This window comes from Melopsittacus undulatus, chromosome 4, assembly GCF_012275295.1.
Source record: "Melopsittacus undulatus isolate bMelUnd1 chromosome 4, bMelUnd1.mat.Z, whole genome shotgun sequence".
NCBI classification, from domain to species: Eukaryota; Metazoa; Chordata; class Aves; order Psittaciformes; family Psittaculidae; genus Melopsittacus; species Melopsittacus undulatus.
Window position 1 is genome coordinate 36,746,446 of NC_047530.1, and position 69,760 is coordinate 36,816,205.

Genomic DNA, 69,760 nt, shown 5'->3' on the forward strand with positions numbered 1-69,760 from the left:
TAGAAGTTTATAGCAATTCTGACTAAGCCCATAGGAAGCAACATGTGCTAGAGGAGCTGAAGCAAAGGCATTCCTCAGGAAAGCTGCAGGGCTTGCAGAGCCCGAGTCCTCCTTCATGGCCTGCCAAACCCTTTTGGAGCCAGTCACCTCCCCCTGCAGCAGTCACTGACTCCCCGTTCAGTCCCTGCAGCCCAGTTGAGCACTGTGAAGGCAAGACAAGCTTTGCACAGGGAAGGGACAAGGAGCTGAGGTAGGCTAGGGAGCATCAACAGCTCTGGTCTTTACGACCTACTGGGCACTTCCCACCCCCTTGGGTGGGAGAGGGAGGGCAAGAGGGAAAGCTGGAGGCACAGGACTTAATCCTTTCTGCAGTGATAACTCCACAGCCTCAATGTCACCGCCTGCTCCTGCTGCCCAGAGCAACAACAGGGCCACAAAAGCAATCCTAAGGCAAAACCCACAGCTGAAACAGGAGAGATGAGCTCCTGGGGCAGGGTGAAGAGGGGCTTAGGTAAGCCAGAAACAGAAGTCAGCCCAACTGGGGACTTGAGATCACCACCAGATCAAACCCAGCAGCTCTCCACACAGAGGAGCTGCTGCAAAAGGGAACATTTTTTGCCTGCACACCCCCAGAAAAGCAGCTGAACACCACAGACAAGCACTCCTTAAACCGCCCCAGCACCAAAAGGTGAGCAGGGGAGCTTTTTCACTGCTGATAAAGGAGGTTTTACCTAACCTTGCTGCTTTTGCATTGTAACAGATAAGCAAACACTTGCAGATCACGTTCCCTCACCTAAACTGATGGTCTCGTGGCATCCAGTAGTGCAAGTTCCCCCAGCTGGAGCCAAAAATGCTCCCGCCAGCAGGAATCCAGGACACTTCAGCCCCAGCTGCAAGGGAAAGCTGCTACTTCACAGGAGCCCGAGTACCCATGTATCACAGACCAGCTGGGCTCGGTACCTCACTTACCAGCCCCAGCTGCTCGCTCAGGTCACCCCAACAGTAAAGGCTCTTACTTGAGAGGAGGAGGTGTGAGCCACCATAACCACACAACAGAAGCACTGAAGTAGCAGTCTTCAGGAGCTGTCTAAGCTAGAAATATCACCGTACCAGAAATCCCAGGGGGTTTCTGGTGGGTGAGCAGCACTGCCAGCCCAGGCAGCAGGAGAAGCCTGCTCCATCTGCCAACACCCACATCTCCACCAAGCCCAGACACGGGGGAACCCTCTCCTGGAGGGAGAAAAGCCACAAACCCTCCTTTAACCCGGGCCGAAACGCCGCAGCTCAGCCTCCTTCCGACCGTCTCTCGGGCAAGGCACGGGCAGCTCGAGGGCGAGCGGTGCCTGACAGCAGCCTCCAGACCCGTCCTCCCGGGAGGGCTCCCGCCGCTCACCCCGGGGCCGCTCACGCCTCTCCTGACCGCGGCCCCCTCCCCGGGACGGGCACAGCCCCGGGTGGGAGCACGGGCGGCCGCTCCCCTCTCCCGACAGGCAAACGGCGAACAGCCCCGGGCTGGGGGAGAGCTCTCCGGTGCCCAGGCAGCTGCTGACCAGGACCGAGGGCAGGGCGGGTCAGGGCGCCCGCCGGGGAAGGTGCCCTCCGCTGCGCGGCAGCCCACGGGGTCAGGGAGCCGCAGCCCCGACTGGCTCCGGCCCAGCCCCGCACTCACCTGGCTCCGCGGGTCGGGTCGCGCCCTGGGCCGCCCCGCACCTTTAAGGGCGGCGGCAGGAAGCGGCACGGAGCCGCCGCCGCCCCGGTGCCAGCCCCGCAGTGACCCTCGGGAGCGGACGGCCGCGTGCGGCGCCGGGCCGAGCCGGGCCGGGCCGCCCCTCCCCGCCTGCCCCCTTCCTCCCCTCCCCCGCCAGGAAGCGGGCCATCCCCGCGGCCCCGGCCCAGATGAAAGCCGAGCGGGCCGGGGGTCACTTCCAAAGCTAAAGTGATAATGGCCATTGTCCCGCCGCCGCCGCGCTTAAAGGGCCCGCCACCCTGCCCCGCTGCGCCCCGTGCTCCCCGGCATCCTGCAGCCCCACAGCATTCTCCTGCCCCATACCTGCCCGGGCCTGCAGTGACCGAGCCCACTGGGGCTGCGGGGTGGGGTCTGGGTGCCTGCTCGCGACACCTCTTGTGTCCCACGCAGGCAGGTCTCGAGTGGGTGCCACTGCAGTCCCCGGGGTTGGCACAGCCCGTGCCTGTGTCCACCCCCTTGCCTACTCGCTTCTGCCAAGGCCGTGGTCCTTCCTCCATGATGCTAGCTAGGAACTAAGTTAGCCTTTCCTCTGCCCTCTCTAACTGGTGCCCACCCTTTCCCTGGCAAGGTAAGGCTAGTGGGACTCACAAGCTTCTAGGGCTGACAAAACTCATCTGTGCTGCCCTTCAAAACCTTGTTTGTCTGTGAGAGGCACCCAAGTGAAAGCAGCTGGGCGGCCTGCTTTGACAGGCTTGAATTCGCCTGCCTATACCTAGGCCCTCTGTGGAAGAGCCTTCCACCCTGCTATCTCTGCCCCGCTGCCTTCCCAGCCTAATCTCAGGCCGAGATTCCCCGTCCTTAACTCCCGCTCATACAATGAGTTCATCCTGTCCCTCTATCATTACGTGAGGCTGTGCAACAAGCCCGCATGCCAGGCACCTCGCTCCAGCATCGCTGAACTGCCAATGCCAGCTCCACCCCACATCATCTTCACAAGTCCAGAACCCCTAGAGATTCGTCCAGGACCTGCCTCACCTCAAGCTACGTCACCCCCAAACGGGACTCTGAGAAGCCTATCTGCTCTTGGTTGTGAGAGCTGGGTGTGTTTTAATGACGGGGGCACAACTTGGTCAACAGGGAAGAGCTGGGCTCTTCACCGACTGGTCTCAGTACTTCACATTCCCTGTGTTGTGTAGCTCTGGTTGCAAACAGCATCTGGTTTCTTTTCCTCCACTTACCCTTAGGGACCAGTCTGAGACCCACCACAATCCCTCCACCCAGGGAGGGGCACAACGTAGCTCCTGATGTCAAAGATGGCAAGGGCTTCCTTCACTACATGCCACTACCTGTGGGGAACCTCAGTGTGGTACTCATTTCTGCTGCAGCATTTGGCATTGAGAGGGCAGGAGGACTCATGGAAACACCACATACAGGCTCCTTGTGCAATTCAGGGAGAAATCTTAACACGGACTTTTCACAGAGGGGAAATGCGTCCAGTTCTCTTTTCTGCTACCCTCCCTTCCATGTTAGTTTAGCAGCAAGCATCACAGCATACATCAAGGCACACTTTCCATTTTTCCTATCTCCCCCACAAGCACATACCCTGGAGCATTTTTTCCCACTTTTCTTCTTGCACATCTGAGACCAGGATCGAAGGGGGAGGCTGGGTGAGGAGGGTCTGACAGCATGATGGGCTCTCTGGAAGTTGTGGACTGGCTACTTTTGAGTCCTTCCTGCATCAGTTAGGAGACACCAGCCCAACTGACACTGAACTCCAGCCTTCGGTGCTCACAGGGGTCACTCTCACTGGACACAGAAAAGCTACAGTGCAAGGAAAAGAGACCTAAACCATCTCCCAGTGAGTTTTTTACCCCTTCAGGCAATCTTTGTATCTCCAACACCAGCTCCACTCTTGCTATCAATCTGGCCAGTCCTGGATCTTTTCCCCAGCAGGCTGGTGTACATATCCACAGCTGCTGAGCTCCCTTCTCATCCTTCATCCTTTTAACTTCTTTGGTTGCAAATGCAAAGTGGTGCTCACAGAGCAGTGAGACACTGGCAAATGCCGGAGTCAGCAGGGTCAGTGATTAACATAGGAGCTGGAAAACACACAAAGAGACAGCCTGGGTAGTTCTGTTATGCAGATGACTGCACACACCGGCTTCCAGCATATAAACAAGTAGTTAGCATTTTTATGTTCCTTGGAGGAGTTCAGTGGGGGACCAGAGTACTCCATGATTTGGTGCAGGATGCTTCAGCATGATTGTAGGCAATGGAGACCTTTGCAGTTTAGCTCTGGCTAGACTGCCTGTTGTGCTTTATCCTGCCTGCTGCAGCCCCATCCTCTCTCAGACAAGGCCCAGAGCAAAGGTACAGAGATGTGGGCTGCACATGGTCTCAGAGTACCATGTTTCCAGCCATGCTGGAAGGCAGGTTCTACTGCTCCAAGTCTGGGCACAGAGTCTTCTCCCAGATTAAGGGCAACCTGCATGCTCAGCAGATAAAACTCTCACTGGTTTGAACCTCGTGAGGAAAGGTGTCCCAAAGACAAGGTTCTGGGTTCTTGTATAAGATATGGCTTCCTCTAGCTCTGTCACTGGAATGTGACAATCCAGACAGTGCCACATGTGGAGACAACATTCAAACACTCAGTTATCCCCCCAGCAGGAAAACTCCCCAGTCCCACCTCCTTTCCCACCCAGGGGAGCTCCAGGAGTGGAAGGGATCAGAGCATCCTACTCACTGCAGCACTGTCCATGACTGGATCAGAAGAGACCATTCGGATAGGATGGAGTATGGCTGAAGTACCTGGGGCAGCCAAATACCATTCAAGACAGGTCAGGCTGTGGACTGGTCACCAAAACCACCTCTGGAAATGGAACTGATTGAGCCAAACCATTCTATGATCCATAATCATGGTCTATAATTGACATTTCATTCCTCTAAAGCCATTGCTGGTGCCCTGGCTTCTGTTTTTGCTATCTTTCTCTCTCCAGAGCACTGAGAGTCCAAATCCAGGCACTGTCACCCCTCTGGGGAATCGGGGGAGCTGGGATTGCTGAGGGGCTGACAGGACAGAGCATGGAGACTTCCAGGAAGGTTCTAAGTGCCTGCTGTCTTGGCTGGGTTTCTCCCTTGTGTCTTGCATTGCTCCACGAGGAAAGAGCAATGAGTAGAGCTTGCAGCCTGAGTTGGCAACAGAAACAGGGTTGCTGCAGCTGCAGTCTGCCCACCAATGTTTGGGAAAAGGAAGGTCAAGTTGTTCTGGTGTGACTGTGCCCAACAGGGACATGGAAAACACGGACTTTGCCTCAATTTTTGTAGTAACTTGTTCAAAATGAGTGACCTAAGTCTCGTTTTGTCTGGTACTTCTCATCCCCACCCCTGAAACCATCTCTGACCCCACTGCCTTACGCCTGTGCTGAAGCCCTGGAAGGGATGCTTAGATAGACAGACTACTGAGCTCTACCGGAAGGTCCTGTGAGGCACCCTCCTGCCTGTGCATGCCCCGGAATCATGCTGGCCACCAGCAGACAGACGATTTTGTTCAGTTCTGCTCACATCACTCTGAGAAGGAGACTGACAAACTACAGGGAGTTTTCAGCCAGGCTCAGCGGAGCTGGAGTGATTGAATTATAGGAGATGATGCAAGGAGTAAAATCTATTTAGTGGCACTGAAGTGAGAACTGGTGGGCAGGGACATCCAAGTCCATCACCCTCAGCAAGTGAGAGCAGTTGACAGAGGTGACTTCAGCTGTGTGACAGGGAGGACAGAGGAATGGCACAAAATAACTAAGAATGTGGCCTGAACTTTAGGACAGTTTGGTGGCAAGGCCCAGAGAGGAGTTTAATTTCTCAACGAAAATGGGGAGCTGGCCAGACCACTAGGTCCCATGTTGGACAAGATATCGGAGGTTCCTAAGACTCTTCCACACTGTCACCCTCTTACTCTGCAATGACTCAAAGAGGTCATTCCTTTTCCTCCAGCACCCCTTAGTGCCACCTCCTTCCCATTCTGTAAAGAACACCCAGGGCCCCCATTGCAGTTCTCTCTGTGACTTAAGATCCCTCCCGGTGGGGCCAAGGGACCTCAGTGCTGTCCCCCTGTCCCTCTCATAATGGTGGCTGCCTCCCAGTTCATCTCAGAATAGAATAGTTAGGGTTGGAAATGACCTTAAGATAATCTAGTTCCAACCTGGGTGATGATCAGGACTGACCAGTGTAACGCACAGGAGGGCCAGGTCTGCTCGTCCCCTGCCCTGGGGTAGTGGAGTGTGACAGTAGATCCCATCTCCAACTCTCCTCTGCTCGGCTCAGCGCTCTTTCCCTATTTGGCTTCTGTCCAGCTGGGTTCACTCTTCCTTCTGGCTCTGTGAGATTGGAGGGATGGTTTGAACTTGGTGTTGGCACTGTACCCTTGCTCCCCAAGGCTCCCTAATGTTCCCAGGCACACGGGTGGGAATTAAATGGGAAGCATCTGGTGCAGTACCACAGCGCCAGGCAAGGACCAGGAGTGCTGGCCACGTTCTGGGGTCCTGCCCATAGGTGGGAGAGGTGGGTGAGAGCTGGGAACTGCGGGAGATTCAAAGTCAAGATCAAAGCGTTTCCCTCTGAAGCCCTAACACTCTCCTTCCCTCCCACTTGCACATGAAAGCACTCTGCCCTCAGCAGGCTCTCTGCTGGGGACGGTGGGTGGAGGAGGGGGCTTCTTTCCCTCTCGCTTTTCCTGTGTCACTAATAACTCTTCCCAGCGGTGAAGTGGTGAAAAACCTTCCCCCCCTCCTCCCCCCCCTCCTGCTCCTTGCCCAGATCCAAAGGGCCTGGAGTCGCTTCAATGACAGTGAGTTCATGGCAGACCTGGCTTCTTTGGGGTGTCACCAGTTGATGCCAGCACCAGGGACATGCAGTGAGCAAAGCCTTTGAAGTGTACAGTAGAAAGACAGTGTGAGAAGCAAGCACGAGGAAGGAGGATTGAAAAGAAAGAGCAGTTTGGCCCACAGGAGGGGGAAAGACTAATTAAGGCCCAGAGCTTGGAAGAGGAAAAGGCAGAATCATTAAGATATCACAGCAGGAGGTGGTGGTTCGGCTCCATGGAGGTTTAAGCCACACTGAGCCTGGCCTCTGCTGTTCAATCCCTCTTGGTTCTCCATTCCCACCCTCCACTTTGGGGTGGCACAAGAGTGTTGAGGTCTCTGTCAGTCAGTTCAGATTGCTGGTCCAGCTGAAAATGAGTTGGTTTAGATCATACCCTAATACAAACAGAGCTGAAACTCAGGATGGGAGTGTCCATTACCCCTTCCTTACTGACAATCCAAGAGTGGGGTAAAGCTTGCAGGTGATCCCAAACTGAAGAAGGCGCAAGATACAATAAGGACAGGCATGTATGAGCAGTCTGGAGATTGGAAGCATGGGCAGGAAACGGCAGATTCAGTTTTGGAAAGCCCGGGAAGGTGACACTCGTCTGTAAGTGCTTCATTACACAACATCACAGAGAGCCAGCAGCATTAAGAAAGAGCCAGGATGGGAAACCCGAGGGAAAGCAAGCTGCAGAGTCAAGGCTGCAGTTCTGTGTTTCTTTCGGTGGTTACGGCAACTGCTGCTTGTTTCAGAGAGCACCCAGGGCCAGTGATCCCCACAGACATGAGATGATGGGTTTGCCAGGCTGTTGCCTACATTCCAGCTGGAGGCCAGCGGGTAAAGAGGGACCACAGGGAAATGGATGCACAGGGGGAGAGGGACCTGCGGGAGGCAGGAGCTGGGAGGATCCGGATGGGGCTTTCCCCACCGGTCCCGGACAGGGGGAAAACGCATGGGGCAGCAGGCAGGGGAGGATGTGGGATGGAGTGTTTCACACCTAGCAAGCCGTAGCAGATGGGCTGGGGTTAAGCGCCCCGAGGAATTAACTTGCACTGCCACAGAGCCGGGATTTAGCAAGCCATTCCCTGCTCTCTCCTCCCTGGATCCACTGCAGCCTGTTCCGTGATGGGTTAGCAAAGAAAAGGTGGTTTCTCTTGGGTCTGTAGCTAGTCCGGGAGCTGAGATATGGCCCTGCAGTGTAAACAGAGCCATAAACCCCTGCTCAAGCTGTGATTCCCCAGTCCTTCCCCAAGCCCTGCCCCCAGGCACACTGAAACGGCCACGGAGTTTTCAGGAGGAGAAACGTGAGAAGGAGAGCCGGAGTGCTGTAAAAGATGTAAATGCTCCTGTGCGAGAGCGGCTCCGAGTGTCTAGGGCGCAGTTTCGGCGGGGGGATGGAGAGGCACCCAAGAGGCACTTCTCTTTTGTTCTTGATCTTGGCTGCTTTAGGAGGGGTCCCAGGAATAATCCTGGAGCTGACTCACTGAAGGGAGCTCATGTGCTTTTCTCAGGTGGTGATTGTAGGGGGACAGGGACAGGACAGTGGGGAGGGAGGAGGAAGAAGGGTTTGGGAGAGACAGTTGTGGCCACCTCATCTGTGTTGTATCCCCCGGCTCCCCCGGTGCTGGAAAGCCATCTCATCAGCAGGGAAGGAAGGGGAGGAATCCTCTCACTGTAAGGTGGGTAAGGGAGCAAAGGAGTCACTTCAGTCCCGGTAACCACTGACAAGGCAACACACACACAATTGCTACAGCTGCAATATTGTACTGTGAGAGGATGTGACTGCCTAGGAGCAACCGGCACCCAGGTCTGATGCAACAGCTGAGAAAAACCCGATCTTTTAAACATAAAAATTAGTCATCGCTGAGGTCAGGTTTTCAGAGGGGTGATCTTTGCCCTTTGGAGCTTAGCCTTTAGGTATGACTGATAGCATTGTGAATTCCAGCAGTAAAATAACTGAGAAGAGGAAGATGAGAGCAAGGAGAAGGGGACACTGCTCATGGACAGGGCCATATGCTGAGGAAACAGACTGATCCGCCTTCATTCATTCCTGAGCACATATACCCTGATTTAGTGTTTTGCAGTGCCTGGACCCCTGAGCAGGTAGCAGAAGAGCAAAGGCAAGGAAGATAAGGGAAGAGAAAGAGGGCTGGGAGGCAGGGAACTGTTAGGAGAATGAAGCTACTTGTGTATGGGAAGAGGGACCCATGAGATATGTGTAGAAGCCCAAAGGCTCTGCAGAAGAAATGACATCAAGAGGATGGTAGGTGAGAGACCCATGAGGAAGGAAGGGACTCTGGCTCATAGGATCCCTCATCTCTTATCATTAGACCTGTCCAGAAATTTACCTGTGCTGAAACATTTCGTAACCCAGACTTTAGGTTACTACCCAAATGTGGAAAATAATAATAATTGGTGTCTGTATTAAATGTGGGATCACTAAGAAGGCAGGGAGGGTCAAACCACCAGCACAGCCCACCACTGCTTTCCCAACACTCCTCAGTACCCTCTGCCAAGGCTGTGCGCTGCTCCACATGTGTAGTGCAGCACAGCAGGGAGCACATGCTGCCATGCACCATCACACTGGGGATCCCTGCATTGTCCCTTGGTCCCAGATGAAGAAATCCCCCCATATGGTGGCCACCACAAGTGCTGCGTTCTGTCAAAGCCACCTCGAACTTCCCTGCCAGCCCAAAATAACCCAACACATGCAGGAATCAACCCCCATCCTTCTTTTCCGTGTCCGCTGTGACAAGAAGGCAATGCCCGCTGCCCACGGGAACCATCCCTCAGCCTCTGGGCTCCCTGAGGGAGCAGATGGCCCTTGTCCAGCTCCTTCCTCAAGGCGGAGAGGCGGCAGCGCGCTGTTGCTCCAGCCCTGTTGCCCGTGGCAGGCAGGACGCGGGTCAGCCCTGGAGCTAAGCCACGGCCTCCGGGCCCCTGCCTCGCTGGCGCTGTGGGGAACACTGCAGCTCAGCCAGCGGAGGCAGGCTGTGAGGAGGCGATGGGGGACGCGAGCAGTCCCCGCAGCCCTGGGCTACCCCCATCATGGGGGGGCCGCGGGGCTGGGAGCGGCGCCCTCCGCCCGGCGCCGCCAGAGGGCGCTGTGTCCTGAGGACAGAGCTGCGCCTTCCCAGGGGGCGCTCCCGCGCGGCGGCTTGGAGAAGAGGGGTTGGGGGCGGGCGGGCGGAGTCTCTATGGTGCCGCCCAACCCGGAAGCGCTGTGGTGCGGCGGGCGGCGCGGGGCTCATGCAGAGCGAGCAGAGGTGGTCAATATTCGTGTCGTGGCGAGCGCGGGGCGAGGAGCGGCCAGGACGGGCTCTGCTGTGCGCCGATGGGGGGAGGCAGCGGCAGGGCGCGGGGCGCCGGGGCTGCCGGCCGGTGAGGACGGGACCGGCCGGGGGTGCCTCTGCGGCAGGGTCCCGCTGGGCACCCCCGAGAGCTCACTGCTTCCTCCGTTGCAGGCCTGGCCCCCGGCTGGACGGGCTGTTCGTGCGGCGGTTCCTGCGGCTGCAAGCTGTGCTCTTCCCCGGGTGGCCCTCCCCGAGCGCCCTGATGTTCCTGACGCTGCTCTGTGTCGCCTTGCTGGGTGAGCTGCGGGGGGGTGGGCTGCATCCCACGTCTGCTGACCCTTCCAATTGTGTCCCTCTACCCCCAGTTGCATTGTCACCGCTGTCCTTAATTTCCTTCCCATGACTGCCTCTTTCCTCCAGAGCAGCTGGTTATTTACCAGGTTGGCGTCATCCCCAGCCAGTACTATGAGGTTCTAGGGAACAAAGACTTCTCCGGATTCAAAACATTGACAGCCGTTGCCCTGACTCTGATCGTAGTGAACTCCACGGTAAGACAGACCACAGGTTTCCATGTCTTGGGAGTGATAGGGAAAGCTGCTCGTGGTTCCCAGCTTGATCCTGGTGATTAAGGCTCTAGATCTGCCCTTGCCCAAATAGATGGCTGTCTGTGAGACACATCACTGGTACTGGGTTTTGTTTAATTTCAGAAAATGCTTGTTCTTCTCACTCATCTCTTCCCCTCTGTCTCCTTGCCCTCGTTCCAGCTAAAAAGCTTCGATCAGTTTATCTGCAACATGATGTATGTGAGCTGGAGGAAGTCCCTCACTGAATACCTCCACAGCTGCTACTTCCAAGGCCAGGTCTACTACAGCCTGCACATGCTGCGCGAGGACATCGATAACCCGTAGGCTGCCTGTGGCTTCTTTCAGCCTCTCACTTAGCTTCTCCTGGGCTGCTTCACAACTTTTCCTGACTTTCCTGTGTCTCTGGTAGGGGCTTGAGCCCTACAAGCTTTTGCCATATGGGCATGAGTGCTGTCCGCTGCCCTGGGTGGGAAGTGGTACCTGTTGCTGGTCACTTCCATGACTGCTGGTCATGATGGTTTTAGGGGTAGGATGTTTCTGTTGTGAGGAAAATGGAGGCCCAGCAGAACAGGGAGCTACTGCTGCTATAAAACATGTTGTCTGGAAAGTCAACCCTTGACACTCAGTGTGGCGTTGCAAAGGGCCTGGCTGGAGTTGAAGAGCACTGCCTCTCCCGGCCTTCACACAACCAGCGCATTAGGACAGCCCGTTTTTCTGTTTGAACTTCAACCACCAGAGTCTCCAGCTGAACACAGTCCTGCTTAATTGGGTTTTTAGTGGCTTTGATATAACCCGTGGGAGCCATGTCCAGGACAGGCTTTATTTCACACTGTATATGAGGGCTGCATTTCCCCTTTCCTGTTCTTAAGAAGGAAATGTCAAGGGTGACTTGAAATATGAGAGAAGGAGGAGCATTCAGTTCTTCCTTGCTTATCCCAGCCCACCCTGAGAATCCCCTTCCAGTTTGCTTTGTGCACTATTCTGCTTACTGCAGAGCTGCTGATCTGCTGGGGCTGTGCAGCAAAGGTCAATTGCCTCCCTTCCTCACGACTGCCTGCTGACCCTGGCCTTCCAGGGACAGCGTTGTGTGTGTCCTTGCATGCAGAACGCTGCAGTAGTGGTTATGCACTCTGAAGAGTTAAAGATTCTACATTAGATGATATGTGAGAAGTGCAGGCTTTTTCCCCCCCTCCAGGATTTGAGTAAGTTATTATTAAATACTTGCTGAAAAACTGAAAACCAGGAAATAACCTTTTCACAACTGTGTGGCTTTATACAGTTGTTATAAGACCCTAAGCTTTCCTCTCCTGGAGAAGACTCCTCTGGTCTAGCTGCTGCACTGATGCCTTCTCTCACATTGATGGCACCAGAGGAGACCAAGCCCAGGGTCCCTGTGAGAAATGGCTGAGCTTGCAGGGGCAGTTACTAGTAGTGGTGACCTCAAGGAATTGAAGCAGCCTCTGCTTCTGCTGCCCAGTGATAGGAGACAACCCGGGTAAGAGCAACCAGCTGTGCACAGAGGGAGCAGCAGGCAAGGAGGGGCTTGGCTTGGGTCAGACAAGCATACTGCCAGATGTGCAATCACAGCTTTATGATGCTGATGCACTTTCCAGCAGCTGTGGGGGTTACTCCCGCCCTTGTTAAAAGTTAGTTTCTGATACTGTTTTGCAGTGGTGTGGAGTTGCAAGGAGAGGTTAAAAAACCATGTCTGTTACCAAGGAATGCAGTGCTTCCCAGGCAGTATAGCACGTTGGCCGTTGGCCATGGCCTGTCATTCCTTTTGAGGGGGGCAGGAAGGGCAGGACAGAGGCCTCTCACCACATGACACTATTCTGCTCAGGTTTATTTTTAACCAGGGAATGTGCTCACATTGTGCAGTGAAACGCATGAGATAACTGGGTCAGTCTGACCCAGACCCAGCTGTCCTGATCTTAGCAGACCAAATATAAAGGACTGCTGTGGAGTATTTTTCAGTACTACCTTACTTCTGCTCAAACATCCAATTTTATTGTTTAGTTTTCTGTATCTTGCTGCAAAAATTCTCTTTATCTTGCAATTCCTTTATGGGATTGTTTTCCCTTGGCAGGGTACTTAGACAGTGAACTAGAGCAATAGTGACCTGTTATGCAGTGCAAATCAAGCTGAGTGTTAGATGCATGGTATCATCCCTGTAGAAGGATTGGAGTGTGGGTTCTAAGTGGCATACAAACACTTGTGGCTCCTAGCAGGGCACTTGAGTTGATGGTTTTGTGTTATTACGTGTTGCTTAACAGGCCATATGAAACAATATCATGCCATGAGTCCATAGCAAAACTTAAATTATAACTTTCTGGGAGCAATTACAGTCTGAGGAAAAGGAATAATAGTGACCCTAAGGTCAGTCAGCGTGAGAGCTGCCCCAAAATTAAGTCCGTTGCTGTTCCAGGACTGCAAAAGAGTTGAGAGATTAATGTCCTTGTAGTTGTGTTTGCACTGATGGCTAAGCAGGAATCCAGCCTTGCTCTTCATGCTGAACTCTAGCATTTGCAGTCATGGCCTTTCCAACAGTGCTTAGCACATGAGACTGAAGCCCTCTTCCTCATGCTCTGATCAGATGAGATGCTGAGGGAGTAAGGGCTGAAGTTATCCCAAGCACAGCTCCTGTTCAGCAGTGGGACAGATAGGACTTGAGGGTCTGTTACCTGTGTGCAGAGGCTGAGGAGGCTTGGTGTGCTGCTGTCTGCTCTTGTGGGATAGGGGTGGGTGGAAGCTTCCTTGCAACAAAGGGACCAGAGGGCACTCCATGAAGAGTAAAGGGACCAGCTACTGTGGAACATGGCTTTGGTGGAAGCGTTTGCAGATAACTAACAGCGGGTGAAGGTCTGGCCCATGCCCTAGTCAGTTCTGGTAGCTTGAGTGCCTGAGATGCAGCACCAGTCCTGCAGGACTTTTTGGTAGTACAGGAGTGGGTTCAGGAGAGGAGTAGAGGACAAGGATGCAGAGTACTTCAGCACAGAGTTGGACAATGTTGTTGAGAGTCGAACAAGGAGTTAATACAAGGAACAGGGTGAAAGTCACAACAGGAGCTGTTCTTTCTGGGTGGCAGGAAGGGCCTTGTGTGAGTCCTGATAGGCTGTGGAAATTGTCTCCTGCTGGGGAGCAGGAGACACAGCTGTAGGTCCCTCCCAGGAGGGTTGTTTACCTGCACCCTGTCCTAAGTTCAGGCGATGAAACAGCCTGGCTTGTGTCCTATTAGGGAGTTAGTACTGGGTTCTTGCTCCTGGGCTTTAACAGCATTGATGGCTCTTTGTGTTGATCAGGGACCAGCGCATCAGCCAGGATGTGGAGAGGTTCTGCAGGCAGCTCAGCTCCATGGCCAGCAAGCTCATCATCTCGCCCTTCACGCTGGCCTACTACACGTACCAGTGCTTCCACAGGTAAGGACCCATCATGCCTTGCTTTCACATCTCTTTCCTATGCTCTTTTTTGAAGCTTGACATCCATATTACAACTGCCCAGATGGATGATTATACATATGGATGAGTGGTCTCTGCATTCCAAAGGGAATTCTGCCTTGGGGGTGCAGTGCTGGCCCCCAAACCTCTGTGAAAGCCAAGAGAGCTGACATTTGAGGGCTCTGACTGCTAGAGCCTGAGGGTGCTGGGGTGTCCTTTTGCTTGGGTTATTAGCTGACCTTTTTTTCTCCTCCTCTATAGCACAGGCTGGCTAGGCCCAGTGAGCATCTTTGGATATTTCATCATTGGGACGATCATCAACAAGATACTGATGAGCCCAATTGTAGCTAAACTTGTTCAGCAGGAAAAACTGGAAGGGGATTTCAGGTGAGTCCCAGCACAGCAGCCTTTTCACTGCCTCTTGGCAGCTCCTATGAAAGCTGCATTTTTGTCCCTATTCAGTGCTGTGTAAGCAGCTACTTCTCTTGCTCATGACTTTCCACCCACTCAGAGAAACCTAACGGCACAGTGCTGCCCCAGAGTCTGTGAACTGAGGCCTCATCCACCCCTTTCACTGCCCTGTGTCATGGCAAGCAGTGCCCTGCCCAGTCTCCAGGCTGCTTGCCTGGTTATGGCTGTCGCCTCTGCTAGGGCATTAGTTGTGTTGGGGAAAAAAGTGAACATTGCGCTTTCTTGGGTGCAGATGAGCTGCATCTGCTGACACAAATCGTGTTTCTGCTTCACCACAACCTTCTTGAAGTGCCCAAAACAGCACAGTCTTCCCATATGCTGTGTAACTCATCTCCTCCCCTTCTCCTGTGGGGTTGTCTGTGTGTGTGGTAGAGGCTTTACAGCTTTCCCTGGGGCTCAGGGCATCCAGGGACAGCAGAAGCTGGTATGGCACAGGGAGTGCAGACTAGAGCAGTTGGTTGTGATGATTCTGTATAGTGGAGATGCCCAGCTAGCGAATGGGAGACCCAAGCACTGAGAAGATGTGCAAGAGAGTGGGATATCAAAGAAATGTACCAGTGAGCCGGCCCAGAATGATGTTACATTGTGTTAAATCCTCTGGTGCTTTTGAGCCTATTGAATATGTCTGTTGTGATGCCTCAGATCACTGCTGCATCACAGATGCAAGATGAGTTTCCTCTAGCAAGGATGTTGGCTACATAATTCACTGGGCATTTGTGCACAATTGTGATGATCTTTTGTTTTGGATTGTCCAGGTTCAAGCACATGCAGATTCGTGTCAATGCAGAACCAGCTGCTTTCTACAGGTCAGTAGCATTCATTTCTTTATGTCCTCATGAGGATCCTCCCAGCTTGGGACATTCTTGTGTTCATGTACCCCAGAGGAGTCAAAGCCCTGTTGCTGCAGCCTGAGCTTTCCGTTCCCTCCATCCTGCTGCAGAGTCATACAGTCTGGTGTTTTTTCGCATTCTGCTCGTCAGCTGCAAAAATACTCCAAAGCAGCTGGACACAATTATTTTTTCTCTGCCTCCCTTCTAGCATCCACAGAAGCCTGATACAGATTTGATGCTGGCTTCAAGACAGACCGTTGCTGATATTTTGTTAGGTCTTTATCTGGAAGATTGCTCAAAGTCTTATTGCTTCTTGTCAGGATGTTCCCCTGGGGGCTTGTTACAGGTTGCTTCTGGCCTCATCCTGCTGCTGCTGCTTTGTGTGTCTCTGTGGGTATGCTAGTTTTTGCCTGGCATCCTTACCTCTGCTGCTTCTCTAGGTCAGTCTGTGCCCTGACCCTCCCAGCACTGTACTGCTACTTTGAATTTGCTGAATACTGTTTACCCCAGAGCTGAGCACACAGTCAGGAGCCTGGCAGCACCTCCCCTCTTAGTGATGCCCTGGAGTCTGTTGAGCTGCTGCTTGGAGCCTTTAAGGTGTTTCACAAAAATGGCTAGAACCCAGGAAAAGGACCACAGTTTTACTGTAGCTTGTGTTGTGGTGGCTGTTTAATGGCAGGAGGTCGTTGTGCCTCTCTTGTCACATATGTGCCTTTGCCCTACACATTGCGAAATCACACTTCCAGGAATTTAAGCAAGCAGCAGCTGTCTAGTTTCTGGTCTTCCCTACTTGTGATCACTATTTGGCTCCTTCATGCTGTAATGAGTGAGCATTTTGAGTGTTGTAGTGCTGTCCCCAAAGTGGTTTGGTTCAACATCACTGATTTCATGAAGATCTGTATTGACAGGCATGAAACTGATTTAAGTAACTGAAATCAATCTTGGTTTGCATTGGCAAGTCTGAGTTATTTCTTTGTGGATTGGTTGATTCTTATTGGTTAATGTTAATTTTTTTTAATGGACCAGATACTCTCATTACATGCACTTGTTTAAGCTGCAATGCTTTTCCTCACAATTTTGAAGTTTTTTATTCCATTACAAAGTAGAAAATGGAAAGTGAATTATTACAGCAGAAATGGAGTGTCTTGCTTCAGTACAGTTCATTAGTAGAAAAGCTTCACTTGATGGGAAACTAAACTTTAATTGAATTGCTAAAAAACCCAGTCATTTTCATGGAATCTTAAAGAAAATACAGGAATTGTGTAAAAGGTTGTATTCCTAGAGTCCTGCAAGAGGAGAAGCATGCGTTGCATGACTGATTTTGATTGCTGGACTTCTTTAGCTTGTAGCAGATGTTAGATCTTGTCTTCTTGCACCTCCCTGACCATTGTTTTGGTAAAAGAAGAAACAAAACAGAGCACTGTCACTTTTTTACTTCTTTGGTTTCTAAGCCTTTGGCAAACTTGCTTTATAAGTGAACTGAATGGGAGGAAAAGCCAAAACCAGTACAGCAATCTCTCCCATCTGCAAAAGAAGTCATAGCTTGGGTCACTAGTGCCTTCCTCATCTTTAACTTGTGTCCAAGGCTTTGTCCTCTGAATACTCAGCAGCAAAGATTGCAGCTCAGTAATTACCTGTGATGGGTTACAGGGCAGTAATGCCACAGTGAATTCTAACTGGGTATATTTTGGGGAGCAAACATTTATTTTAGACATGTATTTAAGAACTGAGAATCTTTAGAACAGAGACTCCTCAAAACTCTTGATCTGTGGTTCGTTTATGCAGTTCCTGACCCTATCTTCCCAGGCTCTAGTGACTCCCCTGTTACGTGGACTGTGGTGGGGTGTGTGCTGGTCACAAGCGTGTGTTGGATGGCAGGGGCAAGAACTGCTGTGGTGGGTGGGGGTCTGGAGCGAGGCATGGAGCTCTCTCTGCTGTTTGCCACCTGAGGGCAGCCCAGCCCTTGCAAAGAAGCAGAAAACACTGCCATGCTTGCTGGAGGTGCTGTTTTAGAGCCCAGATGAGCCTCCTTGCTACTGGCTCAGCCAGGCAGTGGGAGCAGTACCAGACCCTTCCCAAGCCTCAGTCCTAAAGCCAGTGCTTTGACCTCATTGTGGTGCTCCCAGCTTGTCTGTGGCATGTTGCAATCCTATTTTACAGGGCCGGGCGAGTGGAGCATATGCGCACGGACCGGAGGCTGCAGAGCCTGCTGCAGACACAGAGGGAGCTGATAGGGAAGGAGCTCTGGCTTTACAGTGAGTGGGGAGTTTGGGGCATGTGCTAGCTCTACTGTGATAGCCCAAGGCTTGGGAGCCCTGCTGCTAGACCAACAGTGCTGGTTTTCCCTCTTCTGCCTCTTGCTGATGCACTGAAGTCCTGAGTGTGAGCAGAGGGTGCCTCCTGCAGCCCTGCATGAGAATCCTGTTGTGAAAAAGCTTTGTAGAGAGCAGAACTGCGGAGGACCTAGCTAAGTCAGAGAATGCAAGCCTCAAAAGTGGAATCTGTGCTCTTTGTGGGGCAGGTGTTCAATAGCCAAGGAAGAGAGGGAAAGGCTTGAGCCTTGGGGAAGGAGAAGACTCTGTGGTTGTGAGCTGTGGAAAATTCTTTCTTATAGAGCCTTTTGCTTGAGCACTACTGTCCCCTGAGAATCTCTCTTCTCCCATTGTCACTGGGTCCAGGTTTGGGTGTTAAATGACCATTGTAAAGATTGCTCTTCCTTGTCCCATCAGCATAGTGAGCTTCTGAGCGGTGTAAGGGAGGGAGAGCCCTGAGTACAGGTATCTCTATGGAAGCTTGGGCTCTTTAAGTTTTTCTGCCTGTCCTGTGCTCCAAGACAGACTTCATGACAAATCATTTCAAGCCATAGCTTCCTTTCTGCCCTCCCTCCTGTTTCTTGTGAGTCAGTCAGCCCCCTGAAGAGCAGAAGCAAGCAGGCAAAGTGCTTTTGCCTGGTAATTCCTGAGGTGTGAGTCTGGATGTGACATTTGTCTACTGAGGGGCCTGTCTGAAAGTGCCCTTTGTTCGGCAAATGGATTTTTGTCCTGGTGCTTGTGCTGTCCTGTGAGTTGGGTGGTTGTGCTCTGGTGCATCATGAAGGGCTGAGGCAAGATCAAGAGCCTTCCTCTGATCAGGCTCATGGGCTGCACTTGAGCCTGGCTGGGACAGAGATTTCCAACCTAACTTGCTCTTTTCTTTCAATGTGCGCTGCCCAGTTGGAATCAACACCTTTGACTACCTGGGCAGCATCCTGAGCTATGTGGCCATTGCTATTCCCATCTTTTCTGGGGTCTACGGTGACCTGAGTCCATCAGAGCTCAGTGCCCTCGTCAGCAAGGTGAGCTAAGGGTGATCTTCCAGACCTCATTGTAGAGGATGAGTGGGCACTGAAGATAGAGGTTTCATGTGGGGCTTGTGGCATTGGTGCTGGATAATCTGAAGCAGCTGACCTTCAAGTTAGACCATCCCTGCCCATGGTGGCATGGAACTGGGATCTTAGAGCCAGCTCTCAGTGTATGATTAACCTGGGAGTGAGAGTTGTCAAAGACACATCTACGTAAGTGTTTTCTAGCTGTTAGATACAGACTTCTGTGTCTAAAAAAATAAATGGAAGATCAGAAAGCCTCTGTCTTTAGTGGCGTGGGTTGGAATTGTGTCTGTGCAGTGCTGTGGGTCTGGGTCATTCCCTGGGCTGCTGCCTGCCATGAGCCTGGCCACCTGCAAGGCTGAGCTGGCTTGTGTTCACTTTCCTGACCTGACTCATTCCCAGATACTCAAAACTGGCTTGTAATAGAGAATGCAGAGCTAAAAATAGCAAAGTGGGCACAGCAGTCTGAGGTGTCCTGCTCTGAGCCGTGTATGGTGCTGGGGCAGGGCTGATGGCATGGATCTGTGTGACTTAAGGCAGGCATGATGGACCCTGGGCTGGCCAGCAGGCACTCTACAAACAGCATCCCTGGGTGGCAGAGGATGTATCCACCTGGTAAAATCTGCTGTACTAAGCAGAAAAGCCCTGCTCCATGCAAATAACTTAACTCCCACCACCCTGGGTGACTTCTCCCTTCCTCCTGCTGGGACTGCTGACATGGCCCGTTACCTGGACTCCTTGGCTGCCTCCTCGCAGCATGGGGGAGGGAGCTCAGTGCTGACCCTTGCTCTGGCATTTGATCTCTCCCTAGAATGCCTTTGTTTCCATCTACCTCATTGGCTGCTTCAGCCAGCTCATAGATCTCTCCCGTTCCGTGACCGATGTAGCTGGCTACACGCACAGGTGAGCTCTGCGGCAGGTCTCTGCAGGAAAGGGAGGTGTGGGACAAGGCTCTGCCCATGTCTGTGCTAAATAAAAAAGAAACAGTTGCCTGTGAGCAAGCACAGACAAGTCTGGGTATTGTACAGAGGCTGCTGGAGTTGTCCCTGGCATTCACACAACCTCTTGTTGGTCTAGGATTGGTGAACTGCAGGAGACCTTGCTGAGCCTTGGCAGAAAAAAAAGTGGTAACCACTTAGAAGACAAAGCCAGCTGGGATTTGGACAGGTGAGTTTTCCATCAGCAACTGGCTGGTTTGCAGCTTATGTGCCAGAATGTGTGACTGTCATGGGATGGAGGTAACGGTTGGTGTCACAGCCTGCTGCATGCACTTGGTTGGAGAAGGCAGTGCTCGCTGTGATTTATCATTCTGGAGCACATGGGACAGGGCTACTGTCACAAAGGCACAGGAGGCTTAAGGTGCCTGATCTTTGCCAGTCTCAGTATGATCACTTACCCCCAGATCTCTCCTCCTTTGTCTTGGTGGTGGCCCAGCAGCCATTCTGGGGAGGACCCACTGCCAAGGGACACAGCTTTCCTTCTGGAGCGAGTGACGCTCTCAGTGCCATCCTCTGGCAAGCTGCTCATCAAGGACTTGAGCCTCAGGATCTCACAAGGAAACAGTGTGATGATTGTGGGGAACACTGGCACAGGGAAGACATCTCTCCTGAGGGTCCTTGGGGGACTCTGGGAGAGCACGCAGGGTAAGGACTGCTGCTTGCCACAGCCTTCTCTTTCTCAACCAGGGCTGCCCTGAGTTTGGAAGGTAGCAGTGTGGGGTTGTGAGGCTAGTGCTACCTTGTGATGGTGAATGTGTGTTGGAGCCATCTATCTCTTTCACATACTTTGCTCTGGCTCTCAATTGCTTTGCCCTCTGTTGCAGATATGCCTTTTTGGGGATTTGTTTGCTACAGCAGGGGGGTGGTGGGTAGTTGGTGCCTGGCACAGGCTTGGCACGAGTGTGTCTCTGTGCAGGGAGCATCAAGATGCTGACCTGCTTTGGACCCCAGGGAGTTGTGTTCCTGCCACAGCAGCCCTTCTTCACCGATGGAAGTCTGCGTGAGCAGGTGAGCCCAGGGGCTGCCTCTACTCTCTCCTCTCTGCTCCCAGGTTGGGTCATGCTTTGTGAATCTGTGTGCTGCAGAAAGGCCTGTAAGAGGGAGGATGGCTGTAGCTGCTTCTTCCCTTGTACCAGAGTTCATGCCACTGCCACTGCATCTGTGATGGACTCCCTCTGATGTGGTTTGTTTTGCTCTGTTGAACAGGTGATCTATCCCCTGAAAGAGATCTATCCAGTTTCAGGTATGTGGAAATTCATTAGGAAATTCATGTGGAAATCCCAATTGGCCAACCCTCTGGTGTGAGGTCACTGTCCTGTGCCCAGTGCAGCTTTTCCCCTACTATGCCCCATCAGGAGTGATCATCCATTTTACTTTTGTTGTTCTCTGCTTTTCCCTGAAAGATTTACCTTAGTGTAGGTTAAGGTCAGCTCTGTGTTCCCTGCCTTCTGGTAGGGAACATACTCTCTTGATTAGAACATACTCTCTTGATGCAATAGGGACAAGCTGGCCATGCTCTGCATGTTGTGCTAGACATTTTGAGGCACCTTGCTGATGGGGTATATCTGATCTGTCTGGTACAACCTGCCTCTGACAAGCCATGTTACCTTCATCTCATTTTCCATCCAACTCCATCTTTTTCAAATGATGTCCAGGGCCTTGCATCCTGTTGAGGTCAGACCACATGGGTTCTTTCTTTCCCCTGCCCTCTTCCGAAGCCAGAGCATGTGTGGTCTGCTGCAGCTTGCAGATGTCCAGGTTTAAGTTTCTGAGTGAAGCAGTGTTATGTTATACTTTCAAACACTTAGGAGTCACAGTCTAGCAGAGGGTAACTGCAGCCATCAGCTACTGTTGTGGCTCTTCACATGGCAGATGCACAGCCCTTCTGCTCAAGCTTCCATAGCTGCTGACTGCTCCAGCTCAAGTGTATGCTCTGTTCCACAGAGGTTTTTACCACCCTGCATAGGTTCCTTTTGCTGGCTGTTACCTGACTCCCACCTGCAGTGTACAGCCATAAAAGTGCAGCTGGTGGACAGGGCCATGGCAATTGAAGCCCGGATCCTTGTGCTTTTGGTTGTGTCTATCTGTGGCCACGGACTGAGTCAAGTCCCAGGTGTATTTGTGGAGCCCAGCTACCTAATGGCATGCTGCTGAGAGACAGGGTTAACATTTTTGAGAAAGGTCAGTCTTTGGGACTGCTCAGGAGCTGGTATAATTAAATGTTTGAGTCACTTACACTGGAACTCAGGAGATCCTTCAATCCTGCTCTCCTGCCCCACTAACTCCTTCTTGCAGCTGTGATGCCAGTGCATATTGCCTCTGCTTAATACTTTTCTGCTTTCTCCCCTAGGGTCTGCAGATGATGAGAGAATTGTGCGATTCCTGGAGCTGGCTGGGCTGGTGAGTCCCCAGTGGTGCTGCTGCCTTCTTTTCTGGTACTGCCAGTGAGGGAAGAAGGGGATGAAGTTTGTGGCAGCACAGCATGACTGTGTGCTGGACAAGTGAACACATTGTCTGCAGCTGAGATGGGACTGCCCATGGGACAGGCAGAGGAGGAGGGACACAGAACAATTTCAGCTCAAACAGAAAAAGCAAGAATAGCAGGAAGGGGATGGTTATGCTCAGGGCCATGGGCTGACAGTGTTGGGGTCTGTGTTCACAAGACTGTTGTGCTCTCTGCAGACTGACTTGCTGGCGAGGGCTGGAGGACTAGATGAGCAGGTGGACTGGAACTGGTAAGGGAGTTTGCCATCCATGTGAAGTTGGGTGATCCCTCTGGGTGGGAACACTTCTAAAGAGATGCACATTGCTGCCAGACTTTGGAACATGTGCCCAGCTGTGTCGTGCGGGAGGTGGGCAGTATACAGGGGCAAAGCCTTTGTGCCCCAAGCATCAGTGCCAACAATCACAAGCCATGCTGCTCTGCAGGCAGGCAACTGTGCATAGGGGTGCAGACCCAGTCCCAGAGCGAAGGGGGCACAGGGGACAGCACAGGGACAGTTCCTCGCTGGGGTCTCAAATATCAGCAGCCATAAGCTCTTCAGTAAACAAGCTTTTTTTGTTGAGGGAGATTTTGAATCTCAATCCTGCTGCAGGTATGACATCCTTTCCCCAGGGGAGATGCAGAGGCTCTCATTTGCAAGGCTCTTCTACCTCCAGCCAAAATATGCAGGTGAGTGAGTGACTGCCAAAGAAAGGAGGTGTCTGTGTGCAAAGGCAGAGCCTTTGGTGTAAAGAGAAGCTGGTATACAGACAGCTCATTAAATACTTTCTTCGCTAGGAATATGCTTCATCTTGATCATTATTGTAGCAGCATAGCGCACAGGATTCAGGGTGAAAATGTTTGATGGTCTGTGTGGAAGGTGGAAAATCAAGAGGCTGTATATCCAACATTCTCTTAGAGAAGCAGTGATTCATGTACAGGTTTCTGTTTTCACTTCAGGTCCAATGATACCTGAAGAAGCCCCCTCTCAGCATGCTCACCAGTTGCACGTAAAGAAGCATGCATGCTAGGGAGCATGGTGTCAGCTTGTGAACCTCTTAAGGTTGTGGAAGCAATGTGGGAAATGCAGCAGTAATGCAGTCATGAGGGACAGGGTAGGTGTGGGTGAACAGAACTGGTGTCAGTAGCAAGTAAATACCTCTCCCCGTGAAGCCTGTGGTATGGCTCAATGCTGTTTGGGCAGAATGAACCTCTGGATTGCAAACTAAAAGCTGTAGAGATGATGTAAACCAAACTGAATTTATCTGTTCCAGATCTATAGTATTTATCCTTAACTGACAGGAAGGTGCCTCTGACCATCCTGGATGCTCCAGGTAGGTCTGGGCCAGAGGGGTGCACAGGCTGCTGCTCAGCCCAGCAATCTGGCACACAGCCTGCCTTGAGAAGGTTGTGCCTTGGCTTTCACAACAGTGGGGACCAGGCAGTGGTTGGTAGCTGTTGAGGGAGAGAAACAAGGTGAGCAGTGCTCTTTGGATGGATTTGAGGGCTTGTAGGGAAGGGCAGCTTTTCCAGCTGACTGATGTCAGCTGTGCCAGAGGAAAATCAGAGTCCTTAGGCTTCCCCTCAGTTGTCTTCTGCAGCTGCTCTCTGTGAACTCTGGATATAACATGTGAAGTGTTCTCAACAGTTGCTGCTCTTGCCTAGGGAGAGATGACTGGTCAGGAAAGGATTTGTGGGGTTTACAACTTTTCTCTCAGTGCTAGATGAAGCCACCAGCGCCCTGACCGAAGAGGTGGAGCATGAACTTTACCGTGTGTGCCTTCAGCTGGGCATGACACTGATCAGCGTGGGACACAGGGCCAGCCTGGAAAAGGTGAGATGCCACTCCACACCTCCCTGGGGATGGCAAGACAAGGGAGGTAGAGGGGTCCCTGGCGAGCAGAGGGGAGTGACTGAGACTGGAGAGCCTCAGTGTGGGAAGGCATGCCCTCATAGAGACATCCTTTAGTCATTGTGTTGTTGAATTGCAGTTCCACAGCTGGATTTTGAAACTTCATGGGGAGGGAAGATGGGAGCTCACTCGATGCGAGAAGATGAAGCGGCTCCCAGTTGAGGAAGGATGTTGAAAGACATGCACTTGTCTGGCCAGCTGCAGAACCTGTGCACTCATGAGAGAGCTCTGAAAGCAGATGTGAAGTTGCTGAGCCATCAGCTGTCAAAAAGGGATTCATCCAGTGCAAGACCAGGCAGGGTTCTGCCTGGAGCAGACACGCTATGCCATCCTTCTCCCTGCCCCCTCCTCTTGCCTCCCTGCCCCTCATGGGGGAAAGGGCTGAGCTGCTAAGCTGCCTAAAGAGAAGATGCTGCCTCATGGAGCTTGTATAAGTAATGGCCAGAGGAACCTCCACTTGTCAAGGATACAGTGACACAAGACTGGGATGCAGCCTCCTCTTCTGTCCTCTGTGCCTTGGTGGATCCTCTGTCTCTTTGATACACAGCATTGCAGAAGAGACATCTGTACCTGTGGCTCAGTTGAGGGTTGTGGTCCCCAGCAGAAGCCAAGGGATGCACTGTGAGGGCAGGACAATGCTGGCACAGAGAAAGGGCATGTCTCTGCTCTCCTTATGATACTGAGTTACTGGGCAAAGGAACATTTTTGTATTAAAAGCTGGGGCCTGTTTTGCAATTATTTTTATGGAAAAGTGTCACTATTTGTTAACTAGATGGCTGCATCTTTTCCTCTGGAGTTTGCTTTGGATGAGGTGCTTGCATACTGGCAGTGGACCTAGACTAGACTACTGCTGAAGAGCAGAGCAGGGGTAGGAGTAATATACTTTCCAGGGCTTGGCATCCTGCCCTGCAGCTACCTCTGCAGGTACTGTAAGACACAAGGAACTCCAAGGAGGGCTTTTGGTCCTCTGCTTTTAAGGGAATAAATGGAGCTCACCTCCTTACTATTCCGCCTGTGATGAATCATGTTCTCTCCCATAGGTGTGTGGAGGCAGAGGTTTTGAGAGTCTCTGGGTTGGTCACTCTGAGACTGCAGTGGAGGTACCATCTCTGAGCACTTGCTGCTCCCCAGTTGCTTAGTGACATTTCTGTATGTGGCCCCAGTTCTGGAGTAGAGGAGTAGGAGGTGGCTGCTGGCAGACCTCTCTGTGCTGGAGGGGTTTGAGAGCAGAAGAAATCCACTGCCCTAAAACCACATATGATCCAAGGGGTAAGGCTGGTGAGAGAGACCCATTCCCAGGGCAGTGCTGAAGGTATCTGGCAGGGGGATGTGAAGGGCCTCAACACTGTAAAAGAACAAAGACCGGTACAAGCTCTCCTGAGCTCTGCCCCCATGCAGAAAACCAGCAAGTGGACACAAACATACCCAACCAAACAGCTCTGCAGTGACCTGGCGTGCATTTTTCTTACCTGAGTCAAGTTTCCAGAAATCTCGTGGTCACTGTAAATGGTTCATGCCGTACCTGGCAGGCTTGTGATATGCAAAGGGCTCCAGAGATGTCATTTTCCAGCAGGACGTTTCCCTGTAAAATAGTTATCTTTTAGTAACTGTGACTGAGAGTACGTGGGATGTTTAGTCATTGCCTATTTAATAACCCTGTGATGGAAATGTCAGTGAGGAGAGTCCTGTGTCTCCCAGCTCCAATGGGACAGGCATCTTAGCAGATGTCTGCAAATAGCTCCATACCATGTTGGGATGTAGAGCCCTTACAGGGAGGCCGGCTGTCCCTACCCAGCTTCCTCAACTTGGAAGGACATATGCCAGAGAGCCCAAGCACAGCCCATCTTGTCAGGACAGAGCAAGCTAGGAAACAACTTCTGTACTAGCTGTAAGAGTAGCTTCACTGTTAGTACCTTTCCAATAAAGAAGGTTGCCATCTAGCAGAGGTGAGTAGGAAAGATAGGCTTACAGATCTCCACTTCTGGCATCAAGTATATGCTGCAAGTGCCTGGGGGAAAGTGAGCAGAAGGAAGGAAAGACTGTAGCTCTCTTAAGTAATCGGTAGCTGATCCAAGTATCATGTGGCATCAGGGTGAGGTTTGTCCCCCTGCACCTACATGACCCGATGGAAGGAGAAAAGCTGTAGGCAAGCACAATGTAGGCTCCTCCATGAACCACCCCTGGCTCTGGTGGACTCCAAACAATAAACACTCAGGAAAACTCTGACGTCAACAAGGAGACCATTGTAGGAGCACTGAGGCAGCATGCAAGGACTGGGAGATGCCCCAGCCCAAAGCCACCCCAGCCTGCAGGACTTGGCACCTTCCTGCCCCAGCTGGGAGGGTGGAGGCAGGCAGCAGAACAAGCTCTTCTTCCTGCTGACCCACTGTCGTGGTTTAAACCAAATCCCCCAACTCCCGGAGAGTTAGGAAGGAGAATCCAAAGAATGTAGCCCCCACGGATTGAGATAAGAACGGTTTAATTGCTAAGGCACAACACAAAACCCCTACTGCCATTTACTACTACAAATAATAATGATACAGCAAACAGCAAGTGAAAAGAATACAACACCCCACCAGCCACCGACCCATAACTCACTCCACCCTGCCCGGCCGAGCACCGCGTGCTCCCTCCTCCATTTTCTTCTCCATCTCTCCAGCCCTCTCTCTCCCAGTATGCATCCTGGGCATCACGTGCTACGGTATGGAATACCTCATTGACTAGCCTGGGTCAGGTGTCCTGTCTCTCCTTCCTCCCGGACTCCCCTCCTCCACCTGGCTGGAAAAAACCTTGAACAAAAACACCCTCAAAACATGCTCAAACCATGACACCCACATATTCCTCAGGAGACTCTTGGCTGCAAGGCTGGAGTGTGAGGGAATAATGCCTGCCCTACGCAGGCAGAACTGATTTCCATAAGGCTCGCAGTAATATGTACAGCTTTCTCAAGCAGTCTTGCTTCATTTCCTTTACTTAGAGCCAGCAAAGCTCCCCAGGGGATGGTCTCCTGCTAGCCCAACACTTCTCAGCTTCTGTTCTGGCATCTGTTGTTTTAGATCTTTCCATCTCTTCCTGCAGCTCACTACGCAGGCTGCCAGCTGTGGACTCTGGGGCCTCAACTGCTCCGGGGTGCTCATAATGAAAACTTCCTCTGCTTGCTCTGTCTCTTTTTAAATGAACAGTGAATTATGGCAGCAACTCTGTGCCCATCCAACTGAGAGATCTGGGTGCGCCAGCCCTGTGTTGCAGTTTCCACAACTCCTGAATCCTCACATGGCTACATACTGTGCACTCCTGCATTGCTGTTCTGGGGTGGCAGCCCTGGCTCTTGCAAACCAGCTCTGATGGTCTGGAGAGCTTCAGACATGCTGGACACAGCTATACAGACTGCTTAGCTCACAGCAAAACTAAAGGTTTCCACACACTCCTCGGGAGGTCTGGCCTCCAGCACCCATGGCTGGCAGAGAAGACCCCAGTTTGTTGTCTTATAGGGGGCATGGTCTGAGTTTCTACACACAGGGAGAACCAGACCCAAAGCTAAGGGACTGTTCAGAGAGGAACTTCTTCCAGAGGACTCTGTATAACAAGGGAGTGTCCCTTGCAACCCTTCTTGCAGTGAAGTCCACCTCCATGCTGTGCCCTTTCATCCAGCACTGTTAGAGTTTGCTTTGGGCATGCCAAGGGTTATTGTCTTGAGGGTACTCACCAGCTTTTACAGCTATCTTCAAGTGCACCCCTCCCAGAGCATTGTCTTCAATCTACCTGAGCTGGGGTAGTTACACTTAGAGAAAGCAAGCCAGAGGTTTTAGAAGCAATTTAGCTTCTCCCTCCTCATCCACTAATATAAAATTTCCCTTGCTAGGCTGAGCATTCCACCCAATGATTCCGTTTAGGATAGGGCAGTGAAAGAAAAAAGAAAGCCAAGAAGGTATCTCAGAGGAGCATGAGTTTGGGATGTCCTGCTCCAGAACATGTGCTGCTCTTCACTACCTGTAGGCAGATGTGCTCTACTGGGCTGATGCCCCAGCAGGGCTTTGCAGAGACTTTGCTCTGGATAGATGCAATAAGGCAGCACATCTATTCCCTGCACTGCCTATGATGTGCTGGCTCATGAGTACTCTGTGGCTGGGATCCATTACCTTGTGTGTGGGAGCAGCAAACAGCAAGTAACCAGCTGGGGAATGAACCAGACCCTTGGGTTTGTCAGTATTGCCAAAGTGTAGAGAAGGAACAACATGACCTCACTGTCCATGATAGCAGGCTCTCCATCATCTCCTGCAGAAGAGAGCACAGCAGTTCTCTCTTGGGGTCTCACAGGCTTCCCTGTGTTGTCCCTACTGCTGCTTGCACACCTCTCTCCTGGAATTCCCTTTGAGCTCTTGTGCCACCCTGCTCCCCTCATACTATCTTCCTGGCCTCTGCACCTCCACTCCCCCTGCTCACGAGTCTGAACTCTCTTCAGCCTTGCTGAGCTGGCAAACTCAGCCAGAGCAGACGTGCTGAGTAAGAAGCTGCTATTTTTACACTGCTGCTGCTCTGACCAGCACAGAAGTATTCCAGGAAACCTTTCTAGTACTAATTGGTTGCAGATGGGATGAGCAGAGGTGGGGAGACCTCTGCATCTGCAGGGAGCTAATAGAAATGCACAGCAGGGGCTCACCTCTTCATGAACAGTCTGCAATGGCAGCCTGGCCATGCTGTGTGCCGCAAATAGCGGGCACGAGAGCAACCTCACTGCCTGCTTCCTTGGACACAAGCTGTCAGCAGTGCTCACAGGGGGTGCCAGGCCTGCCAGCAGAGCAGTGTGTGACAGTGCAGGGGCAGTCCAAGGCTGGGCTCACTGTGTGTGTTATGGCTGGATAAAGGTGACAGGTTCAGGTATGTATGCAGTGAGGGGCCCGTGGCTCCAGGCTTGGGCAGATGCTGACCCAGGGGTGTATCCGGGAGCCTGACGAAGGACTTCGTGGCAGCAAGCCCTGACTAGCAGCCTGGCCATCATCGCAGGGCACCTGCCTCTCACTGAGGAGATGTTGCCTGGAGCCCTCACTCAGAACACCCCTCCAGGCAAGACAGTCCCTGTGAGAGCTGGGGCTACATTGCCCTGGGGTGACTGCACACAAAGCAGCTCTCCCACACAAGGAGCTCAGGTGCCCATTCTCCCCTGCCTTGTTCCTCACCTCCTCTTTTCCAGAGTACTACAGGGAAAAAGAAATTGAATCCCTTTCAGGGAGGGGAAAGAGGTGGGCTGTAAAAATACTTGACTGAAAATAACCTTCATGCTAATCTGAGTCCTGACAGCTGCTCCTGAATGGGAGCCAGCTTCAGCGAGTGCCTGGGCTCCCTATGGGGACAGTGCCTGGGCCAGGCTATATCAGCCTGATCCCACTCTTCTGGATCTGCACTGCATCCCCAGATGCTTCACTTCCAGTCACCTCCCCCATAATTTTATTCATCCCCATACCCTGTGCTGTGTCCAGTGAGCCAGGGAATGATTTCCTCTTGTGGCTGCCTGCTGCAGAAGGGGATATCCCATCCCATCCCTTCCCACCTCACTGCTGGGTGGCTACCAGAGCTGTCCCCTCAGCAAGCTGGGTTGGACTCTGCAGCCTCCCAGACACTTCTGACCAGCTGTACCATGGGGTGGTCTGGGAGCTCTCAGTAAGGCCATTGCAGAGCAGGTGGTGGTGGTTTTGGCATGAATCATTGCAGACCATCTCTTCATGCTGAGACCTCCCACCACCCACTGTAGCAGAGCTAAGCTGCCTCCCTGCCTCCGAACAGCTATTTTTCTGCCTTCCTTTCCTTTAGGCACTATATAGGTAGAGCTTTTTAAGACGGAGCTTGGAGGTTTTCTTACATTCACTGACCACTGTTGTATCCTCCCTTCCAAAGGGTACAACACAAGATCAAAAAAAAGGCTCTCCCTGCAAGCAGAGCTGTTCGCAGCCAGGCCCCCCAGTGGGTTCAACAGCAGGGATCTCCTCTTTGCTCTCAGCAGATCTCCTCTTTGCTGTTCATAGTGCAACACCACTCATGGTCTGCTGGCCTGATAGGTCTGGTGAACAGGATGAACACCACACAGCGCACAGGCACTCATCCCAGGCCACACACCTCGTTTTTATCAGATGCTGTGCCCGGGTGGGAGGAAGATGCAGACCTCTCTGTGGCACTTTGGAGCTCCCACTTCTCTCTGGCTATGTCCTGATTTCCAGCCATGTCTCAGCTTTGGCTGAATTCACCCTCCTTGAACACTGGTGACTGGACTCATACACAGTATTCCTGTTCAGTTTTATTCTTGTTCATATCTTTACAGAAAATGGCACATAAATCACAGATGCTGGATGACTATAAGTTGTTACAGCTCCATATCTCAAACACCTCAATACTGAATCCTTTTCTCGCTGTATATACATTATTTACACACCATGGGCTACCATCTAACACGTCAAATGACCAGGGAACAAAGACAAACAGGGTCTGGATGGAGGTGCTTAACCTTTGACAGAAGAAAAACAGTAGCTCTGGGGAAAGGGTGCTCACAGCTGAAAGCAGGACAGAAAGGGTTGCCTGGAAGTCACTGTCCTACAGCTTTTGGGGGGACAATAGTGCCTTACCGGGATGGGAAGGTGACGGTACCACAGCGCGGGTTTGGCTTTGTGGGTCTGCATGTGCTTGTCTGGGGCTGGCTGGGAGATGTATGTACACGTTACAGGGTGTATCAGGGTGGATGTGCATGGCTGTCATTCCCTTTAACACTCAGAGGGCGAGCTGGGCAAATTTAATTCAATAAATACATTGGGCAGATGTTGTTGTCTCGCCTGGAATAATGTATTCAGTAAACAAATTCACCATTCGGCCCCTCTGCAGGGGTGCAGGGCTTTGGCGTTTGGGGCAGAGTCAGACCTGGCTGTGGTGATTAGCCCTGCCAAAGCCAGAAACATGGGCTGGAGTCACCTTGAGGTGCTAGGTGGGACCAGGGTATTGTGCCCATGGGCTAAGCCTGCCTCTCCCTTCCAAATGGTGGCAAAGCTGAATCTCTCTGAAGCTACAACTGCTTCCCAGCAGACCAGGCAGGGAGAGGCAGGTGGAAGGTGCAAATCACCTTGGATGGAGAGTCGCCATTTAATGGAAATACTGCCGTGGGCTTGTCCTGTTGTGGCCTGGGCCGGAGGCAGAGGTGATGGCTGGTGGAAGGTGGCAGTCTGCCTGAGGCATGGCAGGATGGGGTGCCAGCGGAAGGGGCCCAGGCAGACTGGGGAGAGGCATGCACCAAGGAGGGGCATGGTGGCAGGGCACAGGCCCGCTCCAAGATGATAGATGGGGTCTGGGGCTGCAACAGGAAAGAGCCCCAGAGCTGGCTGTGAGGCCAGAGGGACCAGAGCCTCGGTGTCCACTTGGGTGGCGACAAAGACGGGACACTTCCCAGTGCTCCACAGCAGGGTGGGGGGGTGAGGAAGGCCCAGCGGGGCAGAGGAGCGAGGGGAGGGGGAGCAGGCAGGGGCACCCCCGCCGGGCAGCCCCAGATGCAGGGACTGGGGCCCTGCGCCCCGCAGGGGCAGCCGGGGGAGCTGTCAGTCTGAGGGGAATGCGGCCTCCTGAGGACACAGTGTCTCAGCGCTGGCTTCCACCGCCTCTTCCCTCCTCCTAGATCAGCTTCTCCTCCTTCTGCGACGAGTTCAGCTTCTCCGTCGGTCTCTCATCCTCTGCCGCGGCTGCCTCCTCCCCTGCCTCCGGCTTCCTGCCCGGGGGCGGGGTGTCCCCGGCGATGGTCCCCAGGACTTTGGTGCTGTGCTCCTGAGCTTTGGCCCTGAGGGCGGCAATGCTGTTTTCTCTCAGTTCCTCCTGGGAAATGGTGTTTTTGGGATCCGGGCCCCTCTCCTCCTTGTCACCCTTGTCAAGCTTGGGCAGGGTCTGGCGCTCCACCTCCGTCTTCCTCCCCGCCTCAGCCGCTGCCTCCAGAGACTTTTTGTGCATCCCTAAAAAGAATTGTTGGTATTCGGGTTTAGAAAAGCGCCTGGGCATGGGAAAGCCATCTTGAACTGAAAACAGCAAAGATAAAGAGAGGCCAGAATTAAGGAAAAGCAGAAACCCTTGCTTCACGCAGCAGTCACAGCGAGCCCTCGCTCTGGCCCCTGTGCGAGGGCAGCCCAGGCAAGGCAGCTGCCTGCTGGGGTTGCCAGCAACATCCATGGCCTCGGAGCTGCCCCCAAAGGTTTATAATTACTCTCCCCTTCATTTCTGCCTGTGAGCCTAAAGCTAACTTGTCCCCACATGGGAATGTGGGTCTCAGGCAGCAGCACGGTCGCCTGAGCTTCTCTGAGGCTGGGGAGGGCAATCGCCCATGGTCCTCACACAGCCCACCCCTCTGCCTCTCTCAGTTTCCCACATACAGAAGGACAAGTTAGTCTGTATTCAAGATGTCAGACACTAGTTTTGTGGCAGAACAAGCCTGAAAGGTCGGAAAGCGGCAAGCAAAGAACAAGAGGGAGGAGCTGCTACCTCCGTGTCTGCACAGAAAAACAAGTGAAACCAGGCAGAAATGCAGCTCCCCCAGGTGCGGAGAGCAGGAAGCAGCAGTGTGTTCCCCCTGGGACCTGGGTCAAGGAGAGTGTATGTGGGGGTCCTGGCACCCAACACAGCCTCATGGGGCAGGGGAAGTCAGACCAGGATGGTGAGACACCTTACTTAGGGCTGGGCACAAGGGATGCTCACACCCTGGGAGTCAAAGGTTAACACCAGCCTGAGCACGGGGGGCAAAATCCTGCAGGTCAGGATTCAAGACCAGAAGGGATGAGTGTTCAGACCCTATTGACAAGGGCAGTTGTGGGGGTGGGAGGGCAGCGGGATAGGGGGACCTCACCCCACCACCCTCCACTCATGTTTTTGACATGGCCCCAATTTCTTCATTGCACCCCCACACACACTTTGTCTGAACCCACTCACAGTCCCCCACAGAGGCGGCTGCTCTCTTACCCAGGAGCCAAGGGGCGCAGGACTCCATGATGCCATCCTTGGCAGACTTGAGGATAGACTCGGGCAGTGGGATGGAGTGACGCACCATGGCACCGTAGAGCCCATACTCAGCCATCACACTGCTCCTGCCCCAGCACTTCTCCCTCTTCCGCCATTTGGCCCGGCGGTTCTGGAACCAAACCTGAGGCAGGCAACAAGAAGGAACATAGGTTTGTGGGGGGAGAAGGAGTGTCAGTCCCCTTCCTGCATGAGAACACGTGTGCTTGTGCAGGCAGACGTGTGGATGCTCATCCCAAAAGCACTGTGACCTCTTCCCCCATGCAGCAGCCACTGGGTATCTCTCCCTCCCTCCCTTGCAGGAGTCTTGAGAGCAGACCCCATCCCTCTCTGCAGTATGTAATTTGGCATCTTCTAGCAGCTTGTGGCTCTCGTGCCTGGGATTTTCTTCCATTATTTACTGGGTGTCTGAGCAGCGGCACAGGGCTGCGGGCAGTGGTGCCTGCAGGGAGGGCTGGGATGCGGGTGAGCGCTCAGGAGAGGCGGGAGAAGGGGGAAGCTGATCTGTGTGCTTCGCCCTGAATTCCCAGTTTGAAAAGCCCCTCATCTTCTCAGAAAATTGGCAGAATAATCTCTGAGCTGTGACCTGGGGGGCAGTGAGCAGAGGCGGGCGGGGATGGCGGGGAGGAATGCTCACAGAAATCTATTAGCGCTCTCTCTCTCTGATTTCCATTCCTCTTGTCTCCCTCACCCTCCTCCTTCCCCAGTTCCCCTCCCTTCCTGCCGAGCAGAGGCATCAGCTTTAGATGAAAAATTGCTCGAGGTCTATTCAGAAGAAGGCAAAGGAAGAGTCAGCCCCAGGGGCAGCCCGGGCCTGATTGAAAAATAAGTTAATTTCAGTTTGAATCGATGGGCCTCAGGCACTGAAATATCACGGGAAATTAAAGCAGCTGGTCCCCAGGGAACCACGCCATTGACCCGCGCTAATTAATGCCACGGAGTTACCAAGCCCCTCTCAGAGCAGCAGCCCCTCCTTCCCCACGGACACCCCAAACACCTCCTCATTTAACTAATTAGACTCTCGGAAAATCGGGTGTTAATTTGTTTAGGAATCGGGGTGGGGTTTTTGCCTTTTCTATTTGTTTCCGCCCTGGCTTCCCCGGAATGCGCAGGGCAGAGCGGGAAGGGCTGGCGGGGGCTCTCTGGCAGATGGATGCTCGGGGTCACTCCGCAATCTTCTCCAACTTGATTGCTTGATTAGGTCGTTAGCACATTAAAAAAAAAAAATGGCTTGCCGTCTGGCGCTGTGCTGATGAGTGGGACGAGGCGGGAATCGCCTGGGTAATTCATCTTTTTATACTGCAAAGAACTTGATTTCAATCTGCAGATATATGGAGGTGCCTTTGACACCTGTTTAACATTACAGAGCTGACAGCTTAACCCTCTCTTGTCCCGCCGCCCATAGCCATGGGGGAGCTCGGGCTGCGGTGGGGAGCACTGCGGCAGACCCCCGGCTCTGCTGTGGGGAGCATGGGGCTGATGCGGTGGAGTGGTGTCCGGCTGGCAAGGCGAGCTCGCAGAAGGGAGCTGCCCAGAAAGGAAGCCTCATGGGACAGAGCTGCAGGGCAGGTGGCCTCGCCCCACAGGGAGCTGTGTGGGGTGGATGGGGTGATGGTCCCAGTGGCTGTGATCCCAGCTTATCGCAGCAGAAAGCACCCTGTGTGTGTCGGAGGGGATTTTACAGCCAGGCTGCTTCACCACACGTCACCTCCTCTGCATGGTAAACAGTCTGATTTACACTTTCATACTGCCGAGATGTAACCACGGATGGCTCCAATTCACAGGGGCCTGAGCAAGGACCCTCACCAGTGCAGAGCTTCCTCTCTCCGCCCGCTCCTCCATGCCCGTCTGACACATGGGTTTGCTTGGTCAGCAGTCAGCAGGATGCTGGCACTCGTCATGCTCTCATTCCAGACCATGAGCTCCTCCCACTCCCAGACTCTGGAGGGCAGAGCTGGTGGGGACTGGCTGACTTCCGACCCTTCCATACTGCAAGGGGGCAACTCAACCAACTAGGACCAGAAGAGGGATTCTGCCTGTTCTGCCCTGGAGTGCGATTAGGTCCCTCACGACAGAGCTCCTCCCTTACCTCCTTTGGTTTCAGGGAGAAATTGCTGCACAGCTCAAGAGCCAGCACCTGCAAAACTGCTTTGGTTTGGGGCTGCAGCGACACCTTTCCCTGTACCCAGAGAGGCTTGCAGGGCTCAGCTCTGCACAGCTGCTTCTGTCACCAGTTGCCACACTTGGGACCTCAGACAGTAACAGGTTCTTCCAAGTGGGCAACCTCTTAACCTCTCCTCAAACCTCCTTTACTTAGGTGCATCTTCAGTGATGCTTTAGCACCTCTCCTCTTCCCCTCCCTGCTGCCCCAAGCTTTAACCCCCCCCCACACACACTCTCCTGCCCTCCTCCCTCGGCAGGTCTCAGCCTGCCCCAGCACTGCCCACTGCTGCTAAACCTGCTGCCCTGGAGCATACCCTTTCCCTTGGCAGGGCTATGCAAATGCTGGAGCCAGCAGCAGCAGCTTTGCCAGCTGGCAGACCAGTTTTGACTAGAGCCAGTAGAAAATTCTCTATCAAAAACTGCTGATTCAATAGCACAGGATAAAACACATCTGGGCAGTGGAAGTGTAATCAAAATTATCTATGGCTTTCTTTGGAGTGCTGTATTTTAATCTTGGCTGCCTAAGACACACAAAATTTACGCTTTAAAGCCAAATAGGAAAATCAGAATTACATCAACACTTCAGTAAGGTCGTTCTGAGATTTCCTAAACCTTTTTTTTTTCCTTTTTTTGCATTCCATAGGAATTTCCTCCTGTTTTTTACAAAGGAAAATAACATTTAAAATCCCAGAACTTCTAGATAGAACAGAAACTGGGAGGACTGACCATCTTGCTTTAATACCAGGAGATGTATCGTCATCTCAGGCATAGAGTCAAGTGAAACCAGTGGCACTCAATACTGGATGTTACTGGGATCAGATTCCAGCCCAGCACCTCTGCCACAAGCCCATACTGAAGAGCATGGAGAGAAGAGCTCCGTCACAGCCCTGGTATCCCCCATGCCATTTCAGATCAGCAGAATGATTCCCTGTGGCATGTTCTCAGGATTTTGTCCTCATTCAGATGGCTCCATCAGCAGGACTTTCTTCTGGGAGAAGGTCTCCCTGCTTTGCTTTTCTTGATGTGGTAATAAAATTTTCCCATGCCTTGTTTCTGAGCTGAGTTACACAACAGTTTTAGTAATCCTGGGGTATTTTTGGCTGTGTTGGTACATCAGGCACTTTCAGATATGCAGCTATTTATTACTGGCACCTCCTGGAGAAGGTTTCACCCTTACATGTACTTGTGATTTTGGTATTTCGTATCTTCTTTGGCTGCTTGTTATCTTTGCTTGGAGATGTCTACTCTCCCGCTTCCTCCAGCTCTGTAAAATTCAGTCTGCTTCAGGCAATGTTCAGGCTTGACCACTTTTCCTCTTGCCCTTTCCCATCCCATGGATCAGGTCAGCTTTATTTTATACTTTATATTTATACTTTGTTGTTGTGGCTGTTTATGATTCACCTTCCTTCTCACTTGCTTTCATCTGGTTCTCTGTTGCACAGCCCAGGGCATGGTGAAAAGATTGTGTTTGTCCTTCCACACTTCACAAGCAGTGGTGAAAACCCCTGATTAATTTTAGACTGAAGTACTTCAGACGTCTGTGCAAACCTATCACAATCTGGTGCACAGAAGTGTCTTTTGGACCAATGTGCTACATCTTAAGGTGATTTACAGCTATTTGTTGTCACACAAGCACCCTCTGTGAAGCTTGTTCCAGGAACCTATCCTCAAAAAATGGACAACAGAGTAAAGAGGACAGGTTTGTCTTGCTATCCGCCAGACACACTAGCATCTAAGCTCAGCTCATGCATGAATGTTTGCTTTTTAGCTGCCCAAACCCCTCTCCTGGGCTGCTCCTGAGGATCCACAAGTGCCACCCTGTCATTTGGCCAGAGCTGAGCATCACACATTCTGACCCCACTGGGCACATCATACTGTCACTGTTCCCTCCAAGAGCAGCCATAGTCTATGAATCAAGATAGCAACAAATACCAGCACCTGCAGTGTCATCTCCTGGATCTTTCTTTTGAGGCCCCCTTACTAAAATCAGCAGTATTGCAAAGAGTTACAAATGGGGGTATTTTTAACCTTAATCATCATCTAATTCTCACCTTCAGTGCCCACTGCCCAAAGCAGTGAAAGCTGAGGCACTCTGTGCTTGACTGCAGGGTTGCAGCACTTCAGAGTCAAGACTGGCAAAGTTATTCCTGCCAGTTTCCTCCTCTGAATCACAAATGATAACCGATACTTCTTCAGATTATTGATGATGCAGAAGAGTGAACTGTAGTAGGAGGAAGCTCTCATTTTGCAAAGAGACATGAGACTCAGTGTATCCTTATTACCCCCATTCATCATGTTAGTTTGTTTACCTAATCAGGTCCTGAAACATTGTCTGCTAAAGAGAGAAATCTCCCTGAGGCTGGCCATGAGCCAGGAATCTAAATTAGCAAAGGGTTATTTTAAGGCATTTAGGGTGTTACTGTGTATTGTTTATGTATTGTTTCAACCTAGAATTTTCACTGTTACACTAATATTCTTGGCTGCTACTGTCCAATCCTGGGTACACAGGCAGGAGAATTGGTAGTGGCCTTTCTTGTCTTTCTAATAAAAAGGTGTTGGGGTCTTTGTTGTGTTGTTTGTTTGTTTGTTTGTTTCCACTGCCCAAGCATTCCTTACCTCCTATAAGGAAAATTCCAGGCTAGACAATGATGAATTTTTGCTTCATCAAATCTCACATGCTGCCTTTAACACAGCATTTCAGTAGAGGTATTTCAAGTGACAAGCTTTATGAAGCACAAGATGGTCCTAGCCCAGACCAGTGCATGCTGAAATGCCCGCTAGATGGCTATACACAAATACACGTCCACAAACGCACAGGCACCCAGCCGCAGACACACCAGCCCTCGCTCCACCAGCACATGCGTTTGCCAGGCTGCAGGAAGCAGCTGCACACGGCTGTTGGCAAACCAGCAACTCAGGCAAGAGGCAAAAGTCCCCCTGGCAGCAACGGTGAGACCATCCCTCCCTCCCATGGACTGACTGACTTATCTTCTGCACTCTCTCACAATTCCCTGGCACAAACCTTCAGCTTCAGAGAGCTGAACTGCTGCTCCATATGATCCCTGCAGAGAAGCCATTTCTGGTACTGAGCCCTTCAAGTGAGGACACAGCAGAGAAATCCTGTCCTGCCATTCCAGGGAGCTTTCTGGACCTCTGTGATATTGCCTTGGGTTGTAATCTGCTATCATGGTCCTACCTGATGTGACAGCGCTGATGGCTTAATGACCCAACACACTCATGTCCATCCAGCACCATGCTTTCCTTCCAGGGAACCAGCCGTCTCAGACTGAAGTGTGCAGATGCTGAATTTCTAGTGCTTATTTGTCAGATCTTTTCTTTCTGTGGCATTTACTGCCGTGGGAAATGTCCAGACATCTACACCAGCACCCTGCAATTGCTTATGTCCCTTTCCCCACCATGCTGCTCTGGACTGATCCTGTCAGTTCACAGCAGAACACTGCTCCTATAATTATGCCCAGCAGTATACCATACCTGTTGCTTCAGTCAAAGCTGAAGCCCTTTGATGTGCCCAGCTGCAGACCAGAGAACACTTCCAGCTCACTTCCACACCTGTGGCCTGGCTGCCATCTCAGCACTCAGTTCCTTCTGACAACTACACATCTCACTTTCTACCTTTTTCCTTTTCAATCCAAAACTTTACAATGAGAGACAAAATTAAAAACTCCTCTGAAAAAAAAAACAGCAATATCCACACCCTCGTATGAGACAGGGATGGTGCCCCTGGCTGGGTTCAATCTGAGCATGTGAGCACTGCAATGAACAGCCTCATATTTTCCTCAGAGCATGTTCCCTTCTGCACTCATGGGTCATAAGGCTTTGTAATGAATTGCCACAGAGTGTAAGGCCTGACCAGGTCCTGGCACTTCCCCAGATCCCTCCCCTGTAGTGCTGACACAGTCTGTCCCCAGTCTGCTGGGGAGACTGCACCACTTGTGTAAGCCTGGGAATGGTTTATGGCTGTCTTTTCAAATGTAATGTCAAAATTATTAGCAGTGTTTATGGTGACATCACTTTCTATGGCTGGTGTAAAGTGGGTATGAAGTTAAATGAGAGCAGTAAAAGTTGCACATGGGCTGCATGGCTGATCACAGGACTCATCATCCCTCCTCTTACTAAACACTGGGAAAGAGCTTTCTGAGCTCACAATAGAAAGAGCAATTCCCATACGCAGCCTAGCAAAAGCCCTTCCTGATGAGTCATGTTGGACCCATTCAGCTAACAGGTCCAACCAGACATACTGAGATGGGCTGTGAGACAGTACTCACCCTTCTCAAGCAAAGACATGATGGTTCATCCAAGCTTGGGTCTCCTCTAAGCTTAACTAGCATGGGGCATGTATTGAATATGGGCTTACTACAGCAATGAGCAAAAATGTGCATGCTATTACCATGCCACCAGCCCTGCAACAGAAAAACAAACGTGCACACAATGTGCATGGTAGGTATAGTGGTTCAGCACACACTTGATCTGTGCAGCACATCTGTGCAGCAAATTCATCCCTGAGACATTGACTTCTTCATGGCCAGACCATAGTGCCAGCTGACCACCAGCTTAGCTGAAGCTACAGCTCCATATAGGCTGCCAGATGCTGGGACATAGCAGACACACACACAAATTCCTCTTTTCTTAACACGCTGATTGAAAAACAGAAAAAACATCAGTGTTGTGGGTGCATGAGAGTCACAGGAAAGCTGGCAAAAGTGTGCCCATCATCCTAGTCCACACAAACCTAGAGAAACATTTGTCATTGTCACAAAGGGTGATACTGCACATCCATCCTTTGGGTACTCACGGTGCCTGGCTCCATTAATAAAGATGCTATCCTGACTACATAATTTCATTTTGCCTCATTTTCTCTCTCTAACATTGCTCTGCAGGCCCTCTGGCAGAGGAAACCTTAGCATAAGTCTCCATAAACATCCATATGCACTCTGTGAACATGCAAGGACACACCATATTATCACCTTTGTGTTAGAGCAAGGTGAGTCAGGACAGTCAGAGGGGAAGTGTCATATCCCCTTCACAATGCCTTTCAATGAGCACCGAAATCAGAGCTTGGGATGCCAGCCTTCCTCAGAGGATGTGGAGGGATGCCAGCTTTCCTCAGAGGACGTGGAGTGATGCCCATGCTCTGGAGCTGCTCCTCGCATGCCAGAAGCAGCTGACTGTTGTACTTTATCAGTACACACAGAGCAAAGGGCAAAGGTGTGCTCTGGCCTTCTCCAGAAAATAATGTAGGAGACAAAGGCTGTGCACCAGCAGGAGATGAAGTTTGCAGCACTACTTGGTGCCTGCCATTCCCCAAAGTAAGGCTCAAGTGCATCCCTGGGTGCATGGGGACAGCTTGCAAACTCCCCCCTGAGGGCTACAACACAGACTCACAAGTGCATGAGAGCTCTTGGCTCACTGAAGCATTAGCTGAAAGATATCTACAGAAACTTGTTACGTATTGTAAAACATTGTGACATGTTGTAATAATTGTCCATGCATCAGCCTGGAACTGAGCACCAAAAGGAGACAGTTGCACTCCCTTATGATTTTCCCTTAGGAAGAGACATGGTAATAACAGTATTTGCAATTCCTTACCTCATGCAATAAAAGATATCTAATTACCCAACCTCTTTCACCCAGTGAAGAAAAACTTGAACCTGTGTAAGGAGGACCACTAGAGCTAAAGAGCAGGCCAGAACAGCAGACTATCCCTGAGCACCACACAAAAGCTCTAGTAACTGCCAGCCAAAGTTTCAGCTCTGCCTTGGCTCAGACAGTTGGAAGCCTAACAGAAACCCACTGAAAGAAGGTAGGGAGTAAACTCTGCTTCTCACACAAGGCAGGTCCTAAACTGGACATCTCTTGCTGCTCCCAGGGCAGTGCCACTCAGAGTAGGCAGAAGAACACATAATGCTTTCTCACAGTCTCTAATGAAGTGGTCCCTGGAAGCCAACGTTGCTGTAGGATACTGAAGCAAGTTTGTTCTCTAACTCGATTCCTCTTTGCTGCTTCACACAAGGACACATCAGCCTCATGCATGCAGAGATCAGGATAATCTGTATGTCTGTTCATCTAGTTCACCATCTAGTCTGTTGAGGACTAGACTTCTCAGTGCTGCACGGACCCATGCAAAATGTGGCTAGCAGAACATCCACAAAGAAGGGCAATGAAAAGGCAGAGGAGGTTTGTACAGTCAAAGAATCAGAATAACTTGCTGAGGTCTATCAAGGTAAAAGATAAATACTATAGAGAAAAATGGATCCCTTAAGAAATAACTGGGAGAGTAAATTAACTGTGTCTCTAAAGTGTCGTGTTATTGAACTGCTAAAAAAATCTCTATTCAAAGTCAGAAAAGGAGGAAAACTTTATAATAAAGGGTCACTAAAGGAAAACCTGAGCACACAGCCATCAGCTCGTCCCTCTGCCAGGCACCCTAAGGCTGGACGGAATTAACTACTGAACCTGAGGGGCTGCCTAACTATTTCCTAAAAAATCAGATGTGAAAAACTGCAGCAGTATAGAAGAAATAAAAAGGAAGTTGAAGGAGTGAGTGCAAGTGTTCCCAACACAAGGGTTTGGGATAGCATTTCCAGAAGAGCATAAGTGATCAAGGGACCTCAGTGCCTGAGCTAACTCAGAGAAGAGTTACCCTTAACCTACTGTTGTTAGGAAAATAAGGGGATAAATGCCAGAAAAAGTTGTCAGAGCCTGTCATTAAGCCTATAGAGATGTTCCTCATTCCACGATGAGCCATGATGGGAAAAGTCTTTGCCAAGGCATTCCACAGCAGTGCACTACCTCACATTTTGTTGCCTGCCTGTCTTTCCTCTTGCAGGGAGCTTAAGAATCCCAGCACTCGAGGGTGTCTGACCCTCAGTGATGGTGACTCCAAAACCATGGAGAGAAGAAGAAAGGAGCTGTCACTGCAAAGCCCCATTTCCCTCCTGATACTGTGGAGGAGCCCATGAAAATCACACTGTCTTGTATGCTGTGACAGCCAAAACCACCTTGCTAGGAACAGAGCAGAAGGCAAGGACAGCAAGTTTGAGTTTATTTGGTTTTCTGTCCCATTTAGAAAATTAGTCAGTGGCTGAAGTAGCTCAGGGACTGAACATAGAGGAATAAAGCTGTACCTTGGCATACAAAATATTCATAACTCTGTACCTTCATCTCTGCACTGAAAACATCTTTTAATCTTTTAACCAGCTGTAGCAGGATAAGTCCCACGAGCTGAGAAAGTAACCTGAACAGTCAGCTTAGCAACAAGCAGAGGAGTCCCCACTTCACAGGAAGCTGAAGAGATGTTCCCAGCCCTCCATTTTCCTTCCTGTTTCCTGCCACCCTTTCTTCCTCTGTCCAAAGACATGGGTTGCAAGGCTGTCAGACAGTAATCCCTTTGGGAAGTCTTGCCTGGGCCCCTACTCTTGCCCATCATCCAGCCCCTCTGTTTGCAGCTCTAGTAATTAACTTGTAAATAAAGTTCTAGCACATGGACTAAAAATGGGCCATAGATAAAGGGTAATGAAAACATTCCATTAGAGAAAGGGCCAAATTAAACAACTCTTAATTGAAAAATGGAAATTAATATGAATTTAGATCAACTAAACAAGCATGTTATTGAAGAGGCAGCAAAGTGGATGAACTCCTCACATACCAATTAAAGACATGGAGGCAGAGATGCACCATACGCCATGAGAAGCACTCATAATAATATTCTCACTAAGCCAGTAAGTTTGATTAGTTTTATTACTCTCCCTTGTACACTTCCTACATTCCTAAAAGTGTAGGGGAAGTTAATGACACTTATCTGGTATCACAGCCCTGTAGCTGGCTCCAGTGCACAAGAATTACTGGCAAAGGTAGCCAGAACTAGCTGCTTGCTACTAACTACTTGCAGGGTTCTTAAAAAATGCATTAAGAAATTCAGATGCTTTGCTCACACAGCAGCAACACTTTCAGCTTTCCTGTCACCTTGGTAATCTACCTCCAACCACACTATTGACTCTGGTAATTTCCCTCAAGCTGCATGGTGTCCTTGAACAAGCTGTGCAGAGATACAGGTGGGATCCCACTGGCACTGTGCCTCATGCTGGCCTTTCTCTCTTCTAAGTCAGAGAGTCATCCAAAGTTTTAGCAAGAATAGACAGCTCCTCCCTTACTGAGAGCAGTAGCGACAAGCACAAACGTATAAAAACCAACATCACCACTACTTCCTGCAGCACTAAGAAATCCCTTGGCAGCTATTCCAGTCACAGATTCAGGAAATTCAGCAACTGCATGGAGCAATCATCCCCATTCCACACTTGCACCGTGGGACTGGGACTACAGTTCAACACTCTGCAGCAAGCAGCAAAAGCTGGTGGGTGGGGGAGAAGTCAGGGCTGCTAAAGCTGCATAAACCAAATTTTTTCCTTCACGCTTTCTATCATGTTTCTTGAGGGGACTCTATGGGTTCAATCCTGAGCCCCTCATCAGTTCGATACAGGTTCCTCAGGCCTTTCCAAGTTATGTTCACCTCTAAATACAGACTATTTTTGCAAAACTGAAGTAAAGTAAGCCTCTTGTTCTGGAAAAATACTATTGGTACAAATGCTTCTTTCCAAATGACCACCCATCCCAATTCCTCCATCCCCATTCAACTCCTAAAGGGCTACAGAGTGGTACTGAAAGCATCTAATACAATACACTTTCAGTTAGAGTTTTAATTGTCTTTGGTTTGGCTTTAGCCAAAACTGACCTCTTGGCTGCCTGACAAAGCTTGCTGGGTTCAGACAATCCCCACTCCTCATACATAGCACCAGTGTCTCCTCAGGGCTCCTTTTGCTTATGTGAGCAGTTTTATTTGTCCTAAAATTGTTCATCCACATAATTACCATACAATCATTTAATAATAAGAACGGGTGATTTTTTAGCACTTTTATTCTCTTTTTTGACTATTTCCTTTAGAAGATGACTCTAATGTCCCCACAATGGCAGTCAGGATCTTATCTTTTTGAAATACTGAACCGATTTGTTTGCTTGGTAGGAGATGTACTGCAATGATAAACATACACAGTCATTTCAATAATCCCAAATCAAACTGTTACTGAACTTTACTATTGTAGGTACTGGCATTTAAAGTTCAGAACTGTCATATACTAATAAATTCAATAGGGATAACTTACGTAAAATCTACACATTACATTTCAGAGTATTTCTTATGAGAAACACACTGATCTAAGTCAGGTGTCAGAATATTTGTCAGCTTGAGACCATTTAGAATATTTTAAGTTGTCTATTAAGGACATATTTCCCCATGGGAATCTACTTACCTCTCCTGGATTTTACAGAATGGGCTGGGTTTATTCTAATAGCAGCACTTCAACCCTTCTGAATATTCTTTCAAATACACTGATTAATGTAGTATTTTTCAAGTATCTTTCAAAACAGCCACAGTGGCATCTGGTCTGACTTACACCAAGAGTCTCACTAGGAAAACTAAATTCTTTTCCCATGTTGCCCAACAGGAGGATGCTTATGTTCCTTCCTCCTACCAATACAGGAGGAGGATGCACGTTACATGAAAGAGAACTGCCTTGAAAGAAAACCAAACATGTTCATCTTCCCTTCAAATGGAGGATTTGAATATTTTTCCCCAAATTCAATGTTCTCTCAAACCAATAACTTTCTTGGCCTCTGACAGCTATTTGTAGTGTTCTGATAAAGGTTTTACATGCAAACAGTTCCTATATATCATTCTCTCAATTGCACTCTTTGAATTTCACTTTCATATTGAATTTCATAGGTGAATTACTTTCTTTTTGACTACTACCTCCTGAGAAATAAGTCCATGAATGAAAATAATGGATAGATATCACTTTTAGATGTGGATCCGGTGGGAACCCACATGAAATGCAATGAAAGCCCACAACATGTGATGATCACAACAATCTTAGAAAACACTTTCATTAATGACCTACAAGAGGGAGAGAAGAATGTTGAAAGATGGGAGAAACTACAAGCTACAATGAAAATGATACGGTTTATATGGTTTAGTGGTGGTCTTGGCAGTCCTGGTGTAATGGTTGAACATGATGATCTTGAAGGTCTTTTCCAACCTAATTGATTCTATGATTCTAAAATGCAAAAATACAGAGCTCTCTTGAGCAGTTAGAAACTCATGCAAGAAGGGGCACAAAGATTACATGAGGAGCATTAAGTGATGGTAATAGATTCTAAGCAAGGTTTACTTCACTCGTAACTACTTCCTGTAGTTTTGCTGCAGAAATTCTTTCTGCAAGATACAAAGACGTTTACATGCTCCAAATCCCAGGAGGCTGTCCAAGTATTCAGTAAGTATCGCTAGATATCTCTCCGGCTCTCATACTCTAACATCCACTTTTACCAGTGTCAGATATGTTAGGGAGGCTATTATGCTTGTTACCCAAAGTTAATAAAATGACATAAAACCAGAACACTGAAGGGGAAAACCTCAGGATAAAAAAAGAAAATAAAAAAAGGAATCTGTGTAAAGAAAGACTTGAAGTGACTGAATTAGATAAATAGAATAAATATGGAAGCAAGTAGACTGGTGCTAATCTGAGGCTGTTTCTGCAAGGACTCAGAGGTCCTGCTGACCCCACTGTGCAGCTGTGGACATGTGGTCCCTTATTTCCAGGAAGGCTGACAGGCAGGATGGTCTTCACAGAAGTACAACCACATGATTAAGAGACTGGTGTGTGATTTATGAAGAATGATTTAAGAAAAGATCTTCACAGCTTGCTTAAGTGATGATGAAAACCAAAAGTGACAGCCAGGAGAAGAAATAGCTTAGAATTATTTAAAGAGTGCAAACATCATAACAAGGGGGAAAGAATTAGGCTCATACAAAAGGGACTAAAGTTGAAGAGGAACACAAGGTGAAATATCAAGAAGCATGTCCAAGGTTGGGAATTATCTTGTCATAGCTTGTGACACACAAAAGGAAAAAAAAGTTATGGACAAGGAATCTTCATACAATGGACAATTGGATGGTGACCCATTGAAAAGATCAGTGGTGCTTGGGACTCCTACATGGTCCTGATGCTCATTCACCCTGGCAGGGTGCTCATGCTCTCACACGACAAATGATTCTGCTGTTTCTCATTATTTAGCCTTTCATGACAAGCAGAAGTATTACTCACAAGCACTTTGTTCTGGAATACAGATGTCATTAGCAACACCTAATGTTCAAAACAGCCACACCACAGAGTGCTTCTGCTGTCGAAGTCTAACCTGATCTCTAGGGCAGAGAGGTCACAGTAAGGAGCACTCCTAGGTTTAAAAACTCTGCAGTACAAGAAGAGTAGGCAGACATTCATTAGCCAGTTACAGAATGACAAGTTGGCAGGAAGTCAGTGATAGCTAAGACATATTAGCCACTGTTTCACTTCCAAATCAGATAAAACATTGCTTCTGACCACTAGAAGGATGCTCCAGATGCTGAAGCAGTACATGCAACATCCAGCTCTGCTTTTTTTGTCATAACATTTCCCTTCACCTCACCCATAGCGAACACCCTCAGCTCAGGCCAGGAAAATGGTGCCTCTGCAGTTCAACATACACTGTACCACTAGATTAACCTCTTCCTTGAAAAAGTCCTTTATAGGAAATCAGAGAATCTTCTTTTCAGTCCAGCATCAGATGGTGGGTGCAGGCAACACTTAACTCCTGACAGGTTTCTCTCCTCTTGACTTAATGTCCTACAGGGTCACAAGTGGAGAAGTGACCATCCATTCAGCTTACTCTCTCTAGAGGCAAAACATCAGGTCATGTTGCTCAGTGCAAGATCCTAATGCATCAGGTAGGACTTCAGATGATGGGCCATTATTTTTGAGGACCATTATAAAATGTGTCAGCAGGCAGGTTACCTACAAGCTGTTAGGTCAGCAGGAGTCTTGTCAGTGCAATGGGAGAAGCACAACTTGCTCTTATAAAAACACCACTCTCTTAAGCACAAGAATGCAGGTGGTGAGAGGGGCTCTGGACTGAGGGGAAAAGGGCTGCACTTTTTTTCAGGATGATCTCCCTTTCTCTACACAGGGTCATGCCTCAGCAGCTTCCAGCATCAGCATCATCTTGCTGAATGCCCTCAGAGCTTCCAGTCTCAGGAGGGAGCAGGCTCCTGGGCCACCTCTTTAGCAAAGAAAGAGCACAGGCTGAAGGAACAGACTGGTGGGTGCTGGGCATGCATGAGGGACTGAGTAGAAGGAGGAACCAGGGAAACCTGGACACTCCCAACACCACCTGGCACTCAGACCAATTCTTCTCATAGAAACTGCTATATACCAGCCACAGAGGCAGTCCCTGCCACTGCACAGGGATCCAGACAAGTTTAAGCCCCAGCCAGCCAAGAAACATCATCTACACAGCAAAAAAAGGCTCAAGGCTTTGCCTTTACAGCCCTCAGCTTTCTGCAGCAGGCTGGCGGGAGCAGGGCATGGGGAGAAGGAAGGCAGCAGAAGCTGCTGGAGTCCACCCTTGTGAACATTTGTCCAAGCACATCCTGCCTTCCAGAACAGCTCTAAGTCTTCTTCAGCTTTTGGGGCTATAATGGTTGCCCAGTGGCTGAGGCTGCTCCTTACCACCAGAGGATTCACCAGTGAGATACCACCACCTCAATCTACCTCCTTACAGGGGCATGACAGGGCTGGCATGCAGTTAAACTCCAAACATTAGAAATCATTGACAAAACCTTATCCCCAGAAACCTTCAGGGAAGCTTCGCTTGAGGAGGCAAGTGCAGCAAAAGTGCTGAGATGGTGCAAACACCTCACTGGGTGGTGCAAACACCTCACCATGTCACTGCCACACTGCCGTCCTACCCACAGCGGTAGGAGCTGCCTACAGCATCTCTGTGCCTCCTCTGCCCAGAGGAGGAGAAATGAGCTCTTTCCCTCCCACACTGCGCACCCAGACCTGATCTGCAGGGGGCTCTCTTCTTGGCTATGCCACCAAGACCTCGAAATGCTGCCGTCTTTCCGTGCAAACCAGTTCCCCTTCAATGATTCCCAATGATTTAGGATTCCCTCTGTTCCATACACACGGTCACTGATACAACATGCCATGTACAGCACATGCTGACATGCAAATATCGAATACAAATTTGCCAAGAACAGCTGATCTGGCTGCCTACCCATCGAGAGCAGGGGAGTGGACAGCCTAGGGAGGTTTATTCAGGGCAATGCCAGACTTCTCATGTCACTACCTTATCTTCAGGGAGGGATGAATATGGCTGAGAGGAGCAGGATAAGGGGGTCCAAGAAATATGATTACCTGTATCCTGTCTTCTGGCAATTCTGTTTTCATGGCCAGCATCTCTCTAGCATATACATCAGGATAGTGGGCCTCATTGAAGGCCTTTTCCAGCTCCTCCAGTTGGTAGGATGTGAAGATTGTCCTGAGGGAAGTAAAACTTTTTGATCAAAAAACATAAGAAGCAGCAGCAAAGATGATGAAGAGTCAGAGAAATTGACATAGAAGGTACAGAAACCTGGGTAACATGCTAATGCATAGCTTCCTCCCCCCATCTCCTCTGTTTCTGTGCCCAAAAGGTCAGGTGCCAAGGTGAAAGCAGAAAGAGAAAATGTCAGAAGACAGCACTTTAAACAGTTACAAATCACCTTCCCTTTCAGGGATTTGCCTCCGGACACAGTCCCTTCCCAGCACCAGCACCTGCAACCAGCACCGATAGCAGCTGTTTTTACACCTCTGACACTGCTGCCTCTTGTGAGGATCCTAGGGATGTCCCTATCCCTCCCCCACCCCCCCCCCCCCCCCCCCCCCCGCAACGGTGCAGCCACCCCTGGCCTGGATTAACACCACCACGACGTCCCCTCCCCTCCTCCCCCCCCTCATCTTGCATCCAGAGGTTTCTTAACCCTTTGGTAGTTACATTGACATAAAACAGCATCTCAGCATCCCATCTGGAGAAGCACAGAGCCCTTTCCAGCTGCTGGTCCTTAGCCTCTTCAATCTCTACGAGCAGATTATCCTCCCCTGGAGCCCTGGTCCTCGGCTGAATCCTCCAAAGATCTTATCTACTCTTCTCCCCACTGCTTTTCACCAGTCCTTCCCTACAAGGGCCAGTGCCAGCTCCCTTCCTCTTCCTTACCCTGGTTGCTTCCATACCGATATCCCACTAGCTGCTCCCTGCCAGTTTGCATTACCCCTTTATCCTGTGGAAATCCTTTTGGACCGCCCTGGGCGGGCAGCAGCCCAACCTGCCTCTGCACAACGAGTTCTCAGCTCAGGACAACCAAATTGAAAACCTAGCAGCTGGAAAGCTGAGGCGGATGAAAACCCTTCTCCAGAGGATGGATGAGAGGTCTCGAACCGCTTCCACTCCACCGAGGGCTAAAAATTCCATCCTACACATTCCCCCCGCCCACCCCCCAGCTCACAAAACGCAATTTTTGATAAAAGAACCAGCAACGCTCCAATGGGGGCAGAGGGGGGAGAAACCAAACAAAACCAAAAACCCTAAACAATCAAACAGAAAAACAACCAAACCAAACTGAACAACAATGAATTGCAGCCTTTGTTCAAAGAACATATATAAATAGATTATCCGACTGAAGAATATGTAGTTCCCAGAAGGGGGAAGGAAAGAGCGGGGAAGAGTCTGTTTCTAAAATGCATCCGAATTTCAGAAAAGCTCTGCAGTTCCAGAGGGCATAAACAGAAATAACCCCCGCCATTCAGAATCGAAAGAATTCCACCAGGTCGATTACATTACTAACAAAAGCAGCATGCAAGGGACCTGCCTGCAACAGACCCTTTAAATTCACTCCTAAATCCGTTCTCTTTTCAAACAGTTTTCCTCCGGCTCCGACAGAACTGTGAACCCTAGGGACAGCAGAGGCACATTAACGAGTGCATTTTCTTTCTCTGGGACCATAGGAAAAATTATTCCAATTTCGATCTCGTTTGGATTTCAAGCATTCCCCTTCACCCTCCTCTGAGAAGAGCGCTGAAGCCGGGCAAGGCTCACCGGCGGCAGGGTGAAGCTGGAGTTCCCCCTTTCAGCATCTCAGCCCCCGTCTCTTTTGCGATTCACAGTCCACTGTCCCTTTTGCTGTTTCTATCCTGCAGCTATTTTCAGACTATTGGCCTGCCACGTCCCAGCCCTTTCTTGATACAGCTAGAGATCTTAACCATTTAGCACAGAATATACAACTACAGCTAAATGTTGCAGGTCTGTTTCTATCTAGAACTGAAAAGAAAACAAATCTGGATTTCGTTTCCTCTCTCCCGTCCAGACCGTGACGCCTACGCCAGCCCCTGATGTGTTTTCACCCAGCCCTGTCCGGTCCAAGGAGAAAACGAAGCCCTGTTTACCGCAGAGCGCCCAAACTGGGAGCATCTGCCTGGGGAGCGACCCCGGGTTTGGGATGAGCCCTGCAGACCAAGCGTTCTGTAACTCGCGAGCAGGATGTCTCCCAGGACAGTCGTTTTCCTTCCACCCTTCATCCTGCCGAGCTTTCACTGGGGCATCTTTTAATCCACCCTTCCTGCACCCTGGCAGGATTGATTTAATTATTCCTGAATACCCTCGTTGGCTGGTGTCTGGCCTTCCTTTGTCCTGACTCTCCGGCCACAGCAGTGCCAGAGCCCAGCACGGCATTTTTCGTTTCTGGGTATAAGACACTCCAACTCCGTTTTAACTGTGGGAGAAGTCAGGCAAAGTCTATCATTCTGCCCGGTCCCGAAAGAAACGGAATCCAAAGAAGATCTTCGTCTCCTTAACCAATTCTCCAGCCTTCTTTGGCTTCTCTGCAGGTTGCGTCTGATTCGCAACCACTTAATCTTTTGGTAAAACATTTATTTATAAGTAATAAAATACTTAAATCGTTGATAGAAATTCTCTCTCTCTGACAGGCAATATTAAGGTTGTTATATGGGGAGCAGAGGACAGGTTTGACGACTCCCCCCCCCCCCTCCCACCCGCCTCAGACACCGGTGATCAGCATCCCACCCAGACGCTCCCGGGCTGCTTGCGTTTGCGGCTCGGGATACCTGGATCCGCGGCCAGAAAAATTCAACAAAGAGACACCTGTGGCCGATCCCCTCTCCCTAAAGGCACCTGCCCAGAGCCGATCTGGTTTGGATCGGGAGAAAATAAAAAGCAAACGGCCGATGGCAGAAGCCGCAGCGGGGCCGGGGCGCTCCGGGGGCAGGTGCGGGAGGGCTGTTTCACTCCGGGCCTGAGCGGGGCGGGGCGGGACGGGACGGGACGGGAACGCGTCGGGCCCGCCGAGGCGGCAGGGCTCGCCGCTACCCGGTGTCTTGGAGGAGATGGCCGGGTAGGGTAGAGGCCGCTCGCTTACCTGTGCCGCCTCTTCTTTCGTTTCTTGCTCTGGTTTAGGGAGGATTTAGACACTTTCCGGTCGCTGGAGGAGACATCCTCGGAATCTGTGGAGAAACAGGCAGCGGCCGTGGGCTGGGGGCCGCCGGGTAGGGTCGGGCCCGGCGGCTCCGCTCCCTCCGGCGGCTCTGACCGGAGGTTTCGTTGCGATGATGGCGCGGACGGGGCCCGCCACCTGCAGCTCTCTCCAACCCGGCGCGGCCCCAGCCCCGGCCCCAGCGCTGCTCCCGGTTCCGGTGCTGGTCCTCCTCCGGAGCCATCTGCCCTCGCCAGGAAAGGGTTCGGGCCGGGACAGGGCTCTCGCACTTCCCTGTCTTACCCAGAGTCGTTTACTGGGTCTGCTGTTGTCTCGCTGCTAAAATGCAGACCTGGCAGGCTCAACAAAACCGTAGGTAAAGGAGAAAGCTGGAGCTGACTCCCCGCTGCCGGGCACCGCGACCGCCTGCCCCAGGCCGGGAATCCCGGACTGCCCCGCAGAAACACGGGGGCGGGGAGGAAAAAATTGAGGTTTATTGAGCTACGGGAAAAAAATAAAGGAAAAAAAATCCCAGGACAAGCTGCTGTCCGGCCCCGTTCTCCGCTCTCCGAGGTGCCCGGCCGGGGTGTGTTAGGGGCAGGAAGCCCCGAAGGAACCTCCGGGTGACAGAACCAGGACCTTCATTTTGATGCCCGCCGCTGTGCCCCGCGGTGGCCCGGGCTGTCCCCGGGCTCTGGCCCCGGGCTCTGGCTCCATTCCTGCCCGCGGTGCCCCACCACCGGCCCTACCTCGGCTCCGTGCTGCTCGGCGGGCCTTGCTGCGGGCGGCGGCGGAGGACACCGCCCGGGCTGGACACCGCGTTGGAAGGCTCCGACCGCTCCCGGGAGGAACCTGAGGATGTTCCCCGGGGCCAGGCGCTTTTACCAGCCACGCCGGGGGAACCGAAGGCGGCCTGGCAGCGGGGCCTGCGGGCATGGTTGCAGGCGGCTGCTGCCGTCTAGGAAACGGGTGCCGAGCGGCCCCTTATTTCCCGGCAACGAGCTGGGGCCGCGGGAGAAGCGCTCAGCCGAGCTCCGCTCATCCGCGGGCCGGGCACCCACGGCCACGCCACCACGCAGCGGTTGCAGACCCGGACGGCGAGCGAATACACTTCCACCCGCCCGCCCTTCTCCTCCTTGACACCGAAACGAAATCGCCCTCCCGCAGCCCCCATGGGGGCTCCCCACCGGGTGCCGGAGGCTACCGGGAGCGGCTGGCGGTGCTGACGGGGCGCGATGGGTCTCCGGGGACCGAGAGACGTGCCTACCTGAGCTGGCCGTCTGGCTGCTGTCCAGCTGCCCGGGGGCCCGGGCCAGGGGCTGCAGGTGGACGCTCTGCGGGTCGGAGAGCACCTCCAGGAAAGTCGGCTGGGTGTAGAAGCCGGGGATGCCGCCGGCCCCCAGCAGCCCCATGCCCACGCCGCCCACCCCGGCGGGGCTGAGCACGGATCGTGCTGCCAGCAGGTGCCCGGCTGGCAGCGAGTCCAGAGCGGCCCGAGGGTGCGACGGCGGCTCCTTGTTCAAGCCCAGGATCTCCTGGATGCCAAAGCCGGTGCAGCGGGGAGGGGTGGGCCCGGAGCTAGGCTTGGACCCCGCCGCGGGGGGCGGCGGAGGCGGCGGGGCGGCGGCCGCGCCGTCGAGCTTGGGCTTACCGGGCAGGCTGGGGGCCAGCGCCGCGCCCGCTTTGCCCGTCATGCTGCGGCCGGCGGTCCCTGGTGCCCGCTCCGGGAATGCCTGGGAGCCCCCGGCTCAGGCCCCTTTTATCCGCCCAGCCGGGAGCCCGAGCGGGGTCAGAGCCGCGCAGCCAATCACAGGGGCCAGCCGCGATTAGGGATGCCAAAAAGTCGGCACCGGCGGCGGCGGGGCCGCTGCTCGGTGGGTTGAGGCCGGTGCCTGTGCCCATCAGCGGGTTGGGGCTGCCGTACGTCCCTGCGCCGAGAAGGGCCGCCCCGGCGGGGCAGGCCCCGGCCCCGCTTCGCCTCCAACGTGATGGGGGAGGTGGGGTTGGTGGGGACCGAGGCACCCGCGGCTTTCTTAAACACGGCTCCAGCCTGGCCGCATACAGCTCAGGGCACCGGCCCAGATGAGAGATGGGCAAAGCAGCCATGTAGGTAAACACCGGCATTGCCGGCTTTGTTGCTCATCAATGTCTTGAGATAAATACACGGACAGCAGAGAAACAACAGTGCACAGAGGAAACCTAAAGATTAAACCTGAGCGGTGTTCCTTGAAAAGGTAGACCTGGAAGCACTGCATGTTGGAGGAACATCCGGCTTCACACTGTCAGAGGTGGTGACAGTTTCTTGGACTCTATACACTCCTGCCCATGAACATGGTTTCTGAGCCACATGGTTCTTCAGTAAATGAGAGTGTCTTTCACAGCCCTTGGGCAAGATGCAGCACACATCGACCCTGCCAGCCCTACCCCAACCAAAACTAAGAGGAAGCCTAAGGTATTCCCTCTTCCACTCAACCTGAGGCAGCAGTTCCACCACAGCATGCACCTTGATAGTGGTTTAGGAGACACAGCCTGGCTCTTAAAGTCTGCTTGCAGGGGCTGATTAATCACTGGGACAGCAATCTAGGGCTGGGGTTGCAGCTCCAGATAAGTGCAAAAAACCCACCTTCCACCTCAGCTTTGAGGGGAAGCAGTGCCCCAGTCCGACTCAGTTTCACAGGCCTCTGGGATGGTCCATCAGGCCAAACTGCTCCTGCCTTCCTGTGAAGTGAGGCTCTCCTGGTCTCCGGAGGAGGCTCTGCAGTGCCTGGTGTCTGATGGCACACTGAGGGATGGGAATGGCCTCTAAAATTGGTGGGATCTGTCCAGGATGGCAACAGGTGTTTTGAACTTCCCACAGGCCATATCCTGTGTACTTTGGGAATCCTGGTTTAGAGTCTTGGCCTGCCAAAGAATCAGGGCTGCTGCAGATGCCAAATATGACACCTTCCCCGAGCACACTGAGGGCATCTCCACTATGATAGCAGTATAGCTGAGGCCATCTCCTCTCAGAGCTGTGGGACAGTCATGTACCAACTCGGTGTTTCAGATATTCTCAGCCACGATTGTAAAGGAATTTGTGCCTCCACAGTGATGAAATTGCTCGTAAGAGGTGAATGAAGACTTTCAGGGTTCTGTGTGGGCTGGCTGCTCCCTAAGGAACAGGTAGCTGGAAGCCAAGTGTGATAACACAGCCATGGGAACAGGGTTTCCTCCAGGGATCTCATCCCACTATACCTGAGCAAGGGGAGCAGAGCAATTTGTGGGCAGTAGCCAGGTTCAGTCACCAGTCCAGATCACCAGACAGGTCAATGGGTATGAGGCAGATGCCAGTTCAAGCCGGGCAGTCAAGTCCCTGGCTGGGGGTCCATGTGAGTGGGCTGCACATCCAGGTACAGGCATGGCTTCACTGTAGCTCAGGCAGGAACCAGGAATGAGAGCCTCAGCTTAAAAGCGGCTGGTAAGCAAAGGAGGGAGGAAAATCTGCTGAGGATCCCTCCAGGTCTTTCCCAGTAACAGCCTGTATCAGTGAGCTGACCTTGAGCAGCCAGCTGGACTCCTGGAATGTTGGGAGGCTGTGTCCTCTCAGGGACACCACAAGCCATCCTACCACCTCAAACCTTGTTTGTAACTTGTGTCCTTCAGCTAATGCACGGTTTGCCCTCTGATCCACCCCACTGAGGCTCCTCGGGAATGGTACACAATTTCCTTTCTCAGCATTCAACCTGACATTACAGAAGCCCTGCCTCAGCATGACTGGGTCAGTTCAGATAAAACTTCAAGCTGTCAGGTTGCCAATATATTATTCAGAACTTTATTATAATTATTCTAGTTCTCAAGTTCTCCAGAAACTGATTAAAATTTCTCCAGAAAGAGCTCCTCTCCACACATCTTCAATGCAACACTGCATTATCTGGGTTACATGGTCCCAAGCTGCATGCAATCTGCTGCAGAACCAAGGCCACCAGGTCTGAAGCCCTCTGAAACATTGCAACTACCCCTGTTTGGTACCAGCATCTGTGTGAGGAGGTGCACGCTGTGGTGCTGCCTAAGGAATTGCCCAGGGTTCACACAGGATGTAGAGAGGCATAGAGGCCGCTTCTCAACTGGAGCCCATGTACTCACTGCTCTTTGCACACCATGCTTCCTCCCCTTTTCCCTTCAGTCCTTGCTCTGCATCTCTACCCAAGGACAGGTACAAAGGGTGTGGGATATTTGAATATGACGTTTTCTATCTCAAGCAGTACTGCTACAGAGCCAAACCTGACAAGCCCATCACAGCTTATCAGCCTGGGGTCCACTCCACAGCATGTGTCACCGCCATCATTTTGTGCCTCCTTGACTGGTGATTTGAAGTAAGCACCGTAGTTCATACAGAGTTAATGCTCTGAGCACTGTCAAGCCATACAGGTATAGACATAGGTCTTGCTGATACATACTGGAGTTTCTTGGTGCTTTCATTGCTTTGCTCCAAACACTTCAGCACCTGCCCACTGGGGTGTCTTGCTGGCTTTGCAGTGGAATATCACCCAATGGTACTTTGCATACTCTCACCTCCGATTCTCCTGTGGGTGCCTTCCATTCTCCTGACCTTGCCTCCAACACTATGAGGACAGCTCTGAGCATTCTGACAAATTCTTTGTGAGTCTCTGCTCTCTGAGCTGCAAAATGCAGTGCTTGGCTGTCTGCTTTTCACTATGACTTCTTTTGTTCCTCTTTGCCTCTCTGAAAGCAACTGTGATTAGGAAACCAAACTTACATTTCAATACTTGTTTTAATACCTCTGTGGCTCATCTCTGGCAACATTTTCAACCTGTCTTGACCAGAACAAGTTCTGGCTTTATTTATTTATTATTTCTGCTGCACTATCCTTGATGCTGAACTTTTCCACTTCTCCCATTTTTGTCTGCAAGCCTGTCCTTCATCCAGGGCACATGTTTTGGGCTGACTTGGTTCTACATCCAGTCTTGACTTTTCCCCGTCCTCCTTCTTTGTCCATGGACATCCTGAATCCCAGCAGAAACAACATTCATCATCATCCCCTCAGTCTGCAAAGAACTTTCACTTCTCCATTTCTATCACACAAGTGTGTTATGTGTCATCTGTTTCAGTACCCAATTCAAAGCTGCCTTGCCCTTTGTCTAGACAAACTTCAGTGGATTCACACCAACAGGTCACTGATGTGATCTCTCTGTGTTCTTCCATCTCCCCCCTGCAGTGGCCTTTGGGTCCTTCCAGTACAGCCTCCCCTACCTTTGTCTCCTCTGCCCTTTCTCCCAGTGGAAGTGGACATGCAGCTCCTGCTCATCTCCTTTCCTATATGGGTTAAAATACTTTTAATATAAGTTTATCCCCATACATTTTTATCTTAGCTCTGTTCTTTAACTTTGGGGATCATTGGTGATGTGCTGAACTCACGGACACCAGGCATTTTCACATTATCCTTCCACCATATGTTGTGCTGTAGATTGATCTAGGTCGTGATAATGCTAATATAACAAGAACAAACACTTGCTCTATTAATAAAAACTGCTGAGACACAAAGAGTGACGAGGGCTACCTACTCACGGATGTAGATTCCCTCTGTAACATAAAGTCTTCAAATCAAGGCTGAAAGTGTTCTTAAGAGATGATCTATAACTCATCCAGAAGCTATTGGCCTGATGCAGAAATTGGTGAAGCTTTGTAGCCTATTGTATGCTGAAGCTGAGGCCAGAAGGTTGCAATGCTCCCTTCAAGCTCTGAAGTCTTGGACTCCACAGAGCTCATGTTGTTTGTTGGATATGTTCTATCTAAAAAGAAGCCTTCACTCACACATAAGAAACTCCTGATGTCTATTCCAGTGTCCTGCTGAAAGTATCATTTTCTTTACATGTCAGTGTATTGATTTCTAAATAATCACTGGAGATACAAAGTGCACGATGACAAGCAGATTATGGCACCTGTCATGCCCATTGCTAAATGCTCTCAGCTGGCAGCTGCTGGCTGAGTTACTGCAGCCCTGAGCAGACCTCTCTGTTTCTGCCTGCTCTGAATTATCCTGGTAGCTTCGAGCTGCACCTCCTAACCCCTGCATAATGTCCTCCTCCTCCTACTGAAGGGCTAAAATGGGGCATAGGAAAGTAATGATGGACATCCTACACAAAGCTGCCATGAATGTACATAAATATTTGCTTGATTCACTGTGACTTTTGGCTACCTTGTTAGCCATTTAATTCTAATACTAATTTTTGGGTGAGGTTGTCCTGCTTAGCTCTCAATAATGCTTTGGTATATAGGCACCACAGGTAAACTATACACTATGACAAAGGTGTTTCTCTGGTGCATTGTCCTTTAACTATGTTAAGTGTTCCCTTCTCTTGGTTTGCAAAATCATTTTGATGTCCTTTCCATCATCAGGTGACAGAGTAGTCTGCCTTGTTTAAAGAAAAGTGTGTGTGTTTGGAGGGAAATCCAGGGAGATCTAGTCTTCAAATACATTCCAAATTTGGAAGCTCAGTCGTGAGCTTCCAAAATTGTCCCCTATATCTACTGAAGATAGTAGATAGAGTGGGCAGTTCTGAGAGATGGCTTAGTCTATAGCAAGACAGTAGGAGAAACTCTCTAACAGTAAGTGTTAGGATAGGATGACTGTCCTCTGTAGGACAGGCATTAGGATAGGACACTGTCTTGGAGATACTTCACTGGATAGGTTAAGGACATTAAGAACAGGTTACATAAAGCTCTCACATGATTTGTTTGTGTATAGTGAACCCCACATACAGCTGGGGAAGGTCTAGAGTGCTTGGTGAGGTCCTTAAGAGCTGTAATTGATATGTTTCTATGAATAAGAAGTTAAGATGCCAAGAACATCAGTTATTCCACTGCCATTCAGAAGATACAAGCCTTCTACCAAGGGTGAAGCCCAATGACCCAGTTTGGGAAGATGAGTGTCCTTTTTTATTCCCCAGAGGAAGCAGCCTCATTCTGCAGACCCCAAGCATTAAAACTATCAATAATCTGAAAATTACAAAGTCAACATAAAATGATGGCAGGGAATCTAAGTAGCCTGACCCTCCAGTGCAGTAAGAGCTGCTCTTATCCATGTCACACTGCTAGAGGGCACAGTTCAAATCTCACTGTCTCTCAGTTTGGAAACAAGATTACCTTTCACCCTGGAAGGAGAAGCCTGAGCAGGTAAAGGCTTGATCTTATGGATTTACCAGCATCTTCCTAGTTCTTGCACATATGATTGGCTACAACCCATTGGAAACAGCTTCTTGCCTAGAAGCTTGCCAGGGGCTGGATTCAACTTGTGGCTATAGCATTGGGAAGAAGTACCCAGTGGGATTTTTCCTCCAGTGCCCCCACAAAAGGGTTGGTGTTTCCAAAGCTGGGGTGCACAGACAACCTCACAATGATCTAACAAGCTGGTGGGAGCAGCTGCAACCTTCCTCACTACATCCTGTGGTGAGGCCCATAAGGAGCACATGTGAGGAGGCAAGGTGCTGCCCTTATGCACATCCGTGACCCCACCATTGGGTCCTGCTCCTCTTGTGGGTCCAGAGTGTGGGTCATGCCTGGAAGCTGCTTTCCCATGTGCTGGGTGTGAAGCCATGGGAATGGGCACTGTGGCCAGGATGATTAGGTCTGTCCGAGCAGCGGTCTTGGAAGGGCAGCATGTCCCAGCAGTGGGAATGGTTTCCTCTCTGCCTTGCCCCACTCCTTTTGAGCTGCTCAGGCAGCAGGGAAGGAGGGGGAACAGCTTCCAAACTTGTGGTCTGGGTTCCTGTGCACAACATAACCACCCTGGGTACAGCTACTCCTTCAGTGTGCAGCACGCTGGGCTTCCAGGTCCCGGAGGTGATTTTGCCTGGAGGGGGCAGCTGGGTGAGCTCCTTGGGGAACCTACCTTTCAACAGTGTGCTCCCATAGATGGACACATCCAAGTCCCAGACTGAGCGTCCTGCTGTGTCCAGCAAGAGCTAAGGGTTACACTGGGAGCTGCCACAACGTGTTACAAATCCTGGAGCATGGGGGAATCCAGAATCCCAACTGAAGAGTCTGGGTGGAATAGAGACACTGTGAGCACATGGCATCAGCTGGGGCAGGGATGCTGGAGCTGGAGACAATTATTCAGATGTGGGCTGGTATAACCTCAGATACACATGGGTTTGGGGATGCAGCACAGTGCCATGGCAGGACATGGGTAAAAGACACCTCGGGGAGGGAGTGGGTCAGGAGCAAAACTTCCTCCCTGCAGGTACTCAGCACCACATCCTGCCTTCCCTGGTGTCCAGAGAGGCTGTGTAAGCCCCTGCGTACCAAGAAAGACCAAGACCGTCCAGTGGCCTCCTTACTCAGAACCCTTTTAGGAGGGATTTTAATTTGTGTAAATGAGTGTTTTTAATTTGTTATACTGGCCTTTATCTCTATTACCATCTCATTTGCTTTTAAACCTAGTTTTGCCATTCTGACTGAATTCCATTTGATGCATTAGGAGTAATTCTCTTCCCAAAGGGTTAGACATTTTCTCTCCACATAAAAGTCGCTTATTTTGGATAAAGAGACGATTAGATTTATCTTTAATATTTTAATGGCAGCCAGGATTATTGGGTGGGCAGCCCTGGGTTTGGTTGTTGTTGGGGGATTAGACTCTAATAAACTCTTCAGATTGGGATTTTTTTCCTGTTTTGCACAAAGTACTTTATTTTAAAAAATTCACTTATTTTTGAGTCATAAATTCCATTTGCTGCTCCCTATTAGTATTAAATCAAATTGATTAAATTCATAGTGACTATTTGCACATATATCTTTTTAATTTTAACATCCACAACATAAAATCTTTAATGGTGCAATTTGAAATACCTGCAACATACATTGCTTCTGCTGTTTAAACAGATGGAAATGAGGCTCCAGAGGGAGGGGAGAAGAAGGGATGGGGAGATGGGTCTTGAAAAGGGGGTGAACTGGCTACCCCCATCACAGGTAATGTTAAAGATTTAGGGATTTATAAGGAGATAGAATTTAGAAAGAGCTCACTTCCTCCCCTCAAAATCACCAGCATCTCTGGTCAGCAGCAGGAGCTCGCAGCCCTCCCAGGGCCACAAGCCCAGCAGCCCCCCTCCTAGCCCTCCCAGGGCCAGGAGCCAAGCAGCCCCTGGAAGGTGGTGTTTGTTCAGAGCAGATGCTTGCAGGTCTGGGCGGTTGCAAACCCAAAGAACAAGCGCCCCTCGGTACCCCGCACCCTGCCTTGGCTGTCATAGATCCTAGTTTAGGCTAATCGGAAACTTGGTAATAGAATAAAATGTCAGCAAAGTAGAAATCAATAAGTGTTAATGCTCCAGGACTTTCACTGCTGGGCTCCCCTCTCAGGCTCCCCCCTCTCGCACCATCCTGTCCCTTTGATTTCAGTCCCTTCTCTAATCCCCACCTCATCAGCTCCGGGAAGGGCTGATCTGCAGCAGAAAATCCCTCATTCGGGGCAAAATCAGCTTAATTTGCAGCAATTTGTAGCAGGTCTTTGCTGGGATTTGAGTCTCAAAATTATCCCGCGCGTGGGGGCCGGAGCCCCTTGCAATATGGGCAGAGATTTCCCCGCTCCTCGCTTTGCAGAGATTTGTCTGGGGAGTAATTACAGGCGGGGGGCGCAGCCCGGCCCGAGCCCCGGTCCCCGGCCCCGCCGCTGCGCGCCCCCCGCCCGCGGGGCCTGGCACGGAGCGAGCGGCCGAACACGCAGCCGCCCGGATTAGCAGCATTAGCAGCCAGCGCAGAGCAACAATTAATCATTTGCTGGTAAATACAAGCGGCGGCCTCCCCCGGCTGGCGGGGAGAGAAGGGGAGAGGGGGTGGCTGCTCCTCGCCCAGCCCGGCGTGCAATGGAGCAGTGAGGAAAGGGAAGGCAAGGGATGGAAGCACCGGGGACCTTGTGGCCTCGGGACGGCAGATCAGAGCAGGCAACTTTCCTTCCGCTAATGCCGCTAATTACAGGCGGCAGCTCCGGCGTCGGCCGAGGCTCCGGACACGGGGACCCCCAATTCCTCCAGGGCACGGTGCGCCGAGCCAGAGCCTTCCTGCGGAGCAGCCCCCGGGCGAGCCCCGGTGGAGCCGGACCAGATCCAGGCTGCTGCGGTGCCGCTGCGCACGGCCTGGGGTGAAGGTGCCCGGATCCACAGTACCAATAGCCCCTAGGGATGCATGCCCAAAGGGGAGCATAGTTTAGAGTGCAAAGCGTTTTCCAGGAGGGGAGGAACAGAGTGGAGTGGAGGGAGCTGTTGTGAGGGTGCATTTAGTTGTCGGGTTAGCGCTCTGCTTGGTACCCGGCGACTTTCTAGGTAAAAAATTAGCTGGAGGTGAAATCGGAATCGCGCACATTAAATGAATTAAAAGCCGACTAATTAGTGGTTCTGAAAAATTCAGGTGGGAATCGTCTGTTGGCAGAGAAGATTCAAAGATGGGTTGCCTAGAAATCAGTTCTTGGTCCATAGTGTGTAGTATCTTCATGTCAACTAGGAAGAAAATATGAAATCAATGCTGGTAATGATTTCTACTTGACATAAAAATTGGTGGAGTGATAAATAATGATGGGAGCGGGTCAGATACTGAGCAATCTGGATCACTTGGCAGGCTCTGCTCATTTAAACAATATGTGATCTTAATATAGCCAAATGCAAGATCATCTATCTCAGAACAGAAAATGAAGGTCACAGGATGCTGTCATGGGAAGCAGTGGCTCTGGAGGAGGATGGTGGAGATGTGGCACATAATGAAAACTAAACGTCTATTTTTGATGTAATCTGCTCTGTCGGAATTATGCAATTTTTGGATGCATCGGCAAGAAAATATTACCTAACAGGTTGAGATAGTCTTGGCATCCCAAGATCATAATAATTCATATTGTGTCCATTCTTGGTGTCTGCCTTTCCAAAAATAACACCAAACAAGTGGAAACTATTCAAAGAGCTTCAGGAACAGCCCAAGAGCTGGAAAACCTGCTGTACAGTGAGAATGAGCAAGCTCAATCTTTTCAGCTTGCTAGGGAGAATATTCAGAGGAGGCTTAGACACCCTCTGTAAGCAGTTACGAGAGACTTTTGGAGGGTGGAAGGTTCTTTAATTTTTAGACCAAGGCATAACAGGGCTCAGCACTGCAAGGTCAGGCTGACTAATTAATAATTAAAGTAATTAATTTGATTAAATGTAAGTATTAATATAAGGGAGGATAATTAGTATAATAGGTGAGACATTTCTAAAAGAGCTTCTTGCTGGAAAAAAAAAAGCCGTTTTGATGGAAATGTTTGGGGGTTTTGTAGAAAAATAGTTGCTCACAGAAATTCCTACAGCAATATATCCCGAAATAGTTTGTTTCACAGACTTGGTCTGAAATGCATTTTCTCATGTTAATTTATGGATTTTTAGTTTATATTATTGTCCTATTATCACACTGTATCATGAAAAATTGTTGAAATCTATTTTCATTTTGATTTTTGAAATGTTAAGTACATTTGCTATGTAGTTACTGAGTAAATGCCAAATTGATGGAAAATTCTTTCATTTGCACACAGCAGAGAATCTTCATGCTGCCAGAAGTGTGAAATATTTCATGTGCCATGAAGTTCCTGATGACCTTAATGATTTTAAAATATGAGATAGGAATCACTGGCTCCATTGTCAGTCACAGTGCTGCCAGCAGTAGGTGTGTGTACACTGCAGGCAGCACTTTCTGTCAGCTATGGCTAAGGACCTGTAGGACTAGTAGAGAAAAAACGCAACAAAATTACAAAACAGCATCTTAAAATTACAACGTTAATTCTCCATGGAAAGAAAATACTTCAAAATGATAGAAGTTCCTACAGTATGAGAAAACCTGATTTACAGCCACAGTGTTAAAACTGCTTACCTGAGGAATGGTCTTTTCCACGTAGACCTTCTAAAATAAGTGCGCCAGCACAGACTTACAGCCCTGGCACAGGTTGAACTCAGCGACTAATGACTGTTTACATTGAACAGGGGTTTTGGATCCAGAGTGCACTCTGCATGTGAAGGTCCTCATTCACCACCATTGCTGCCCTTTGTGTTGGGCAGGGTCATAGGAGACACAACCTGGTGCCCTTGTGAATGGAATAGAATGGGAGGATGATGTGGTATGAGATCCTCCCTCCAGCACCCTCCACCTGCTAATGGGTTCTCAGTCCATGGCACCAGAGAAGAGCTAATTCAAGGAAATGTCTCTAAACAGCTACAGTGGAAAAACCAGATTTTCAGCCCCCACTCCCATTAGTGCCTGCTCTAATGAATGAATAACCTGCAAGGCAGACAGAGCCACAAAATGCCTGCAGAAAATGTGGGAATGGGCAATCAGGGTGGAGGGATGAAGTCAAAAGATTCCTCATGCGGGCAGCCTCAGGAGGGTTTAAATGGGTGATATTCCCAAGCCAGGGCTTGCTGTGACCCCATGGTACCTTTGCTCCTACAGCAGGCAGGGAGGTTGTGCTCTACCTGCCCATGCTTCTTGCAGAAGGTGTCACTTGCAGAAGGTGTCACTTGTACCACTTTGGTTTAAATCACTGAAGTTCCATCAGCCCACTGCTTCTCCCTTGGTGACCCAATGGACTCGGATGGAAAAATGAGCCCAGGGTGCTTTCTTGTTTCCCCAGACTTCATGTTAGCAGCTGGGATATCTCATGGCTATCCCAGCTTTGGGCTGCTTGGAATAGGTCCATGGTTTATAAATCTACCCGGGTCTCTTTCTCATTTTACATCCTTGCATAATATCTTCCTATATGGACCCTATCTTATTGGAAAATATGTCCCATTCTGTTAGAAAATAGCCTCTACTTAGCAACACATCTCTGCCTTCATCCTTGTGTGAAGCAGAGCATCCCATCTACAGGTCAGCATGGATTTCTGAAAATGCCACGGTCTCACTCCCCAGGCTTTTCACAACCCAGCCCAGAAGACTCAAAAGAGTATTTTGACAGCCTGGGATGGGGGAAACCTCTATCAGTGCTGCTGCTCTGGTATGGTAGAGGTGGGCAAAGCTGGCTTACAGCCACCTGACCCGGGTTTCGTCTGCACTGCAGAGGTGGGGAATGAGCCAGAACACAGGCATGTTTGTTAGGTGGGAATCAGTTAAAGAGACAAAGAGGTACTTTGCACTGAACTAGGTGGTTTGGAGGCCTTGGAGGGAAAATGGTGTTTGCTCTCCAGGGTTGAGGCTGAGCAAAGCCACTGGTGCAGGATGGTACCACTGCCTCTCCTGGACAGCCTGCAGGAGTATCAGCTGGAGGAGGTCTTCACATGGGCTGGACAAGTCACCTGGCTTTAGTGTGCTAAAGCCACTGTCTTCTGACAAAGTGGGGGTAGGACTGGAGTGCAGTGCTCCTGGTCCGTCTCCTCATGCCATAGCACTGCCCTTCATCTTCAAACTGCTAACAAAACATACACTGAAAAGCAAAGCTAAACACTGTTCAGGGCACTGCAATATGTTCTTAGATTTGTTGAAAATGAACATCCTTTCCCTGAAAACCTCCATAACAACCATCAAAAGAAACCGGCTTCAAACTGAGGCTCCTCCAGAGGTTAATAACCATTAGAAAAGCAGGTACTAAAACCCTGACGGAAACAATGCAAAAGAAAGGAGAACGGGAAGGTAACACATGTTAAGGGTTTGATTATGCTTCACACATCCCTTAACATAAATCTAACTCTAGGAAAACGAATGATAGTGAAACATTTCAGTAACCCCTTTAACTCTGAATCCCTGCAGCAGAAATACCAAGGTGCTTTCATGTGGGCTTCAGAGATGGGCTTATAAAACAGAAGAAAACACTATTTTCTAAACATAAAGCGTGAATATACCTTCAGTAACTATGCATGTCTTACATTAACAAAAGGGCAGATTTGTTACCTCTCTCCTCATATTATTATATTGAATAATACTCACAAAAGCCAATGGAACTACTTGTGAGTAAAATATTACTCAAAAAGGTAAGATTATCAAAGCCAAATCATATGTAAATAATATCCTTCAAAGTCTGCTGAACACATCTCCCAGCCACAGAGCGCTAACATTTTAATTACCAAAATATAAAAATTCTCACTGCAAAAGCCCAGGAGCCCAAAGGTTTTGAATTAAGTCCATAAAAAAAATAAATGTATTAGGTTGAAAATTCTGGAAGGCTTTAAATAATGCATTAAGCTTCTTTTCTTTTTTGAGCATTCGAATGGCTCCAGTTGGTGCTGTCAAACAGTGGTTGACAGCAGCAGTGGTAGTGGAGACACATTTTAACAGAAGCTGAAATTTTCATGTAATCTCTTGGCTCTTAGTGGTCTGTGAAAACACAAATGCATTGAGAGGCAAAGCAACACTGAAAACTTGGACAACACCTTAGAAATTACAATTAATGAATTATTTTGCTTGCTCCTGTAAAGGAGACGTGTTACCTTAGCAAGATCTTGATCAGCTTCCTTTGGAGCTGGTTGGTAGTCCATCCTGGACTGTTAAGTTACTGGTTAAGCAGGGAATAAATATGGACCCTGTGCTTCTAGCACTTAACACGGGCTGGCTCACCAGAATAAACCTCTGTCAGTATTTTTGATGGGCAGGGTGGGCTTTCCACAGAATGAACAAGGTAACCAACCCAGCGTGCATGTTACTGGAATGACAAAGTAAATCTTCTTTACATTTACATTTGTGCTGATGAAAAGGGATGAATGACAGCATAATCAAAACTTCACTCATTTTGTAGTAATTAATTTCTATTACTTTCCAAATGGCTGTAGGTTTTGGTGCTGACATTCTCAAAACTAATTCCGTTAAATGTTTACTGGTTCTTGTTACTAATTGTAGTATTCTTTTATGTCTAGAAATACTCCTCTATTGTAAAGAAATGAAAGGTGCATTAAAAGGTAAAATATCCACCAACTGCCATCCTAATGTCATCAGTGACCTCACCAAAATGAACTGCAGCCCATTAAATCATATGTTAAATTTTCTCTCTGGGCTTTAGATCTTCGGTCTGTCAGATATCTGCTCCTCCTCAGTAGAGACAAAAGGTGTTATGCTGTTGAGCTGCACAGAGCCAGGCTGGATACCTCAAAATGCAGCAGCTCCTTTAAAACTGGCAGTACAGTCTTTACTTAAGATGAGGAAGTCTGCAATAATTAAAAAGGTAGAGAACTGACTACCATACTACCACTAAAAGAACCTTCTCCTTAAAGTTTTCTTTGACTCAGCAGTGTAGAAGATAATAAAAGTACCAACATACAAAGTGTTATTTATACCAAATGATTTGTACTGAATTGCATTCATAGGATGCTCAGATGCCGTGGCAATGAACACAGCACAAAAGTCTAGATTAGATACTTCAAGTAGATGTTAGTGAATAATACTTCCAGGTACAACACTGCTGCATGGAGCCTGAGCCACGCTTGGTCCTTCTCCCCTCCCTGTTAACTCAAGCCTCTCTGCAGCAAAGGCAAGATCTCAGTCTCGAATCCCTGTGCAGGTCCTGAGTCTGATCAGATCTCACCAACGTCAATGATATAGAACAGATCTTAGTACAGACACAGCTTGGGAACATGTATTTAAATGGATGTTGAAGGAACACAGGAGCTGATTCTTCTGACTTTCCAAACACTGCAGTTGTTCCTGAGAGATGGAGCAACCTTTTGTGAACTGGTTTTGGGAGAAGGGATATGGACTGCCCATGGCTTAGCGCTTAGAAAAGGGAAAGGTGGACCTGCTGCTGTAAGCAGTGTTCTTAAGGGTGAAGTCTGAAGAGGGAGCAGAGCTTTTAACTCAAATGGGGTGTCAGGGAAGACAGCATTCACATATTAAAGCAAGACATTGAAGGTTTTAAATAACAGGTACTTTAGTACAGGTACCCGAGGTTATGACGATGAATAAGGTTGGGTTTTCAGCTTAATCTTTCCCATAAAAAAGGGTTTCTCTAAGCCGTATCCCTAATCAGCATTGCCCATATCTGACAAGCGCAACATTGAGCTAAGGGATAAATCTGACTAAGGTTGTTAGCTGATAGTTTACAAAACAAGTTATGAAAATACCTGAAATAAGCAGTCCACTCCAGCTTGGCAGTGAACATAAGCAAATTATTTTCTTTCTTTGTTCTAATTTACAAGAGAAATAAGAATAACCTAATAATAGTTTTTAGTTTTTCAGCTTCGTGCCATTGCAAATAACAGCGAGTGACAGAGGTTTGCACCAGGAGTCCCTGCTGACATAGGTGGGTGACAGCTAGGAGGGAGGGAAGGAGGAAGGGAGCTCTATTAGACTGGGTGGGGGACCTGCATGGAGCATTCAGGTATCAGAGTGCTCTACTTTCCTCTCCATTTTTTTCTGCCTCCAATCCCCAGTGCTGCACCCTCAGCCTGGCTCTGGAATATTGTGGCTATAGTCTTGGGAGAGGAGCAAATATCACAGAAAAAAATAAATCCATGACAAGTTTCCTGGAAAAGTCTGTGTGTGCTTCTCCAGGGAGAGACACTGTGGGGCTCAGAGACCTGCTGCTGGTTCTTCCTGGTGCAAGAGGAGGAGCCTCTGTGATGCTTATGATTTTATTACACCCAGCATAATGTAGAAATGGCTCTGCACAACTCTGAAAGACACAGAGAGGGAAACCTGAAAAAACCCTAGTTTAGGAATCCAGGGAAAAGGCAGCAATTCCCAAAATGTTTAACAGAAAAGTGAGAGTATAAAGACCATCATTAACATGGCTTGAAATACAGGGTGTTAACGCAGCCAAAAGCTCTTGCTGGACAGACTTGCCAGGACATCCCCAGCTACACGCGTGTATGAGCAGCTGGGGGGGGGGTTTAACTCTGTTGACACCGGAGGAGAAAGTGGAGAGAAGGCACAGGAGGTATGGAGACCAGGAACAAAAAAGAAAGAAGAGAGAAGGCAGAGAGAGAGAGGAAAGAAAGGAGGGAGAAAAAAGGGAAAAGGAGAAAGAGATAAAAGCAGGGAGGGGAGAGAAGAAGAGAAATGGGGAAGGCAAGCGAGCGAGACTGTATTTCTATAATTACAGTGGATTGGCTCGGATTAAGGGCAACTAGCTATCTCTTGGTTTTTCCTTTTTATATAACAACTAATCTCCTTCTAATCAGTTATTATTAAATTATATTCCATTTTTAATTCATTCACAGATCATTGATGGCACAATTCGGACATCTGGACAGATAATTGAATAGAGATAATTTATGTAAATGAGGAACAGTTGTGTACAGAGCTGGGGGAAGGGAGATTTCGGCTCCTGAGACTGCTGACCTAATGAGGAGTCTCCAAAAGCTGCCCTTGCTCCCTGGGAGGACTCAGGTGTGAGGGGGGATCCTGAGGATATTTGGGTATTGTGTGCTAGATATTAACACATATACCAGAGGCCATCAAGCCCAAGCTGTCTCACTTGACTTGAGGGACCAACCTGTATTGAACATAATTTCTCCCAAGGCTGAAGACACTGGTGAAATCAGCATCTGAAGACACCCCTTGTCTCACAGGGAAGAGATTGTTTCTGATCCAGACCTTTTCACCACCATGATTCACAGCGAATCCCAAAGCTGCACTGAGCCATCTGTGGGGCTGGGGCAGCAGCACAGGAGATACCCCATCTCGGTCATCCCAGTTGGACCCAAGCAGCCCAGGGAAAGGCCCTGGGTGATGGCGGTGATGGTCTTTCCCAGAGAGTGCACTTCCAGCTAAGCCTGCTCGGGAGAGCTGGGTGCCCTGAGCCAGGGATGAGGGGCAGAGCAGGCTTGGCTCAGTTGCAGACACATCAGGCTTCTAAAGTGACTGAGTGCCATCTTGTTATCTTGTAAAATTAGAATCTCTCAAAGCTAGACACCCACCACCAGGACTGCTGGGTGAATGAACACCAGCCAGCTGTCAAGCCTAGTGCCTTATGCAGACCCGATCTCAACCCCTGGAAATACTTCTTACTCCTCAAAATGCCTCTGTGCTCTTTGATAGACATGGTCTAATCCCTCGTTGCTTGTCTTGAACCCTGATTTTGTGAATCAGGGCAAACCTACGTTGCATTCAAAGAGAGCTTTCTTGACCAAGGCAATAGCTAAGCACCGCAGAGGATCTGGACTAAAGCACTGTGTTAGCAGCAACAGAGAAAAACTTCCCCCAAGATTCTGCTTGTGTTGTCTACATGGGAACTATCAGAATGAGTGAACGGGCATCTGAAATCAAATAACACCCAGAGAGAGAACACAGTGTGGCAACGCAATTCATCAGAATTGATGCA

General features: G+C 50.2%; 3 protein-coding genes across 7 annotated transcripts in view; 1 reads left to right on the top strand and 2 right to left on the bottom strand.

Moving 5' to 3' along the window:
- The window catches only part of VRTN (vertebrae development associated), a 6,488-nt gene extending 4,737 nt beyond the window's left edge, over window positions 1-1,751 (bottom strand). Inside the window, exon 1 of the mRNA XM_034062089.1 lies at window positions 1,670-1,751. The gene's annotated coding sequence lies outside the window, so the exon portion shown is untranslated. The remainder of the gene's footprint in view (window positions 1-1,669) is intronic.
- An 8,013-nt stretch (window positions 1,752-9,764) lies between these two features.
- On the top strand, window positions 9,765-24,650 carry ABCD4 (ATP binding cassette subfamily D member 4). Of its 5 annotated transcripts, none has more exons than XR_004080545.2 (19): window positions 9,765-9,810; window positions 10,009-10,133; window positions 10,258-10,385; window positions 10,602-10,741; window positions 13,721-13,837; window positions 14,117-14,242; window positions 15,082-15,132; window positions 17,317-17,411; window positions 18,369-18,490; window positions 19,332-19,423; window positions 19,598-19,687; window positions 19,955-20,163; window positions 20,435-20,526; window positions 20,725-20,761; window positions 21,869-21,918; window positions 22,201-22,253; window positions 22,614-22,690; window positions 23,666-23,834; window positions 23,992-24,022. XR_004080545.2 is itself a non-coding variant. In XM_031048716.2 (19 exons), the coding sequence occupies exons 1-19, from the start codon at window positions 9,794-9,796 to the stop codon at window positions 24,085-24,087; spliced, it is 1,830 nt and encodes a 609-aa protein (XP_030904576.2). In that variant the 5' UTR covers window positions 9,765-9,793; the 3' UTR covers window positions 24,088-24,650. The 5 variants fall into 5 exon arrangements, 4 of the variants coding, with proteins under 4 accessions (XP_030904576.2, XP_005149047.2, XP_030904577.2 ...); XM_031048716.2 differs by having other exon boundaries at window positions 19,958-20,163; window positions 23,719-23,834; window positions 23,992-24,650; XM_005148990.3 differs by lacking the exon at window positions 9,765-9,810 and adding an exon at window positions 9,879-9,925 and having other exon boundaries at window positions 23,719-23,834; window positions 23,992-24,650.
- Window positions 24,651-31,509: 6,859 nt separating this feature from the next.
- VSX2 (visual system homeobox 2) lies at window positions 31,510-53,210 on the bottom strand. The gene is made up of 5 exons (XM_034062462.1): window positions 52,784-53,210; window positions 51,463-51,547; window positions 48,410-48,533; window positions 32,886-33,066; window positions 31,510-31,888 (listed from the first exon to the last, which is right to left on the bottom strand). Exons 1-5 carry the CDS (start codon window positions 53,208-53,210, stop codon window positions 31,557-31,559), a joined length of 1,149 nt encoding a protein of 382 aa, XP_033918353.1. The 3' UTR covers window positions 31,510-31,556.
- Window positions 53,211-69,760: the final 16,550 nt, after the last annotated feature.

Excerpts from the sequence above, each read along its gene's own strand:
- ABCD4 (XM_005148990.3), top strand. The coding sequence starts at position 9,879 with ATGGGGGGAGGCAGCGGCAGGGCGCGGGGCGCCGGGGCTGCCGGCCG. Across the intron at positions 13,838-14,116 it reads ACGTACCAGTGCTTCCACAG|CACAGGCTGGCTAGGCCCAG; the intron begins GTAAGGACCCAT and ends CCTCCTCTATAG. Across the intron at positions 19,688-19,954 it reads GCCAGCTGGGATTTGGACAG|CAGCCATTCTGGGGAGGACC; the intron begins GTGAGTTTTCCA and ends GTGGTGGCCCAG.
- VSX2 (XM_034062462.1), bottom strand. The coding sequence starts at position 53,210 with ATGACGGGCAAAGCGGGCGCGGCGCTGGCCCCCAGCCTGCCCGGTAAG. Across the intron at positions 51,548-52,783 it reads CAGCCAGACGGCCAGCTCAG|ATTCCGAGGATGTCTCCTCC; the intron begins GTAGGCACGTCT and ends GTTTCTCCACAG. Across the intron at positions 33,067-48,409 it reads TGCCAGAAGACAGGATACAG|GTTTGGTTCCAGAACCGCCG; the intron begins GTAATCATATTT and ends TGCCTGCCTCAG.